Genomic DNA, 71,475 nt, shown 5'->3' with positions numbered 1-71,475 from the left:
CTTTTTTAAGACTTGGGCAAAAAGTGTGCATTGGTTGTAATAACTGCTGGAGGGGAGTTTAGCAATATGACTTTAAGGACTTAGTCGGTATCCAGTAGCTAGAATATTCACAGCAATACATGCATCTGGAAGTAATTTTTAGGAGAAGGTAAATTCACGTCAATATGCAATTTAATTTGTTACTTAAAGAAGCACTATTTTGAGTAGCTTTTCAAACAATATAAAAAAGTGTCTATAAATACTTTTTCACATTCATTTAATATCTATTTCAGTGCACAAAAGTCAATCTGCACTTGCAGTTGGACAGTTCTGAGTTCTAAATACACTTTTAGCACATGCAAAACATTTTAAAATCACCTTTGAAAATATATGCAGTTGTTCTACTCTATGAAAAATAGTACAGTTGTATTAGGACCACATTTGTGCTCATGCATTCAGAAAGTGCCAGGTAAAGAAAACGATACTAAGACTGAAAATAAAGTTCCAGTACAGGTTACACAAGCCTGGAAACTGTTTTCAAAGATACTGACATTATCAGCATTGACTTGAAGGATCCTAGCTGGTGCTGCAAAACACAGCAGCAATAAAATGGCAGTGTTCTGTTCAAAGTCAATTTAAGTACAGCCTAATGAGTCACTGAAGCACCTATTAAATGCCAGATGGTGCTTATGACTGGAAAGTAGAATGGCCATTTGTTATTCTAGCGGCAGTTACTGAAGTCAAACCGGTTGTTGGGAATTAAAAGGCAAGCTTAGCATCAGTGACATTTGTTTCATTTGAGTTGCAGGCTTCATGATAAGATTGAACAGGACCATAATACTTAAATTCAGGAAAATTAGGAGGACTTTTTCTCTGGTCTTTTTTTTTTTTTTTAAGTAATTATGATGGCTCCCCCAAAATCTCTGTACCTTATGAGATCCCAAGATACGGAGAATTACACAGTATAAATTGTTTTCACTATGTATTCTGAGTGGCTCCAATCAACAGTGTTTATACTCAGAAATTTAGGATATTGTGTTTGGTTTTCATCATTTATTGTGCAACGGTTATATAATATAGCAATTGTAAAGCTAAAGGTAGCCTAGGTATGTCTAATTCTTTGTTTAAAATTAAGGTGCTGACGAAAAACTGCAAAATTGTGGCTTTAAGTAACAGAGACCCTCAGTGTCTTGTAGGAAGTATTCATTGGGTCTCTGATAGTTCTCCTCTCCTCTCTGAACTAACCTCCCTGTCGTCATACTTTTTTGATGCACAACAGTTAGGAACTCATAAGACATTTAAGAAGCAGGAATGGTGGTTTGTGGGTGCATGTTGCCCTGTTAGGGACCCCAGCACACGCAGTAAAATAGAGTAAGAACTGTGACTCCTTGGGTTTACCACAGCAACATTTTCAAGTCCAAATATTCAGGAGGCTTTTTTGAAATTATTTCTATGACATATATTTTAAAAATCCTTTTGTGTTTCTGTTGACATTTTTTCTTGGAGGAAAAACTCTTTCCAAATATTTCTTTTAAGCATTGAGATAATTCTTTTAAGTAAATAAAAACCGGGCAAAACTTTGTTAGTCCATTTTTCGCACTGGATTCCTAGTCTCAGTCTGCTTCAAAAATGCTATCAGTAGAAAGGTTTATCTGGCTATAAGACAAAAAGGGGATTGCTGGAGACAGAAATATTAAAATCAATCTATTTTTACCAGTGGCTTTTTCTTGTATTTCCTGGATACTAACAATAGGGGCCGGGAAGAGCAAAAGGAATTAAAAAGCACATAGCAAGCTAAGATTGAACATGATTTTTTTTTTGTATGCTGCAAAGGTTTCTTGCAAGCAGCACTACAGTAATGCAGGTGACCCAGGTTAGTCTGTCTGACTTACACCTATTCTACAGTGGTGTCATGTCATTGACCTTGGTGAGGCTACTGAACAGTGAAAATGAGGGTAGCATCATGAGAGTGAAAATGAGGGTGGGTTTTTATGGTAGCATAAAGAATACAGTGGGAATGAGCCATCTTAGCTTTCAGGTAACAGTGCATATTCTTTTCTGCTAATAAGATATATTATTGATAACAACGTAAAAACCTGAAAGATAAATGAACTTTTTAATTCAGACAAGATCAAATACAATTTTGTGGTTTTCCTGGCAATACTAGGATGACATCTTTCCTTTACAGCAATGGAACAAATACCAGTCTCATTCAGTAGCATGTCTTCCTGAAAATTAGTCCTGTCATTCTAAAGTTGATCAATATGCATTAGAGCAGACTTGAGTCCTACTTTCTCCTCTTTCTAATACGAATAATTGCTTGTTTATTTGTACAGTGTCCCTAAGTACATTCCACTAAGTTCTTAAGTGAAATACATAACAAAAATGTTTACATAGCTTAATAACTTAAGTATACTCTTCTATGTTTAATCTTTCCTCTATATGTGAAATCAATGGCTGGAAACCAGGCTATACTTCAAGAAGATGTTAAGACTGTTTCTAACAGTAGAGAGGATAAGCTTTAACTAACATAGAGGATTTAATCTAGAATAGTGCTGAACTTCCACTGAATCCTTTGGAATTCAAAACATCTTGTGTCAGGATCCTAATCACAATTATCTGAACTCATCTTCCTAATCTGGAGTTGCTTTTAATGCTAAGGAATGAGTTCTGAACTAGCCTCTATTTCTGCATATGGGTTATGGTCTGAGCTACTCAGCTGACCTCAGTACTTGGTACAGGAACCATGTACAGTCAAGTTTTGTGGTCTTTAATAAACTCAAGCTAGACAGTTGTTACAGTTTAAAGATGGTCAGAATAAAAATTGAATAATATATAACCCTGCACTTTTGAAAAATTTTGTCTCAGGGTAAGTTTGTGGTTCATTCTCATCTGAATAACCACCATCAACCTTGAACCAGGTCTAAATAAAATCCTAGGGTAATTAAACAGGCATTTTACACAGACGGCTGCTCAGGTGACACTATTTGTGCACTTATAAAGGCCATGTGGAAGGAATTAATCTTATCCCCATCCCTGCAGAAAACATGTTTGTAACATCACTGGCCACCAGGCAACATGGTAAAGCAGAAAACACTAGAACTGGTAGACTGATAGGTGTCACATTTCCATTATTTGATTGTTTATGTTTTCCACAGGTTACATCTTAGGTAAAAAGCATAGAGGAAAACTCTGGATGATGTCACGCATATATCTTAGCTCGTCTAATAATATAATGTGTTCAGGACTCCTTTATGTGCCTGAGTGAGACAAAGTGACAAAGCACAATATTCCTGCAAAATGGGGAGAATGGTTCATATTCTGTCAGTGTGCAGCTGTATGTGCATGAGATTTATCTAAACCCCTATAAGTCTTCATTGTTAACCTCTTACAGTGCTATCACCTTGTTTTCATACTTTTCCACTCTACCAGGTCATTGTCTTTGTCAGTCTACACCCTTTTATATCTAATTATGGAACAAATGGAATAATAAGCTGACTGTGGATAGATTTATAAGGTTATAGGGCTCATCTCTTCCAGAATCACAGTAAGATGGTGCAGACTCATGGAGCAGGTTCATGGTGCAGACTCATGGAGCAGGTTCATAGTGTGCTCTAGGGTCAAAATTAACTCAGACTTTATATGAACCAGAAAGACATGGTACAAAGGACACTTTTGATTCACTGTTATTCTTAAAGTCATCTCACAGTGTTACAATCCAAATATCCCATTATGATATATTACTGTGAATATGAACCATCATCCTTCTATAAGTACTTGCCTTATTCATGTTAAAACTGGATGTCTACTTAAGAAATCTGATATTTAAGTGTCTCAGTGAAAGGTAAAAGTATTTCAAGGTGAAATAGAAGTTCATTTGTACTAGATAATTAGAATTAGCAATTTTATCAAAACAGAACAATAAAGATAAAAATGTACTGTAAATACTGTGGGGTTTTTTTAAAATATAAATATATGAGAACAGTATGGAAATGCTTATGTTCACTGAAAGGTGAATGGTGAAAGAACGATATGTGAGAAAATAATGTTTAAAGCCAGCTATGCCTGTTTTCTCGCTCAGTGTCAGAAAACTGGCTGAATTACATCCCTGGTATAAACTAAATTAAAAAATTGACTAAATTTAATTGACCATTCCCATGATATAAAGCAACAAAATCTAACAGTGGATGAATGCTTTTGATTTCTCCCGTTTTCTTATAAGTACTGGACACTGTTTTAATCTATCAGTATTGTCTTGATGCCTTTTAAAAAAATTATTCTGAGGAAAAAATACTGATTTACACAAAAAGAAGAGCAATAGCACAGTGGATGTCCTGGTACTACAGTTAGTCATTAGAGCAGTAGCACTGCAATGTTACTTTGAATTTAATTCAAGTAGCATCAGGCACATATCTAAATATCAGCATATCAGGAAGGAGCAATATTAAAGTTGCCTTTATTAAAGCAGTCTATCAGTTTTAGTTCTGATTCATTGTTTAATATACATCAGCTTGTACAGAAAGGCTCTAATTGCTGAAAGCTGTATTAGAAGAACTTTGGTAAATTCTGCTGTGGATCTTCAAAATATTGCTCTCAAATATAGATGGCACCTCTCAGAAGTATCTATGTCTTATTTTAGCCCTACCTTCCATGGTGCCTTGAGCTAGGCCAGCCTGGTGGCCAGGATGCAGGGCATGCACCCTCTGGCAAAGGGCTGGTGTGGAGAGTGAGCTGGGGAAGATCAGCTTTCCAAATCCCCCATCATGTTTAATTTCTTGAAGTTGTCCTTTCAACTCAACGCAGCTCTTCTGCAGCATAAAATGTGGCAGGAGCATATGCCTTTGTAGGACTCTGACCTCCACTCTATTTTTAATCAAATAACATGAAAGATTTTTCCGCAGTTTTGTTGTTGTTAATTGCCTCCCAGACATAGAAACATAGTTTTGCATTTAGTCATTCAAACATTTGAGATGTTGGAAACAAAAATAATCAGGAAACCTTCACTGGGTTCATTTTCTTAATTTCTCTGTCTGAATGCATCCATCTGTCAAAACATTCTTGTGCAGAACACGTAACATGAGGTACAGGTTTTGAATTCTTTCTGTGCATAGTTTGATAATTTGTACAAAATCCACTTAAAAATAGAACTAATTTTCCTTTTTGTGCTTTTTAAAATTACTGCATCTTTAATGACAGAGGAAATACAGCTTTTGTCTACAGCTTGGTCTAAGAAAAAACTTAGTATTTCATCAGGGTTAGGATTTAATCCGTTGTATTTGCCAGCAGGGCTGGGCAGAAAACCATTTTCTTACCGCATGATTCTTGGATGCATTCAATTTTCTTTTCTTATTCCCAGCCTCAGGACAAGCCCCCAAAGTACTCTCTGTTCTCATTAGGGAGGTGGAGGGGGAGTGAAAAGGAATCTCATCAAGCAATGCAAGAAGCTAGAGCAACTGCATATGGATGCATCCATATTCCAAGATGCATTTGTTCAACTAAATTGGAATAGGTCTGAATTATGGAAGACAAATGAAAACCAGTTACTCTCAGCTCAGTGCTCTAACCATCCAAGTAGCAGGTATTTTAGGATGGCTTGCTTTTGCAGCTTAAAAATTCCTGAAATGCACCTGGGGCCTCTTCTGTGTTGCAAAGGTATAGGAACGGTGCCTGATGTTTCAGCACAAAAAGAAAATGCATATGTGGACATAGAGCAGACAAAGAACCCTCAGATAAAGTTGGATTAAGCTACATTACAACTCTGTCTATTCAGCTTTTTAAGAATGTAACATCTAAGATGGCAAGCAAAGTTTTTTTAAAAATTAAGCTAATTACTGTAGGCGAAGCTTGACATAGGAAAAGACTGTGCTGGGCTGCAAATTTATAGAATCTTTTTTAAAATAAAATAATCCTACTTCTAATGAAAATATAAAAAATGTCACACAGTTGAACTTTGGCCTAAAATGAGTTGTTGCTTCTCCAGGTGAGAGCCAGTATATGGCTACAAAATTAATGGCTCATTTCACAAAATATTCTGATTGAAGAGGAAATAAGAAAAGAACCGCTTGAAAAAAACCACAACAAAATCCCCCAAAAAACCCAACCAAACACACAACCACACACCAACACCCCCCCTTCCCCCCCAAAAAAAAAACAGAGCAAAAAAACCCCCACAAAACAACAGGGACACTTCACACTAAACCATGCTACCCAAGGCTCTGTCAAACCTGGCCCTGAACACTGCCAGGGATGGAGCATTTACAACCTCCCTGGGCAACCCATTCCAGTGCCTCACCACCCTTATAGTAAAGAATTTCTTCCTTATATCCAATCTAAACTTCCCCTGTTTAAGTTTGAACCCGTTACCCCTTGTCCTGTCACTACAGTCCCTGATGAAGAGTCCCTCCTCAGCATCCTTGTAGGCCCCTCTCAGATACTGGAAGGCTGCTCTGAGGTCTCCACGCAGCCTTCTCTTCTCCAGGCTGAACAGCCCCAACTTTCTCAGCCTGTCTTCATACGGGAGGTGCTCCAGTCCCTTGATCATCCTCGTGGCCCTACTCTGGACTTGTTCCAACAGTTCCATGTCCTTTTTATGTTGAGGACACCAGAACTGCACACAATACTCCAGGTGAGGTCTCACGAGAGCAGAGTAGAGGGGCAGGATCACCTCCTTCAACCTGCTGGTCACGCTGCTTTTGATGCAGCCCAGGATACGGTTGGCTTCTGGGCTGTGAGTGCACAGTGCAGCTGGCTCATGTTCATTTTTTCATCGACCAACACCCCCAAGTCCTTTTCTGCAGGGCTGCTCTGAATCTCTTCTCTGCCCAACCTGCAGCTGTGCCTGGGATTGCTCCGACCCAGGTGTAGGACCTTGCACTTGGCATGGTTAAACTTCATAAGGTTGGCATCAGCCCACCTCACAAGCGTGTCAAGGTCCCTCTGGATGGCATCCCTTCCCTCCAGCGTATCAACCGAACCACACAGCTTGGTGTCATCGGCAAACTTGCTGAGGGCGCACTCAATCCCACTGTCCATGTCACCGACAAAGATGTTGAACAAGACCGATCCCAACACCCATCCCTGAGGGACACCACTCGTTACTGGTCTCCAGCCGGACATCGAGCCATTGATCACAACTCTTTGCATGTGGCCATCCAGCCAGTTCTTTATCCACAGAGTGGTCCACCCATCAAATTGATGTCTCTCCAATTTAGAGACAAGGATGTCGAACGCTTTGCACAAGTCCAGGTAGGTGACATCAACTGCTCTGCCCGTCCATCAGTTTTGTAGCCCCATTATAGAAGGCCACCAAATTGGTCAGGCAGGATTTGCCCATAGTGAAGCCATGCTGGCTGTCACCAACCACCTCCTTGTTTTTCATGTGCCTTAGCATGCCTTCCAGGAGAATCTGCTCCAAGATTTTGCCAGGCACAGAGGTGAGACTGACTGGTCTGTAATTCCCCAGGTCATCCATTTTCCCTTCTTGAAAATGGGGGTTATATTTCCCTTTTTCCAGTCATTGGGAACTTCACCTGACTGCCATGATTTTTCAAATATGATGTGCAGTGGCTCAGCAACTTCATTCGCCAGCTCCTTCAGGACCCGCGGATGGATTTCATCAGGTCCCATGGACTTGTGTATGTTCAGGTTCTTAAGATGGTCTCAGACCAGATCCTCTCCTACAGTGGGCCCAGGGTCTTCATTCTCACAGTCCCTGCATCTTCCTTCCAAGACTTGTGTGGTGTGGTCAGAGACTTTGCCAGTGAGGCAAAGAAATCATTAAGAATCTCAGCCTTCAGGGTAGCCAGTTCTCCTGATAGCTTCCAGAGGGGGCCTACGTTGTCCCTAGTCTCTCTTTAATTTGCAATGTACCTTTAGAATCCCTTCCTGTTATCTTTCACATCCCTAGCCAAGTTTTATTCTAACTGGGTCTTAGCTTTCCTAACCTGGTCCCTAGCTTCCCGGACAACATCCCTGTATTCTTCCCAGGCTGCCTGTCCCTGCTTCCACCTTTATAAGCCTCTGTTTTCCTTCAAAGTTTCCTCAGCAGCTCCTTATTCGTCCATGGAGGTCTCCAGGCCCTCCTGCTGCACCTCCTTCTAGCTGGGAAACAACACTCCTGAGCTTGTAGCAGGTGATCCTTGAATATCAACCAACAGTCTTAGGCCCCTCTGCCCTCTAGGGCTATATCCCATGAAACCTTACTAAGCAGGTTCCTGAAGTCTTTATCAGTAATAAGTATTTTCTGTAGTTATCTTGATACTCTGCAGCAGATTAAAGTCACTGTCAGTAATAAACTGCAAAGTAAGCAAACAAAGTGCAAGATTAGGCTGTTTTCACTCTACATTTTTGTCCTTACCAATAACAAGGTTTCACTTGTGCAAGTAACGATACTCCTGAAGAGGCCAAAGTCTGCTCTCTTGAAGTTCAGGGCAGTGAGCTTGCTGCATGCTCTTCTCACTGTCCTGAGGATCTCGAACTCGACCATCTCATGATCGCTACAACCAAGGCTGCCCTGGAGCATCACATTTCCAACCAGCCCTTCCCTGTTGGTGAGCATGAGGTCAAGCATGGCACCTCTCCTTGTCGGCTCCTCTAAGGCTCAGAAGCAAGTTCATACTGGTTCTCTAACTTGCAAATGGATGCTTTCCATGAATAACAGAGATCCATGAAATTGCCAGTCTTAAATTTTATCACAAATTCACAAGCCAGCATTTGAAGTTATGTGAAATATCAGAAATATCTTATTTGATCCTTTGGGTTCCAACTAGTTTTTGTTTTCAACTTTTTGCTATACCTCTATAGCTAAACCCTTAATTTCTAATAGAAGTGAGATTCCAGCATAATCATTCCTTTCAGAAAGGTAGGTTGGGTAGAATGTTAATAAAAATTTCAGCTATGGTTTTGATAAATTTGCAATTTAGAATTAAAATTATGTATTAGAATTATATCCCTTTCTTAGGAAAACTAATTCTTAGCTTCATTCCACTCTGTTGAAATTTCTGTGTGTATGTGACATTATTATTTTAATGGTTTCTTCACCTTTGAACTGTAGGTGCTAAGAACATTCCAAAGCAGGGTTGAATTTATTAGCGATTAATGTAATCCCTTATTCTAGTAGTGGCTAACTGATCTGTCTTATTCTTATGGTAAAATAAATCATCAATGGAGGAATTGTTTAGCTTTGGTTTTACTTTGGAGAACCATCCTATGCTTGTTCATGTTTTTGGCACAGTGTCATTGTGTCTCACAGAAATTGCCCTGCAATTATTTTGTTTTCAAAACCTATCCTGATCCTGTGAACATGCCATACATGTTCATGAGATGCCACAGACATCTCACAATGCCAAATTCTGCCATTGTTTTCCCAGTGGTATAGCAAGAACACGATTCCAAACCAACAACCTTTTAAATATTCTTTTAATTTTACACGTTCAGTGTACCCTGCTGACGTTGCATGTGTGTTAGTGTTTCCAAAACCAGGGCCTAAATCTGCTGACTCTCCAGAAAAGCGCAGGATTTGTCCTGCGATTTTAATAACATTATTTGCATAAATAGCACTCAGTTGAATAAGGAATTATAAAGCTGGGAGTACGTTCAGCAATGAAGATGCTGTGCCTTATCTGCCATTCAGATAGGAATGGAAGTAAAGAGTATTAAGAATTTCACCTGGGTTTTTTTTTCTGTTCATCTTTCTGGAAATTACAAAGGATAATATCTGAAACACAGATATTAAAATGCAGTTAGTGTTCTTCATCCATTATTCACCAAGTGACCTCATTTTCAGTGTCATATAAAATGTTTTATAAATGTTTTTAAAACTTGAACGGTTTTTCAGCTTTTCTCATGCAATACAGTTAAATTCAAGGAAGAGTAAAGGAAACTGCCTGAACTATCGCTTTGGTTAACCAACCTCAGCAAGGATTTATTCCCTGAAATGAATGGGATTTTGCTGGATTATGTTAGTACCAGGTGGAGTTTTAATTAAACCTCTATCCTGCTGTTAAGAAAGCAAGCTTTACAATCAGTGAATTAAAAATAGCCCTTTGGGGGTGGGGGAGGGGAGAAGGAGGGAGGGTAAGGAAGAAGGGTAGAGGTGATTCTTTGAGATGTAGGACATTTCTCAGCAAACACAACATGGAAGAACAAACTCTGCTTGAGCAGCTTAGACACTTCACTTGATCTTCCTCAGGCACAGCTCCTTGTTGAAGTCAGCAATCTCTGTGCTGCAGTTGAAGCAGCTCCAAGACAAGAAGTTAGTACAAGTGAAGTTTGCAGTGCTCTGATTGCCCTCCCTTTCTCTGCTTCAGCCCAAGAACCCCTGCATTTGCCTGTAGAGTTTGGGAAGGGAACATTTGGCAGCAGGCAGTGATAAAAAAGTGCACACTGTGTCTGGACCTGCAGGTCTTCTCTGGCCTATTTATCCCACCCATCCACCCACCCATCCATCCATCCATCCATCCCTGCATCTGCAATTTCAGCAACAAAGTCAGGTGATTTACTTCATAAATACCCTCGAATGGAAATACTAAGTGGCATATAGATTTCATTTCAATACATTCCTTTTTGCTCAGTCTTTTATGTGACTTCTGTGGGTGCCAACATAGTCACTCTTCCTATGATACCCAAAGAAAAAAAAAAATCCAAGAAAAGCCGATGTAAAGCAAATGTCATTTTCTAGACATAATTATATCTTCGATACTTTCCAGCAGATATACCCCATCCAGCATTAAACTGAACATTTAGAGTGCATGAATGCTTCAAATTCTCTTAAAAAATATAAAGAAGGACTATAAAATGCTGACATTTATTAATGGGAATTTTAAACATCTTTGTTCAGTCAAAAAAGACCTGAAATTACCACCTAGAATGCTGCTTTGCCTTTACAATATTCACAACATCCAAACTCCTGTCAAAATTTGTCTGTGGTTTGTTCTTTTGGGCTTGACATCTGCTCTACATGTTACTTCTCAAATGAATACTGCATTAGCAGATATTTAAGCATAGTCATTCAAAAAGAAATGTTAAAGCAGGCAAAGCCCTCTCACTTCGAAGGCTGGAGATGTCCTTATTCACCTTGGACAGGCGGGAGCACTGTGACTTTGAGGGGGCCATGGTCCAAGCCAGCAGAAAAGAGAGAGAAAATCAACCAACTCCCAGTTTCTCTGGTTAAAATGAAAATGCTCTTCAGTCCATCTTACTGTTGAAGGACAGAACATTAATTTGGGAGTGAAATAATAAAGACATGTTAGTTAATTATTCACCTTGTAATTAAAAATAAACCAATTAATAACCAAGTCAGGATCTGTAGAATTTAAGTAAGAATTTCATTTAAAAGTCACTTTCTGAAAGTTGAGTATGAAATTGTTCATTAAAAAGTTCTTATCACCTTTCTGGTTTTAAATATCCTTTTGAATATAAAGTGCTCTTTTCTAGAACTGGTCTAAAAGGAGTTGAACATTCTGCTAATTAAATCTCTCAGAAGATAGAAGGTACTTTGCTTGATATTTGCATAGTAATATTTGTTCTTGAGGACCCGGCCATTCAGAGTTCTGCTCTGGTGCTTGAATAGCTCAGCTTTTGAATCAATGTTGTGCAGGCATGCACGGGTACATCGGCTCTCCAGTATCTTGAAAAAACAAATGGTGAATAAGAGACAGATCTGCAGGAAGCATTATTTGCTCACTCAGTGCTGGCTACTGATTTACTTCTGTGCCTATTTCACTTCTATGCTATACCTTAGGTTTTTCGTATCATCTTTTTAATTATTACATAGGAGTAAAAGAAAGAAAAACAGTTCTGCAGGTAGTGGCTGCATGTAGATGCATTCATTGTGTGTTTATCAGACATACGAATTGAGTATCTTTACTTGCACAAGTGAAACCTTGTTATTGGTAAGGACAAAAATGTAGAGTGAAAACAGCCTAATCTTGCACTTTGCTTTACTTTGGAGTTTATTACTGACAGTGACTTTAATCTGCTGCAGAGTATCAAGATAGCCACAGAAAATACTTGTTACTAATAAAGACTAATGAATTCTATGTTTTCTTTGTTTCTCTAACCAGTTTTTCCTTTTTGAATTTAATGGACTACTACAGTGATGTGGACTGTGAGTTGTAAACCCTGCAGAGAAATGTTAATTTGTTGAATAAAATGTTTTTATTAGTGTTTTTCAAAATAATGGAACCTTCCCCATTGCTCGTATCTTTCACCCAACTTGTTTAACTTGAATGTGTGTCAGACTTGTAAGAAGATTTTCCATATGGGACTGGGTGGGAAGGCTATTGATCCAAGAACTCCGAATAGTCAGAGGGCAGAAGAGCATATGCAGCAAGACTCCACAACCAAAAAGATTTCCATTGAAAAAAGTTACTATAGGGTAGAAGTGAGAGGTTGCTGACAGTTTGCTTAGATTTGTACTTTTTTTCTCCATATTCTGATGAGCAAAAAATCTTCCATTCCCCTTTGCCTTGTAAATACAGCAGTACCCCTGACATTCAAGGAGACAGTAATTTAATATGCTATGCTGTCTTAATCAGGGACTTAGAGCAAAATCTGACATTTTTATCTAGACTATATTTTGTAAAGCAGTGAGCTGGGGGACCAGGTTTGTGTTACAGCTGTTGACAGCTGATGTTTTTCAGTAAGTCATGCAGCAGCAGAGGAGTGCCACTTTCTCATTCCCACCCTACCGCTGAGCCACTGCTGCAAGGGTGACAATGTGTAACAATGGAGGTTGAAAAGATAAAGTTGAAGTTGACACGAAAAGCGTGTGACAAAGAAGCCAAACAACTGAGATACCCACAGCTGAAAAATCTGTGAGAAAGTTGTTCAGCACCAGCCTGATATTCAAAGGCAGTTACAGTATTCTTTTTCTTGAAGAAGGTTGGTAAGCACTGCTCAATAAATCCCAATGGCAGGCCTGTAATAAAGTGGAGCTTATGCAAGTTGGCACAGTTTGAAATTTCACCATATGTTCAAGTTCAGTTAAGATGTATTTCTGTTGCTTTATGCTTTTTGCATCCTTGATCTGCAAGAGTGATGAATAGGGCATGATCTCTTGCGGTTAGCATTGCAGTGATAGATGCATTACACTCCTGTGGTTCAAATACCTGCAGTAAGACAACTGAATACCTGCAGTTAGAAGTGCAAAGATTGTTCTTATTGAGCAGCCCAAAATCAAGCAACACTGCTGACTTTCTAGTGAGTTCACCAAGCTTTGTAGCCAACCAAGAAGCATCAGCAAAGTGAAGCATTTTCAACATTACTCATGCTATTTACAGCTTTTCTAGATCATCACTTCACCTAAAAATGTATGGAAACCCAGGCTTGGGGTTCCCACAGCACAGAAGTGACATGTTCGTTTGGACCTTGCCAGATTAATTAACATGGCTGTATTTCCTACTACCTGGAGCTCCTGAAAGCTCTTTGTTAAGCATAATGCATTACAGTAATCCAATTTAGATGTGACAAAAATCATGTTCTTCTGCCAGGCATCTACTGCCCTGAAAACTGTCATTCCCAAAGTAAGGGTCACAACCTTCAGTGCGACTGCCAGCCTAACACTGGTGTAATTATCTAAGCTAGTGTAAAGAGGCTGATGAGAGTGGGACTTACTGCCAGAAACAGGCTGAGGAGATTTTTAGGGGGTGACTAGACTAATCTGAACAGGAACACTTGCTCTTCAAATCCTGTCCTTTCTCCAGCCCCTGTTTTGTACTTCAGAAAAGCTTTTTGGAGGGTGAGAAAATTAATGTTTTCAAATGTATTCTATTTATATGTCTCTGAATCTGCTAAATTTTAGTTCAGATTAATATTTTGTTCAGGTCCTGTGATAAATATGGTAAGTATTAGAAAAAAAATCTGTAGGCTCCTAATTAGTTTCCAATGATTCATTCAGACAGCACATTTATAAATAGGGGGGAAAAAGGGCAGGGGGAGGAGGGGAGCACGAGAGAGAGAAGAGTCTTTAGAACACATGCTGCCCATTTTACCCAGTAGACAGAACATTTTTGCGGTACATAATTATATTATCTTGTTGGTGAAGAGCTCGGTGTTGGAACTAAGTTTCTTAGCCTGCTTCCTACCTTCTAGTGCTAGTATCCTTGGTACATTTTTAAGTTAAACAGTGTTGTTCCCCCTTTGATTCTGAACACCATGTTAGAGAAATCTTATTTGCAGATAAGTAATGGGCATTTGTTCTCCCTGTTATCTTTTACTTCTCTGTTCAACGTCCATGTCATTGAGCACAGGAAGAGCTGACATAATTTACTATTTCAATTTTTAGAAATTAGAAACTTCAGTAGTGTTGGAATTCAGGTATTCCTTTATTCAAAGAGGGAGTCAAATTGTCAATTATAATGCTAGACACCATGTGGTAAATTATAAATTAAATGGTGATCCTGGAATGCACAGACATCACCTGTGACTGTGACTGCAGCCTCAGTGAGGTCTCTGTGACGTACATGCAATTAAACCTGTATATTGTCTCTGAATAAAATGAAGAGTACTAAAGCAAATTTCAGCATGAGTATTGCCCCACGCTTTTTTAGATTATGTTAGCAATCTCTTATCACACACTGGATTTGTAATCACTGTCAACTCACTATACTTTCCTTTTCAATAAAGAACAGTGATGTTATGCAATGTTACTATGTAGAACATGCCCTGGTTTTTTTAGTCCTATTTTAAGAACATACATCTGAGTAAAACTACATTTTTGGTGATGCTAAGTCTTCCCCCGACAGTTAACATTTTGTCTATATTTATGTGACATGACTTTATGCTTTATAGTTTTGGCAGATGGAGGAATGATTTTCTTCACATTTTTCATATGGTGAGGAATTTGCAGGAGCTACTTTAGCAATAGCAAGCAGAGGAGGCTCTGATTTGTTTACTTAACATATGTGTCACATATAAAAGGCAATGTCCTTCCACTGTCGTTGTTAATAACTAGCTGTTCCAAATGGATTTGTGCCAACACAAAATCCACCACCACAATTAGCAGTAATAGGAATTTCAGCTGGCAGCAGCAGTGAAGGCGGTAAAGATTAAATGACTGTGTGAACTGTCCCTCCGAATTAACACTGATGTACATTGGCAAATAGTAAGAAAATTCACACCACTGTTACCCTTACACTCTGTTCTACTCTGGTAATAATTAAGGGAAAATACTGCTGTCTGCAGTTCAGTAGTCCTCACATGGTGTAGATTCACCCCAGTAATGACAAGCATCTAAGTGTCCACACCAGTAAAACATCCCAGATTACAAAACCTTATAGATGACTTTCAAATGCTTAAGGATACAAATAACATTTTGAAGAAGGTTGGTTTTGAGAGGTATTTGTCAGTTATGTGCCTGTTACTGACTTCTAGCTGGTGTTGCACATGTACTTCCAAAAGGTCTACTTGAAAATTCCACTAAATGACATCCAAGAAGTTAATTTTTTTCAGGGTAGAAAATCTTCCAGGAGCTACAGAATCTCAGCAAAATAGCATTCATGGTAATACCTCTATGGCATAAAATATGAACTTGGCCTGGAGCAGGTTGTCAGAGCTGCAATAACAACAAACCCTCCCCCTTCTCATGAACCATGGCTTAATTATGCTAATCCTTGTACAATCAAATGAATGAAAAAAATAGTAGAATGAGGATTTGAATAATTATTTTATCTTACAGTATTAACTGATAGAATACATTATAGATTAGCCCAAGTTTCTTTAGAGTGATTCAGCTTGTTGTCTCACAGTGTCCTGTATGACATACTTTCAAAATACAAATGATTTTCCACACTTCAAATGAACCCCTAGCAATGTGCTAGAGCACCTGAGAAATATTTTAGGCTTAAGAGTTGTCCAAACCTAACCTTTGAATTCAGGAACACAGTAAAACATGTGATTTGTAGGTCAGGGTGTGCGAAAAGCACAGCTGTTAACCATGACCTTGAAGAGGCTTTGCAGCTGCAGTTATGGTGCAGCATTAGGAATGACAAATCTTCGTAACATTTTGTACTTTATGAAATGCCATATCTTAACCTCTGGGTTTGCAGGACAGCATCTGATTCCTTGTATTTGCTATGGACAGCATTAAATCTTGCAAGTCAATCTAAGACGTTAGTCCTTTCCTGGTCATTCTGAAAGCAACCGAAACACAGCTTTGCAGATGTACAGGAAGCACCATGTAGTTTTATCAGTAACTTTAGCACGTGCATGAATAGGTATGTGCCAAATTTATGCACATGAATTTGGACATCTTTGCTGTAGAATTTTCAGGAATAGAGCAATTGCTTTGGTGTTGACAGTTAAAAGCTTCCATGGAAATAGACACCTGGTGCCATGCTCTGGCACTGGTTAGACATTCCAGTGATAACAGTTCGCCAGGAAGCAAGGCTAGCAAAAAAAAAAAAAAAGCCAAATCCAATTCAAATTTATCATCAGGTAAATGTGAGTTTTGGCAGCAGGACAGAATCGTTCACTTTAGACTTCACTGGGGACACACAGTGAACCGCTCTCTTCATAAGAAATGTGACCCGTTACCAGCAACATATGCTAAACTGTGTATCTAACCAGTTAGGTCCACCAGCAGCACATTAGGAGGCACTAATTCTACCATGTATTACCTATGTAAATCAGATGCAATTTTCCTCAGTATTTACTGTTTCCTGATTTCCCAGTACTAACTGCCCAAGCACTGGGTTAACCCAGTGGAGAGGTGCTTGTTGGAGCTTGAGGAAGCAATACATACGGTGTAACAGCTGATGCAATGTGCCTGCTGTGTGAGAAAGGTCAGCCCCTATAAAATCATGAGAAAACAGAACTCTCTGAAGAACTGGGTTCAGGCATGGACAGTAGAAAGAGACAGGAAAGCAGGTTTTACGGTTTTTGAGAAATAAGTTTATGTATTAAAGAGAATGCATCCTATGAAAAGGCATTTATAAAGCAAATACAGCGAGTCCAACTTTTTCACTGAGACATGATTGCTTTTCAAATTCATGAATAGCAAGTAGGGAAAAATCATGGACACACATTAATTATAATACAGTAAAATGAACATGAAAACTTTAACAACACTGAAGGCCACCATACACCACAACTACAACTGTAGCCTACAATTTTTTCAAGCAGCCTTGCCAGTCTGCTTTGAACTTTTTGAAACCACAAGAAGGTTATCTACAGACTTGGGAGCAAGTAAGTATACTGCTCCCAGAAAAGGAAAAATCCCCAAAATGTAACCTAAATCCCCACATTTGGTTATTGGCTATAATACAATACCATCAAGTCAGGAGAAGACTTAAAACATAGAACATTACAGGCTTTTTTATCAATATAGACACCAGACATCTAACTAACTCAAGGCATTATATACAGTCCTGTTCCTGCCAGAGCTGAGAACCAGACTGAAGGCACCCCTTCCCACTGTGAGCTGTTGAAGTAGAGTATTCATAAAAGCAGGGTTTACTTCTTAAAGAAACTGTCCATTAAAGAAAAGGACACAGGATATTCCAAATTTATCTTGTTCCAGAACTTTCACATGTAAATCCGTGCATAATGTTTTGTACGGTGAAAAAAGTCAGTATAAAAATACTGCTGTCTGTGAGAAAAGCACAATTTATTATAACAGGAAATAATACTTTATTATAAAATTTACATGTAAACAAGTAACAAATTAATTGAAGAATGGTTAATGTAAGTGCAAATTAACTTCATAAAATGGTATCTGTTCTGTATTTAAATATATATAATTTGTTTTGTCACATTCTAATGTGGTTCTACTCCACCATCCCCAAATTTCAGTTTAAAAAGATTTATCATTGCTTGCTTTATAATAAAAAGAGTGTACGAGCCTGCGTACAAGTTTAAGTTTTGCTCTGCAAACAAGACACATCTATGGTGATACTTATCATCCTTTCTTAACATCTCTGATATCCACAGGACAAGAAGATATATAACATATATACACAGTGAAAATGTGGGCATGTCAAGCCACTTAAATTTAGTTCATTTGCTTGCACAAATTGAAACTTAAACCATTTATCAATGAAGCAGACACTGTAGTGTAACTTCCAGACTTGATTGTACACCTTAAGGCATTAATGAGAGTCTCAATTGGTAAGTCATTCTTGTTATCACCATGAGGATCGTCTGTACAGTTCTTCTAACAGTCAATTGCTTGTTCATCACCCACATGCAACAAGCTGGCCTTGTTGAAAGCTCCTAAAGCACAGACAAGTCATGGCAAGACTTTGATTTTGCTTTGAAAGCCATCTTCTTGTTGTTCTTTGCCACAATTCTCCCCAGGAATCGCCTTGCCTTTTTGCCTATGCTTTCTCTTCTTTTTGTGTTGGCCATTCTTCGAGCATTGTCTTCTTTGCTGTCTTTGCGAAGTCTAATCTGACGAACAATACCTTCAAACAGGTCCTTGACATTATGATGAAGAGCAGCTGAGGTCTCGATAAATTTGCAGTCAAACACAACGGCACAGGCCCGTCCCTCTGAATGGAAAGAGAAATACAGATGAATGGAGATGGAGATTTTTGTCTGTATGTATACTGGCAGAATAAAAAACAAAACAAAATTTGACTTTAAGTAAGGAAAGTGCCCTCAATGCCATGGAAGAGCTTTACTACATTGTAGAAAAGTCCAAATTTGCACTCATGTTTTTGCCGCCTTACTCTTCTTGGGTTTGTTGTGGTATGGTCAGAAATCTCACTTGACCAATGGCACTGAATATAAGGCAATACTAGTCCTCTAGGCAGAGCATCCCAGTATTAAGAGCTTAAAGCTGATATAGGATTGGCACTTGGATGCACACTTACTGTTTGATAGCAAGAGTGCCAGGTACAGAAAGAAATGGGCTTTACTTCTACTGGAAGTCACTAAGCTACTACGAACCTCTGCATTGCTGTAATAACTGAGTTTTCCATGCTACCTACAAATGAAGCAGTTGAAGTCCACAAAGTCAAGTCACTGAACATACCACTAGATGTTAGGAAGTTGTACACCACTGGATTTGACTAGGACTGCATTCAAAACACAAGACACTCAATGTTCTAGATGTAAGCAGGTAACGCTGGAACATTGTTGCAGTGCCAATTTCCATGTCCAACTTGTGGTAAGTAGTGGTAAAGTTGTAAGCTTGAGCAAAGTACTTCTGTTGCAACTAGGACAGGTTAACCACGCACTGCCACCACCCTGAAAAAAGCAACCATCGGATGTACTTCAGTCAGTCCCCTGTGTGCAGGCATTTAACACAGGGAGCATGGCAAAACCAGACCACCACACTCGCCACTGTTTTCTGTGGGACCAAGTCTCTCCCTGCATGAGCCAGCTGGCTTGATTTTTCCAGCATGCCTCAAGTAATTTATTTTTCTACATTAAACCCAGACCATTTCTATTAGCCATGATCCTCCACAGCCATTGCTACTACTGTAGCCACAACTGTGTAAGTGAATGGTATCACTTACCATCAACAGAGACTTCCCGGGATCTGACCAGGTCGCTTTTATTGCCCACAAGGATAATAGGAATGTCTTCTGTTTGCCTTGCTCTTCTTAGCTGGATTCTTAGCTCAGAGGCCTTTTCAAAGCTAACTTTGTCTGTCACTGAATATACAATAATATAGGCATCTCCCATCTTCATACAGTGGTTCTGAAGCCACTGACTGTCATCCTAAAACAAAAGGCAAGAAACAGATTTATTGCACTGAAAGTCTATTCAACACTCTTTTAATTATTGTAAGCATCTTAAAGGTATTTTTCTTAGCTTTATTATAAAGAGTTAGTGAAAGTAAGCCAACCTCCCAATTTTTAAAAAATATTTAAGATATATTACAAAACAAAATTCTTTTGTTTCTAGAAATCCTGCCAGGTCTGCACTGCTCATATTGCAAATCTCTAATTTTACAGTAGTTCCCTGGGCTGCTCATATAAGCTGCTGCTTATTCTAAGCATTAAGGGATTCACACTTCAATGCTCCTCAGATTTTTAAATTGCCTGAATAGCTACAAGAAATTAGTTGCAGGAGCAAACAAAGGCAGCACGAATTCTAATTTTTAATGTCACTTTTTTAGTGTTAGTTATCTTCTTTTAGTGTTAGTTATCTGACTGGAGAACTAGACAGACATAGCTGTGCTATTTCTGCTTTTGTGAAGAGTGAACTACTGACAAGCCGTGACAAAAAGATACCAAATCTGTAATTACCTGCTCCCATATATCGAACACCACGAGAGACGCCTCTTCTCCGTCAACTATAATCGATCTGTCGTACGTATTTCCTACGGTAAAGACAAGTACACAAAAAGCAGTTACTCTCCTCCGTCCCCGCCGGGGTGGCCGTAGGGGGATGCCCCGGGAGTTACAGGACCCTCGGGACCATGGGTGCCCCGCTCCGCTCGCAGCCTCACCGGCCTCCTCCGCCTCCGCGGTGTCCTCCACGCCGCCGAAGATGCGCGCCAAGCTGGTCTTGCCGACGCCGTGCTCGCCGAGCAGGATCACCTTGTAGAGGCTGCTGTCGGAGTCGCTGCCCGAGGAGATGACCGAGTCGGAGGAGTCGGAAGCCCAGCTCTCCCGCTGCGCCTCGCCGGGGCTGTACGAAGTGCAGCGCACCAGCCCCGCGACTTCGTCCTCCGGCAGGGCGGCCTGCAGGTCCCGCTCGTCCACCGGCATGCTCCGCCGGTGCAGATGCTGATGCACGGAGAAAGGCATGCTGCAGCGTCGCTTGTCCAGGTAGAGCAGCTTGTCGCCGCGGTTCAGAGTCATAGAGGTGCCGAGCTGAGGCCGGAGGGAAGAGAAGAACTGTCAGCACCCGCCGCCCTGCGCCGGACAGCCCCTCTGTACCAAGCCGTTCCGCGGACCGGCGCTTACCTCAGAGCGCTCGGAGAAGAGGGAGGAGTGAAGGCTTCTCCGCTCCTACAGCTCGTGCTGGAGCTCCCTCAGCGAATGCTACCGCGTCTTCGCGGCGGCCAGTATTTATAGCCCGACAAACGGCTCGGCCCGCCCCTCCATGACGCGCCCGCGGCACCCTGCCACCGCCAACGGGGGAAGCGGCGCACGCCCACGGCGGGGTGGTTCCGCTCAGGTCGACGCGGCTCGGCTCGGCTCGGCTCGGCTCGGTTCGGTTCGGTTCGGTTCGGCCGAGCTCGACGGGGAGCCGCGGGACCGGTCTGCCGGTGACAGCGAAGGGGTGGGCGATGGGGCTGCCCTCCCACGGGCGCGGAGGAGCCGCCGGGACCGCGGCACGGCCAGGCAGGGTGCGCGCCGGTGGGGTAGGCTCAGAGCGCTTGTGGGGGAAGCACCGCCACATGGATCAGCCCCACTGCCCGCTCCTGCCGGCCCGGAGTCCCCCTTGCCTGATGAGAGACAGTATTACCATATATGCGGCCTGTTGCCACTTAACAGCCCTTTGTGAGAGAGCACCTGTTGGGCGCAGAGAGGTTTCCGCGGCTTGTTAGGCTCTAAGTTACTGACCAGGAGTTTGTGTCTGCAGCAGTGCTAGGGAAAATACTCTCAAATCTGCAGTATTTGTTTCACTTGGTGCTTAACTTTACTCAGTGCTCAGAAGGTGGTTATGAGAAAAGAAGCTGTGCCACGGCTTGCACTTCACAAGCTTGCCAATATCTTCACATGCAGTGCTAGCGATTTAAGAGGTCAATATAAAATGTATTATACACATAAAGGTCAAATTCTTCTCTTGATTTCACCTGAGCAGCAAAGTGAGACAGTAAAAGTCTTATCTCAAGTGACACAGTCATCACCGTGTGATCGGGTGAAGAAACGACTAACCAGATAACTATACTTGTATTCCGAATGGCTCACCCAAGCATCGTGTATACAGTTTGTTGTTTACCTAGCAACGAAATGTGTGAGACACTTTTACAGCCAAAATAACTTTGGCTGCTGCTCCCAAAAGATTAGAGCCTGATCAGTATGGGAAAACCCCTGTGACTCTGAGCAGGGACAGCTGCCATTGAATTCATGACAGTTTAAGGATTTACAATTCAGCTGCAGAAACAATGCTAAAGAAGGCAAGAGGTAGGAATGTGATGGAAATGGAGTTATAACACAGGATATAGGAATCAAGTAAGGAGAAGAAAAGAGCATGGGATTGGGCTATGGGCTTGCATAGCCAATGAAATACAGCATACCTGCTCAGAAACGTCTTTTTTTCTTACAGCATTAAGATTCTCAGGCTCTGTAACTGCAACAAAGATAACCATAAAAATGCTTTGAATGGACTGACCACAGGGAATGAATGTTTTTTTCCTATGAAATTGAGTGAGTGAATGTTCTGTTGGTTTGGGGTTTTGTTCAGGAGCCAATTATAGACTTCCAGTCCTGCTCTTGGGGTCCTTTTGACCCTTTTGCCCTGATAACTGCAGTTCGAAGTGTTAATGTGGCAGTTAAAGATCACCAAGTGCTTACAGCAAGTTCTCTCTGCCTGTCTCACAAAAGAGCAACCAAAATAGCCTTGTCAGTTTAAATAGAGTTTGGTGGTGAAATGAAGTGCATGCTTCACAACAGGATTATAAAGCTCTGGTTAGCAATTTAGATCATATTTAAATAAATTATGGTTAGCATTTGAAGTACAGCATGGTTACTTGGATAAACTGGAATTTGCCAAACCATCTTGATTAATCTGTATTTATATACAGTTAAATATGTAACTACCATGTAATGGAAGGAATGGTTTGTCTTCACTTAACTTTTTAAAAATTCGAATGTTTCTGCTTAAAATTCTCACCTGAAAATCCTGTGAGTGGGTTTCTGGATCTGTTGGACCAGTGTTTCTTGTGTGCCTTTACTGTGTGTCAGTGTCAAACTTTAGAAGTTGACACATGAAGTGGGGGTATCCTTATTTCTTTTCTGTCTGAAAGAAGGAAAATTGGCGAAGCATCAAAACCAAAGATACAGAGGGCCCCTTCTGTGCTGACTGGAACCAAACTAAAAATGAGAGTTTCCTGGTGGGACTTTGAGAAGCCATATTCCAGGCCTTTTGAATTATGAATATTTTAATGACGCACAGACCTCTTGCTAGCCAAAAAATAACAGGAAAGGTATATGTAAAAGTGCTAAATAAAACCATTGAGAGAACAGTATTTCAGCAGGAAGAGTGACTGAAAATAAAATAAAACCTACTCGAAATCATACAGAAAATCCAGGACTATGCGACAGATACTTGTTTGGTGCCAGCAGCCAGGTACAACTAATGAATTAATGGTTATAGAACACCACCATGGTTACAGGATACCACTCAGGATCTGGCACTGGGTTCTGTGAGTTGTCCTTTAATGCAAAGTGAGATGGCTTTGGATTAGGTCTCCAGGGCTTCAGTTGTTCTAGAGGGGTGAGTACAAGCACAGAGGAGTGCTGTGCCAAGGTAGTAAGGTCTGTTCCCATCTGCCACAGGATTTGTGCCTGGAAACCAGAGAGAGGCAGATCACAGGGGTCACGTAGCTGGTTCATCTCCTCTGATCTTAATAGGTCCAGCTATTTTGTGAAGTTGGAAGGAATGAACAGATAATTCAGGTTAATCACTTGAGACACATAACCTGCTTCTTCACATAGCCTGTAATTCTATTTGCTGTTAATTATTGCTATATATTCATGTATACATTACCATGGGATCTGCTGATTTCAGTGGGGTGCATATGAGACCACCTTGAAATGTTGATCTTTTCATTTCCTTGAAGGATTTTAAGACTATCTCCTTTCTCACCTGCCTTCTATTTCCACTTATATGTGACTGTTCTTCTAATAGATGTATTAACTCTGATTTATTTCTATTTTAAAAAAGATTCTAATGTCTTGCTTTTCTACTCTTATTTTCTGTTGTCATAGCTTCTATGGTCTAGGGTTTGTTTTGATTAAATGAGTGCTTCAGACATCTCCTGTAGACTTGCTGGTTTTAGTAGGCCTAATATATCATTCCCTACATAATGAAATGGAAACGGGAAATTTCGTATTTTGGTTGGATTTTACATAGAGCCAGACCTCGAGTCTCAGTGTGGAGGGTGAAAGTCCACTCCAGCCTGCATGGCAGGTAGTAACTGCACCAAATTGGGGTTTTAACCGTGGTACCATCTGCAATTCTTCAGCCACAGATGGCTCCTGCGCAGTTCAGGTGCCTGTCCCCTGCAATGGCAGTGTCATAACCAGCAGCAGAGCTGCAGCCCAGGGGCTGCTGTCTAACCCAGATCCTTGCTGTGAGGAGGTACAGCTTAGCAAAAGTAACAAGCAAATTCTGCTGAGGTCAGGAGTCGTTTTTAGTCTGCAGGACCCTAGTCAAGTACATCCTAATCATCACGGTATTCAGGGATCCTGGCAGAGCCACTGTAACTTCCCATTTATGAATCAACCCAAAAACTTCCCTTTTGCTTGGCTGCCCAGCCAGCATCTGTGGTGTGTGTCCTGTGGTTCTCATGAAAGAATTTCATCTGTGACTTGGAAGGAAAGGAACACTGATATCCTGTATTGTGTGAAATTGAGCATGAAGCTCTCTAAAAAGGGATTACCTTCCCCCCCCCCCCCCGTTTCATTTCATCTCTATATGATTTTCACTTTTGTTCTTTCGTATGCTTTCCACTTAAGGTCCTTTCTTTGTATTTTACTGTTGTACTATATCTGGTTTCTTTCTTTCTCTCATGCTTTGCTTGTGCTGTTTCTCTCTTTTTTCCCTTTCAGTTTTCCTCTAGCTTTTTAGAAGTGTTGGTGTTCATTTCTAGTGCACTCTTTTGCCCTGAGTACTTTTCATCATATGGAAAATGGCAAATATGCAGTCCAATCCTGTTTTTCAGGTTATTTATTCCTGTGGTAATAAAGCTTGTGCTGGGAGTTTCTTTATGCTATATTACGTGCACAGTGCATTTCATGGTCTAAATGAAATGCACAGCCATGCAGGGGCTGCAGTGATAGCTAAGCATGTATAACCTAATACCTAACCTCCTCTCTTTTGAATTTTCAGATAAAAAAATCAAAATTTTGGGGATTGAATTAATTTTATGTGATTCTATCTTATCAGTGTTGGTCAAGGTCAAATGTCATATTACAAATAGCATTTATATTTTTTACATCAAAGTAATATTATCACTGAATTCCAGTTTTTGCACTTTGCTGCTCTCTTACACTGGAATTGGTTCGCATTTGATTAGGAATAATAGAAATATGTCAAACAGCCCAAAATCTGGATTATCAGCAGTGAGGTTTAAGAGAAATCGTTTTTCTCAGTGGGGCTCCATGTTGGAAGTCGTGGGTTTCTCCTGTACTTACTTTTCAACTAATCTGCACTGCCTCAAGTCTAATTAATCAGCCATTATGTGGATGAAGTTATTTCTATACAAACTGCAGAGATATCCCCAAAGGTCTGTTCTTGCCAAGTTACATGAAGCATTACTCTTGCAGAGTCTGGCTACCTCCCAAATACCTGGACTAAACCAGAAATAGCAGCATTTATTATTATTTTAATTACAGAACTGACAGACTCAGGGCAGTGGGAGAGGAGACAGAGGCAGGAGTTGGAAATGTTTTGGGGTTTTCTGACCTAGCAAGATCAAAAAAACAAACAAACCAACAAAGAAGCCAATTTTTTTCCTTATCCAAAAAAAAAAAAATATGATGTAGTGCAAATGTGCTGTCCATTTGCCCTCACCATCACCCTTAAAATCACAGACTCGTGTGTGCTGAACAGATACGGGATAATTGGTTCAGTTTGTGGGTGTATGTAAACATGTGTTAGACCTTTTCATGTGTAGCAGATGGTATATTGCATTGTCCTGCAGTTAATATATAGGGATGCAGAAGCAGGCTACAGATTGAACTAAGTGTAGCTGTAGCAAAGGGTGAAGCAATTTCAGCCTTCATGCTACCTACCGCCTTTGTGAGAAAGCCTGATAAATGTCACATCCCCACTGAACCTGCGTTTGGACATTACCAAGGGAGGGCAGCGCAGCCTCTCAGCCAAGGAACCCTGCTTTTTCTGATAATTACTCTTGCATTTCATGACAGATCATATTTTGATGGAGTAGTGGTAGCCATAAATTGGGGCTGCAACAGTAATATGCGAGAAATACGAGCTTTGTAGTCCATAGAATTTGACATAGCTTAGAAAACTCACATAGAGTGCTACTGGGGAAATGCAAGCAGAAATCAACTAAATCCATTATTATATCTACAAAGTTAATCACAGGTTGGTTTGTCTCATGGCTGCTGTGCTTTTTCTGAGCTTCAGACCACAAATTCTAAAGGGCAGTGCTAGGCACTACAGAAGAATGTAGTGCTGTTTGTGTTTTTCAAGGTAGAAAGTGATATAATAGGTGCGTTTTAAGCCCATGCTTGTAACTTAAAGCAAAGGAACTTAAAGCAAAGGCTTATCTTTCTGAAACTTTTGCAAAAGAGTGCAAAAAATAACTTGGGCTAAGAATAACTAGAAATGTGGTTCATCTTCCTGCTGCTCTGAATTTCTCACTGCTTTGAGTAAGCTCAAAAACCTCCACTACTAGATAACCTCATGACCAACAGAACCAGGTGAATCACTGCTTTAAAAAAGAAGTTGCACAAGTGGCATATCTAATTTCATTTTTGCCCTTGTCGTTCCTCACTTTTTTTTTTTTTTTTTTTTTTCACAAAATGCACCACACTGTCAGTAAACTGCCCTGTTAGAATATCCGTGGGAAAGCAGTCTGTATCAGTATGACTTCATTTTTTAACTGATTTTTATCTTTTTTTGAGTTTATTTCATAGGGACAAGGTAACTGCTCATACCGTACCCTGCTACAAAGAGTTAGAGTTTGGATACCCGCTTAGTTTCCTCAGTCACTGAAGAAGGCACTCAGAGCACGTACTGTGTGCGATCAGCTGTTTGCTCCTATTGCGTTTCAAGTTTGGAGTAAAATCAGAACATGACCTAAGATATTTCCGTAATTATTTTCTTTTATCACCCCTAATTCCTCTTTTTCAGTATTAAGCCTGTCATGGCTAATGTGCATGACATACATCACCCATCCATGAGTGGAATGCTAAATATCCTGTTACAATTCCTGTGGGATGTATACTCCTTAGTGTGGATTTCACAGGCCCATTACAAGAAATATCTAGAAGTCTGATGCTATGAAAAGGTTTCTGAATTTACAGATTGCAACAAACAGTTGGTTTAAGGAGCGGGCAATGTAAATGTCTGTCTGTCTTACTAAGTACATAGTGGTAAGGAAGGAAATTGCAAATGTAAGATTTATTGTTTACCCGCAATAGCTCTTGGCAAGAGGAATGAATCTATTTACAATAACAAATTAAAGGAGCTCTACTGGGTCAGACTCAACTTACAGGCAGTTTCCAGCAGCTGTCAGTAGATATCTAAAGAGAATGGACAATAAGAATATGATAAACACAATTCAAACTCTCCCCATACAACCACCAGGCTGAAAGTATTTCTTCTGTTCAGAGGCCCTTAATGTGTTTTTTCTGCATATTTTTCTAATTGCTTTTTCACTCACAGATTATTGATATCCTGCAACACTTCCATTTACTGTACTGTTAAACAAAGAGCAAGATTTCCTTTATGTCTTCTTCATACGTGATATGTTTTAATAGCTTTCTGCAGTAATTATCTCTCTTATCTGAGGAACCTAGAGTATTCAGTCACTCCTTATGTAAATGCAATCCCTATATGTATATTTTGTAATAGAGCTTTTTAGAAGTTAAAGAATGAGAAGCACACAGGTTAGAAACACTGCATGTGTACATGGACTTACACAATGGACAGTGATGCTTTTTGCTTTCTATGTTAATCCTGAGAATTCCTAGCATCTGTTTACACTATCAAGTGAGCAGTGAGTAACGTTTTCATGGACCTACAGTAACTCCTTTTTTATTGAGGAACTAAAGATTTAATAGGCAGGAAATTAGGTAGAAAACAGCCTAAAACTGACCTTGGTAACCCACAGAGCCCATTTCTCCCATAGGCCTGCAGGACAATGTCTTCGAAAGCTTCCTGTTAGAAGACATCTTACAGATAGTACTTCAGAAAAAAATGCAGGAACTTGTAGAAGGAGAGTACAGCTGTAAGGGAAAACTTCGCTGTAGCATGAGATTACAGTGAGGGTGCTGGGAGTATGGCAGATTGTGCTAGTGACAAAGCGTTGCTTACGTTTCAACACATTACAGATGTCAGAGGAAAGAAGAGCCAGCGATGTGGGGTCAGAAAATCTGGATAAAGTTATTATATTGTAAATGTTTCCATGAATATGACAGGTGAAGGAAAAGTATCCTTGCAATGAAAACCTGTAAGTTGGAGCAGACCTGTGGTCCTCTGAGAAAATGACCAACATGCTTCCAGCATGCAGAGTTGCACTGATCCGTTGCTGAGGGCGTCGCACAGAAGCACAATTTATAATGTGTCTGGCAACAGGAAGTGAAAGTTTACCTATGCTGCCCTCTTCTGTGTACTAGGTAAGAAACAAAAAAAAGGATGAGGATTTTTTAATCTATCTTTTCTTATACAGAAAAATTTAGTTTTGTGTCCAAATGTGCATTTATAAATGCTTAGAATCACTGCAACTTACCTAAATCTCCTGGTGGGGAGTGGTAGTGATGAGAATTGAAACACAGCTGCCCTTTTCCTTTAGGTGATAAAGTCTGATCTTGTTTCCCTGTGGGGAAAACTCAAATTCTCTTTAATTTCAACAAATGAAAGCTTGAAGCAGGGAAATAACCTCACAGTCACAGAGGAGATATGAATTTGAATTAGAAGGCTTTACACTTCTTTATAACTCAGTGCAGAATTTATGGTATCTTTTCCTGTAGTGAGTGATGCAATGGAATCATTTGTGTAAAGTGTGTAGGAATTTGGATGTGAGTGATGTTATAATCTGTTCGAGGAAAAAGCTCAGAATTTGCCCATTTGGAATGTGCTGAGTTTGGCAAATTCTGTATTTACATCATAGCAGTAATAGGTATCTCTGCTGCTTTGAAATGCCTCATTCTCTGCTTTGTCTCTGCTGCTATGCAAGATACTTAGATGAAGATCTTCAAAATCCTTATAGTACAATTACACTAGAATCAAATCAACTTTCTGATATTCAGTATGAATTGCCAAAGTTCTTCCTGATTTTATTCTTGAGAAAGATTGTAATAATAATTATATATAATATGCTTCATTATCTACCACTTTCCTTCCAAAAAATATAAACTGATGAGGATCTAGGCTCATGATAAAATACAGAGAACAAGCACAAGCATAGACTGAAGCAACAGAATGGTTCAGAAGTGTGTGTCTTATAAAAAGAGGGTTATAGATAGTGGACTTGAAAAATATAATTTTATGAAAGCAAATGCAGATCTTAATTTCAAAGCCAGCCCTAACTTGAAAAAGCTGAATCAAAACTCCAGTGCTAAAAGTCTCTCAGTCCTAAAGATAAAACTGCAAAATCTTGATGCATATAAAGGACATTCTATACCCAAACCAGTTACAGTGGAGCAGGTATGAAATAACTCTGTTTCCCTGCTCATCATTTCCCTGTTCCTCTCACAGGCAACTGCCCCACATCTAGTGAATACTAGTGCACTGAAATCTTCAGTGAGGCAGTGGCATGCTGAGCTGCTGATCATGTTGGGGATGTGCCAGGGAATTAATGCTCTAGCTCTCAATCTCTGCATGTCTCATGTGGGAGGGTGGAGTTCCCTGTCAGAGGTTCCTTTGACAGGCACATTATAATGTAAATCTTTGGGCCTTAGGCGTTTTGAGAGGACTTTCTTAATTTTCCAAGTCATCAAAGCTACTTACATTCAAAGAAGGATGATGATTCCATTCTCTAGTGGTAATGGATTTCAGGAAAAAAAACCACAGCATTTTTCCCAATTTACAGTTTTGAAAATGAGATCAGAATCAGGCCTCCACGCTTACTCACAGCAGTAATTACCATGAGCCAGGCAAATGCTTCCTTGGAATCAGACTCTCACGTCAAAAGCATCAAGTCTGTGATTTCACTGCCTGCTCATACACCCTGGGCTGTGGGGTGAAATGGTCTTTATTCAACAATTAATGTCAAAAAGAATATGATGAATACAGTAAATTGTTTTTCCACAAAGGCTCTTTCTTTTCACACTCACCCCTTTCTTTCATAATCTGTACTGAAGAAAGGGTTATATGTTTGCATTACTCTTCTGCTGAAGCACATCAGCACCACCAGAATCATTCAGACGAATCTACAGCCTTCTAAGGTAACAGGCACATGTAGCTAGGCAACAAAAAAGAATATAGTATTTTTCAGGAAGGAGGACTTTGCTAGATGATCTCATATAGATGCAGTGCTTTTTTTTTGCCTTATAAGAAGAAAATGTTTCATTGGAGAAATTAGTCTGTTGTCCTGTCATCATCAAGTCATCTCGATGTATAGGCTTTCTCTGATTAGCTATGACAGAAGATAACTATGCATTGTGTACTGCTCCTATTTATTTCTCTGTGTCTATTGCCTATCTGTAAGGTTTTTTACAAAGATTAAAACACAAATGATTTTATGGCAGATTTCATTAACCCTCATCCTAATTAAAACAGAATGCTTCAATAATTACCAAGTCAGCTGAAATAAATAATCTCTCAGTTCAGCAGAAACAGTGTCAGCTTTCACAAAGATTTTATGAGTGGAAAAGGCATGCTGTTGTATGTGTAGTCCATCACTATACGCAGGGACAGGGCTGTTGTCAATGGTGAACACTGGTTTTATGCTTATGAAGGGATTTGTATAAATGCAAGTAAAAACCTGATGTGATGTAGCTGGTACAGCATAGGCATAGATGCCTTTGGTGCCCTGGATGACAATGACGAACCCAGCAAACAGAGGATGGCAGAGATCCAGGCCAGCTTCTGGGATCTGGGGGACTCCTTCCAGCCTTAAGAGGCAGAAGGAGCTGTGAGATGCTGGATGAAGACATCATCCCTTGTTTCTCATCTGGGTTTGTGCTGGCCAGGTCTCAGGACAGCCGCTGACCTGTGTGAAATTGTAGCAGCATCTGCTGGATGCCCTTACCAGCCCCTCAGCCCCATCGGGGTTCACGATCTCAGCTCATGATTTCAGCTATCCCGTTTCCCATTTCTCCTTTTCTGCCTCTCACTTCATGTACTCCATTTTGTACATCTCACTAAGTTGCCAGTTTGTCTCTACATCCAAAAACATGTTTAACTTGCAGTGGTTTCCAGTTTTGTTCCCCAGTCTGGTGCAGCCAGCATGGCTGGGACGGGCCATGCACAGCGCAGGTAGGAGATATGTGAGCACCAGGGAACACATTCTGTCCTGGAGGAGGGCAGTCCCTCGCAAGTGGTCCATGTTTGTGAGAGCACATGCCCTGTGCATTGCAGTTTCTGTGGCCAGCACTTTTTCTGGTACAGACCTGAAAGTAGCTGATCAGAGACACTACACCACAGTCTTGGCAGCTTTCACATATGCATTTCCTTTCTTTGGCATGCTATTTTATTTGTGTATTCCAGAGCCTGTTCTGTAGGTGGCTTCCATTCTTCCCAGCTGGAGCAAGGCACAATTCATACCACGTTCTCTCTTTCATCTAGTCATTCTTCATGACGAAGCAGGGATTGCCCTGTTAGGCATGCAAGCCAAAAAACCCCCACAATGTATTTGTAGTCAGTGAAAGAGTCAAGCAGCTTTGAAGAGGATGAAGATCGGATCACAGTAAAATGTCAGAAGAAGGTACAGTGTCTTTCTAACATTCAAATCAAAGTTTCTCCAGTTTCAAGCACTAGTAGAATACGTTACAAGTGCTAAACTAGTATGACACATTAATTGATGAGTATACAGTTAGGATCTAAGCTATAGTGTGTATTCAACAGTAGAATGCAGAAAACTACATAGTTATATGACTAATAACTGCATAAGTATATCTCCTTTGGAGTTAAGTGCTTAGAGTACAGATGAGCTGAAATACATACATGCAAATGGCATATGCATTTAAAGTAAGGCAGTTAGGACTGAGGTTAAAGCTGATACAATGGTTACTTTTTGTTTGAAAAAATAAATTAACTCTGTTATTTTACAATGAATGGACCAATATTATTGTTACCAACAAAAATAAATGTGATGAGACGTCATCACTTCTATGCTAAAAATGTAATCCAGAGTATAACCTCAGTTAAAGCACTCAGGTTTGCAGGCTCAGACCCAGAATGGTGAGTTTGAAGGGGAAGAGGAACAAATTGTTGGAATAACAGCTCCTGTTTCAAGCTCTTGGTCAATTTTGTCATTAATAAGACTCATTAATAAAATAGAATCTGACAGACTTTTTGCATTATTGACTTTCATTTAAAAAAAAAGTGTCTAAAATGCATTGTTGTGAAAAGAATTCAGTACTGATTTGAAAAGAAACAATTTATGTGACTCATTCCTAATCTTTTGTCAACCTTAAAAGTTGGCTGCAGTGTCAATGAAACTGTTTTCTGATTTTCAGTAATAAAACTAGTTTTGTTCTGTTAAAACTGTTAGAAAAAAAAGGAAGTGCAATCTATCGGCATTTATAGCTTTTCTCCACAAGCACTTCAGACTACAGTGACGAGTTATTTGCCACTTTGCAAGGGAAATAAAAAGCACTGCTGCTTAGATACTTTCATAATCCTTAGGCAGAGCATGTGCCAGCTCTTCCATTAGCAAAAGTGTAGGCAATCAAGCTGCCAGGCATCCTGGGGTTAAGCAAGCTTCGGGCAATCTACTGAGGTTATTTTGGTCAAGGCCATGTGTGACACATCTGATAGGAACTCAGATGAAACTAATTTGGGAGGGCTAGGAAAAGAAGTGCTATGATAAACCATCATCTCACAGTCACATCAAAATAACGGGGAGGATCACGTCCAGCAGACAGTTTGGCAGTGATGACTTGCCAGTTGCTTGGGTCTTCCTGCTTGGCTCAGCATGGACACAGCTGCTGCCCACACTTTTTGGCCACTCCACTTCCAATCTGGCAAGGTGTGCATCTCCTTATGCCAACTTAAAGCGTTAGTTTCACACAGATACTTTTCCTCCTCCTGTTTGTGACTTGCCCGCAGTGGGACACCAAAGGTTTTCTTGCTACCACAGCAGCGCAAGGGCACTAACCAGATGGGCTGTGTAACAGCCTAGCAAGAGAAGACAGAGAGGTCCACGCTGTGGCCATTTCTTGGCTACAGGCCGCACATGGGAATCTCCCCTTCAGGCAACCAGTTTGCAGGGAACAGGAAACCGGAGGGGTGGGACATGTGTAGCATAAGGTAATGGGAGCTCATAATTTCCCTTGTAATTTGGAGGATAAAGCCTCCAGCATCAAAGAAGCTCCCTGTTCCCCATGTTGCTAGTGGCAGCAGAGTGAGGTGTTGTATGCCCCTGCTATTTCCTTTTCTCTTGTCTGCACCTTCCCAAAGCTCCCAGGCAGCAGCGGCTCCCCATTTCCATTATATTTATTCCACAGACTTGATGGAAATGAATAGTTGCTGTCTTCTGTCCCTCCAGCCCTGTGTTGGAAACTGATCTAAAGGCAGGCACCGGAGACTGAACTTCTGTGCTAAAGACAGCCTTTGCATCTGAAGCTTGCTTGTGCTGCAACATGATACTGAACAGCATCAAAACTGATGAGACACCTAGCAAGTTACTCAGTGATCCTGATAAGTGTGTGGAATCAAGTTAGGAGAGCAGGGTTTCCAACCATTCAACCGACCAGGATGTTTTTATCACTGCAGACACTGCTCCTTTGATCCATGAAGGAAACCTAAGGAATGGAGGTAACCTGTCACAGGATACAAAAGCTCTTCTACAGTTAGCACGTGAAGGAAGAAATGTATGATAATAATATGTGGGCAGCTTATACAGAATGCAATAGCATGTCTCCTACAACTACTGAACTGTGCTGAACAAACAGAGGGGGCTCTGCTCTTCGTAAAAATCTTGTGTATTTTTAACATTTTGTGGAATGAATTGAAGTTTTGTGTGTTTTCTATTACATGTTGTTGCCAACTGGAGCAGATGTAAACATAGAAGTAATAGCCTCAGCTACCCCTGGTTTTATTCTCTTTGTTGATAATTACCTTTCCATAGGAACATTTGAAAGATTTTGCTATAAACTTTCCTTTTGAATAGGGAAAAAAAGTTGACTTTGCCACTTGTTCAGCCTGTATTTATGCTAAAGAGTACATTTCACAAAGAAAGGGAAGGGAAAGTGGCATAGTCGTCCGCTTGACAGGCAGGGAAATGTTTCTAACAGCTATAAAAATATAAAAAACCTGTAAAACATGTAGCTTATAAATTAAAGCTCCAGATGAAGATCTTTATTAAAGCACTGTACTGATAGTAAACACATCCATCTTAAGCATGGTCAGAAGACTGAAATAACTTTCCTTAACCAACAGTTCTCAGCATGTGGCACATTGCTCCACCCAACGAGCACAAGAAATACTGCCATCAAAGTGTGAAGTTCTTCCAGATAGTTCAGTTGCATCTTTGGGTACAAAGCTGCTAAGCTGCTTCCCTGCCACTATGAAATTTGGGAACGAAGTCTTCACGTGTTTCAGATTGCTTCTACAAGGCAGCAATGGCAGCACATGAGCTCCTGGGAAGGAGCCTGCCTCCTCCCGGGGAGCAGGACCCTGTGGGCAGGCCCAGGTCTGGGCAGCATGGTGAAACCGTGCTGGTCTGCAGCTCAAACACGGCAGGTTACCCGAGTGCACAAGTTAGCCAGTTGCCCTAGGGAGCTCCTGCTGCAGTGTCTGCAGATCGAGAGGACTGAATGCCATTCAGCCACCCCTGGAAGGCTCTGCCCAGAGCCTAGGAATGTGAAACAGATGTCTGCCTCTGGCATTCTTCCTGGATTTGAATGAGGCTGTGTTCAACGCAGCTGCTCTAAAGGGTCATAGTTTCTGATGGAATGTGTCCTGTTACAAAGCATTCCAGAGGCTAAATTTAGGGGTAGCTTTTTGGAAAAATTAAAGTCTGACAAGAAGTATTTGTAATAACTTAATGTTTTCTTCTCTCATCCCATACAGCAGGAGCCAGCTAACAATCATTAAAAGCAGGGAATGGAAGATTTTTGCTTGAACATTATCATTCAGCAAGTATACAAACTGAGGGCACCTCTACAGGAGGACCTAGAATCTTGAGCAAAGTAACTGTGGTTTGTTCTTAACTGTTTTTATCATCTCATAAATATAACACCCACATCATTTACAGAAGCATGCCAGGTGTTAAAGCAATAGAATTCTACAACCCCGAGTAGCAGAAGTCAGACCTTTTCTTTGATATCCCATAATAGAGTCCCATTTTCTGAAAAGTCATCCCCCAACTATATATTTAAACTATCTAACCACATACTGTTGCTTCTGAGCAAGTAAATGGTGCAAACTCCACCTCAGGATTACTGTGTACAATGTGCTTCATTGCGCAAGTGCCAAATTCCCAATAAATAATTTGATGCTACTATTATGTAGTGGTGAAAGCTAAGCAGAGACATTCAACAAAGCATAATTCACTATTCTTTCTCTACTTGGAGCACAGGGTGAAGCAATCTGTTGGCATCTTATAGTCATCCTTCTATTTTCCCCCAGCACATATTTGCATTCCTTTCTTCCCCAAAATCTGGGAGGGCAAAATTGATTTCCTATTTAAAAAACCCAACCAAACAAAATAAAACGGAAAACAAAATCAAACCAACCAAGCATGCTGCCTACAAGCTGCCTACATGCACTGCCATGGTTGAAGTTTCATTCGTGGTGCAAACACTGGCAATGTCAGAACTAATCAGTTCAGTGATGCAGCAAGATAAGCAGAGAGGAAAGATAGTATTAACAGCTGGACCATTCTGCTCCCTTCTCAATATTACTAAATAAAATTGTCTGTATTTACAGTTTCATTCATACATCCAAACAAGTATTGATCATTCAAAGGAAACTAAGCTGAATAAGCAGATTAAGACTGCTGCAGAATTAGCTTTCTGTAGAAGACCTATGCAAACTGGGTGCCTCATTTCTGAAACAGGAAGATTTACATTTGTTTCTGTCCTATTCTGCTGTGCGACTTTAGACGTCACACTTGGATCACCACTGCCTCAGTTTCCTCAGCTGCTCAACACAGACTAAACTGGACCACTAGGCTTTGGTTTACAGTGTTCACAAACTTAAACAGCATCTGAGACCCTCCAAGAGAAAATGCCACTGAAATATAAAACATTACCATCAAACAGGTGAGCACAATCTGCTTTTCTAAAAGTGTATGACTCTACAGGTAACTGACAATGATGAAGGTAACATCACATGTCAGCAGGCACCAACATACCCAACAGGATTTCTTCATCAGGTTGTTAATTTTCCATGTGGTCCATGATTAGAAACATGTTTTACAAAATTTCAAATTAATTCTCGAATTCTTCTTTTTTTTTTTTTCTATTATCAATTTCTGCCAAATACAATAGTTGAGTAAATGACACGTTTCTCAGACCAGAAGCTTAGGTCATGTAGTATTATTAAATCTCAATAGCTTTAAGCAAAACTTGTCATTTAGCTGTCAAATTTTGTGAGGAAACGGAACAGAAAATAGCTGTACCGTTCTTACTGAAAACTATGAATTATTCTCTCCTATATTGTTGCAGGCACATGAAGAAAAAGCTCCAACAAAATAACCCACCTCAAAGATTCTGTATTTCCTACCACAAGTAATCAGTAATTAAAAACAAATCATACTTTCTATAGGTCTAGGGAATCCTCCATATTTGTCTAATCCAAGGTAATACAATAAAAGCCAGGTAGGTAATTCGGAAGTGTTTACACTTATCGCTAAAATGCGATGCTACTTTGCACACATGAATATACACACTTTTTGACAACTGATGCTAAAATTATATTAGCAGTCCAAAACAGTCATAGGAATGTAAATATTTTAACTGCCAATTCGCTTTGTGTACTTGTGTCCAGAGTTCAGCTATAATGGTTATTTTTCTCCTTCTTAGTAGCTGGTGCAGGGCTGTGTTTTTGACTTGAGTCCGAGAACAGTGCTGATAACACACTGATGTTTTTAGTTGTTGCTAAGTGATGTTTACTACGATCAAGGACTTTTCATTCTCCTGCTCTGCCACTGAGGAGGGGCACAGGAAGCCGGGAGGAAGCACAGACAGGACACCTGACCCAAACTAGGCAGAGGTATTCCATACCACAGCACGTCATGCCCAGTATATAAACTGGGGGGACTTACCCAGAAGGCCCAGATCACTGCTCCGGTCGGGCTGGGTATCGGTCAGTGGGTGGTGAGCGGTTGTATTCTCTTCCCTTGTTATTTCCCTTATCATCATTATTATTACAATTAGTGATAGCAGCAGTGGTTTCTGTTATACCTTAGTTACTGGACTGTTCTTATCTCAGCCCGTGGGAGTCACATTCTTTCGATTCTCCTCCCCATCCCTCCGGGAGCGGGAGGTGAAGGGGAGCAGCAAGCGAGCAGCTGCGTGGTTCTGAGGTGCCACCTGGGCTTAAACCATAGGAACTTGTGAAGTCCATTGTGCAAAATCCACTTCTAAACTGCAGTTTATAACCGATTTTGGATAGTGAGAAACTGGATAAACCAAGTTGAAGCCAATCTTTTTAAAGAAAAAGACTACCTATGCAATGACTAATAAAATGTAAAAATCAATCTTCATTGTATTTTTGTAGCTGCCTGTAAGCCAGTTTCCCACATACCATTTTTTGTAGGCGTAAGGAAACATTTAAGAAAATCAGGGTGATTTTATTTTGAACACGATATATGTATAGTGTAACACCAGCATCAGCACTTACATACAAAATCAGTTTAACATAGTAGAATACCAATAATTTTCTCATTGGGCAATTATGATCGAGCAGACAAACACTGATTCACCACTTCCAGTAAGTGAGAGTTTTCCAAAGCAGCTGCTACACGTTCTTTATCGGCAAGCTGTTTATTAACTGTGCAAGGAAAAAACAAAAAACAACCCCCCCAACAGAACACATTAACCCAGTCAAAACATTGGTATACAATGTCTTTTTAAAAGCATTTTACATTGAGACACATAATCATACTGCTGCTATGGTACTCAAGTAGACTAGAAACTTAGAAACATAGAATCACAGAACGGTTTGGGTTGGAAGGGATCTTAAAGCTCCAACCCCCTGCCACAGGCAAGGACACCTTCCACTACATCAGGTTGCTCCAAGTCCTGTCCAGCCTGGCCTTGAACACTGTCAGGGATGGGGATGCTAACTGCATTTAGCAGATGCTAAGTACACTCCAGAGTTGCAGTCTAAAGTCAAAGCTACCATGTTATCACAAGTTAAACCAGTAAGCTGTTTATGATCCAGCAGCACAGAGCTATGCATGTGCAGGTGGAACACAAGAAGAACCCTCCCCCCAGCCTCTCCTCATTTTCTGAGTTCCTCTACAACCCAGGCAAATCAATGACAGTTGAGAACACAGGTTTCCTGAGGAGACGTTCAGAATACGTAGAAGAGCACCTGGAAAGCTGCTCAGGGGAAAAGGACCTGGGGGTGCTGACTGACAGAGCCTGAACATACTTATACACAGGCAGCCAAGGCGGCAAACAGCATACTGGCCTGTATGAGTAGTAGTGCAGCCAGCAGGGTCAGGGAAGGGATCATCACCTTGTACTGGGCACTGCTGAGGCTGCACCTCAAATCCTGTATTCAGTTCTGGGCCCTTCACTACAAGAGATATTGAGGTGCTGAACCGGGGCCAGAGAAGGACAACAAAGCTTGTGAAGGGCCTGGAGCACAAGTGTGATGAGGCTGGGACCTGGGGTTTTAGTCTGGAGAAGAGAAGGCTCAGGGGGTACATTATCACCCTCTACAACTACCTGAAAGGATGCTGTAGTGAGGTGGGAGTTGGTCTCTTCTCCCAGGTAACAAGCAATAGGACAAGAGGTAACAGCCTCAAGCTGTGCCAGGGGAGGTTTAGACTGGATATTAGCAAAAACTTCTTCACAGAGAGGGTGACCAGGTATTAGAACAGGCTTCCCGGGAAAGTGGTGGAATCACCATCCCTGGAAGTGTTCAAAAACCATGTAGATGAGGTCCTCACTGGTGGTTTAGTGGTGGCAGTCCTGGGGTAATGGTCAGACTTGATCTTAAAGGTATTTTCCAACCTAGTTGATTCTGTGATTCTAATACAATACAGAACAAGAAAGACCATACAACAGAGGCCTAAAATCCTTACCTGCATGCTCAGAGACATGTGTTCCTGGTGTAATATGAACATCCAGCTTAAAAAGCATCACAAAAGAAAAAGTCAACAAAATACTGGAAGGTCAAGTTCAAACTATTTAATAATAAAGATTAGTAAGTAGAAGAGAAGAAAAAATGGTATTCTTGCCAATGTATGATATTGCTATATGATATATAGCAGGACAAAGTCTGAAATAACAGAATATTCTACATTCCCACCTGCTTAAATCTGCTTTAGACAAGGGGTGAGGCACCAACCTCTCCTCCTGTGCTGCAGAGCACTGCTGGTACCCTCCCTCCTGCTCACCCTTGACACACCTGCCACACAATTGTAATTCTGCATCAGTATCTTAGTCCACTGCCCTCTCTGGTTCCTGGCGTATTCCCTCCCCCATAATATTAAAATAGCTCTTGCTATTTTTCACTATAAGTTAGTTAGCTTATTTTTTGCCTTTTATTTTTTCCTTAACACAATTCCCCTCTTCTGCTTTCCATAGTGATTTGATTACTCACCTTAAATCTCTCAGGCAGAGACCTGATCAATTTTACTTTTATGGAGAGGCCGATTAAGGTGGCCATGCTGCAGTGAGGAATGGTGGGGGTGAACTCCACTGCCACCGTGCTTTCTGCGTCATTCACCTGTTAAAACGAACAACTCCAGTGTACAAACCACGACAGTACCACACTCGCTGCCTTCACCCCGAGTGCCATGCTGTATTTTACACACAATGCAGCTGGAAGCCGTGCTTGGTTGTTCGTGGGTTTGTTCACTGACAGGGTAAGTAAACCTGCACAGACTGCTGCAGCAGGCCTGCGTTCATGTCAGTGATGGACCAGGCCGGCAGAGGCCGCACGGCTCCGCGGCGAGCGGGGACCTCACCTTCACTCGCACTTGCTCGACGACGTTCAGCTCCTCCAGCGTGAGGGGGTGCTCGGGGTCGTTAATGGAGCGAATGAGATGTGTCGGGTTAAGGAAAGCGGAGCGGAGCTGCACCGACCTGGCTCCGCGGTCCCGGCCCGCCCGCCCTCAGCCCAGCGCGGCCCGGCCATCCCGGCAGGATATCGAAGATCTCGCGGTCGTCAATGATGTCGGGCAGCTCATCATCCTCCTCCCGCGCCGTCACCGGCCGCTCCCCCGAGCGGCGGTAGATGAGCGGGTTGGCGTTCTCCAGCGGCGCCCCACCGCCCGGCCCCGGGCCCACCATGGCGGCAATCAGCCCTCCCCGATCGGCTGCGTGCGCGGCGGAAGGAGCCCGGACGCCGTTCGTCGCCGCACCGGACATGGGGCGGGTCGTGGTCCTCGGTTACTGATGGCGGTAGTGGTCGCTGTGGGTGAGCAGTGTAACTGGTCTTGTGTGCGGGATCTGCCGATATAGCTCGGGCGAGCCTCGAGGTCGGTTCTAGGGCAGGGAGCGGCGTTGAGGGAAGGTGTTCGGGCCCCCGAGCCTGACACGGCTTTAACTAACGTTTGAGGGTGAAAACCGAGTGGCTTTGCCGGAGTCCGCGGCGCTGCGGCATGTGTGAGGGACCTCTGAAGGAAGCTTCGTGCTGGAGAGGGTGTGCTTGGTTAAAATACAGACCTCATGGCAGCCTTCTGGTACCGAAATGGGCATAAAAGAAATCAGAAGAGGGACTTTTTACAAGGACACGTAGTGACAGGACAAGGGAGAATGGCTTTAAGCTGTTAGAGGGGGATCTACGTTAAATATTAGGCAGAAGTTCTTCCCTGTGAGGGTGGTGAGGCACGGGCACAGGGTGCCCCGGGAAGCTGTATTCATCCCTGGCAGCGTCCAAGGCCAGGTTGGACGGGGCTTGAAGCGACCCGGTTAGTGGAAGGTGCCCCTGCCTGTGGCAGGAGGTTTGAACTGGGCGAGCTTTGGGGTCTGTTCCAACCCAAACCAGTCCGGTGTGAGTCTATGCTTGCTACAACAAGTCCTGGTCACAGGTTTGGTGTGTGTTCCCCAGAAGAAAGGCAGCAGTTTCCTCAGTGGCTGACAGAAAAAAAAGACTTGAATGTTTCAGAAGGTGTTGCAGCTGGGAGAAAATACTTACACTGGGGTTCTGCTGCTCAGCACAGGTATGGATGTTACCTTAGGTGTGGTTATGACTGCGTGGAGTTGGGCCACGTTGAGTTTGTCTCCAGCAGGACCTGTTTACACATCTGCTGATTTAGGAAATACAAAGCTGGCTGAGCTGACTTATCCTAAGTGAAGATATTGGCTGATTTTAAAAGTAGGGGTTTCTGTGGTTGGTTAGTTTTCTTTTCAGTTGGATAAAGAGAGCTCAGTTTGGGAACACAGGAAGTCCATATTCATTGGATCTCACTTGTGGAAAGTGTTCACCTTAAGTAGCCTTATGGAATCCTACTTTTTCCAACTCCTCTCTCCCTGCCTTGTATATGTGCATGTATGTGTCTGTGCCTGGGTGGATGTATACAAGCACAGACAGGTGCACACATCTATTCTCATATGTAGAAATCTGCCTTCTGGTGTTGGTCTGTCTTCCTGGTCCACAAGAAGAATCATCAAAAAACTCCCAGGGCTGTTCACATTGGACTGGAACAACAGTAAAGGCAACAGGTAGCTACTTTATAGAGAAATGGCCCTTTCTCACTTTTCAGAGAGAAGTATATATCCCATAATGTATTGATAAGTAGAACTTGGTTTTTGGCCTCCACAGAGGCTGCTCATGGAGAAGAAGCTATAGTCTGACCCTTAAATTTAATTTCCTCTTTAATTCTGAAAAACACAGGAGGTCTATTTTTATTCAAGAAGGGATAAAGAGCTATTTTGAAATATACAATACATCATTTGGACTAGAGACAGAGGGGCTGCCAGTGACTTTGCCTACCAGAATGAACACAAGGCTTTGGGACAAAAGGTTTTTGCTTCAGTACTGCCCTAATGCTGTCTAACAAGTTTTGTAACAATGTGTTGATTTAAGGCTAAACTGCTGTGTATGAGAGATTTATGTAGAAACCTTCACCCAGGAAACCTTTACTGGTGTAAATAAAAGCTTTTCAAGACAGCTGCTACATTGTACTGCATTTTTGCATATGGTTTGACACTGCAAAAATAAACACCAGTAGTATGAATGAAGTAGAAGGATGCAGTTCCAATGTTAAAAATATCGGAAAAGTTGAATGGCACTAATAACGCTGGGTTTCTTTTCTGTGCAGGCATCAAAAATAACAGGTTTGAAGGAAACAGGTGGAAAATCAATCACTTCAACTTTAGAGTTTTTACTACCAATGTTGGTAAGTCCTGTTGCACTAATAATCTGAGAAGTGAGATTTCTTTTTAATGCATATAAAAGATTTGTGATGTCTGGTGGTCTCTAATTTCCTGCTTATTATATGACTATGTCTTAGTCATAGTGTTACTAAGACAGGACTTACACAGAAATAGGATTGAGTCAGGCCTGGGATTTGGGAAAATTCTAGACCTCTGAACCGACGTTTTTATCTTACGTATTTGTATGTGGGCTTACTACAAATACTGTCCCTAATCTTATGGTATTTGATGGTTAATCTCCTGGTTGCTGGATTTCAAGGCAGGATTTTTCAATATGTTTATATTAAATTAAATGAAACTTTTAAAGTAGGTACTTCACACTCCTAGTTTTGAAGTGTATCTTTCAAGCAGCAAATTCTAACACTAAAAACATAGGCTGTGTTTGGGGAGCTCACTGGTCTTGGCCTGTCGTCTAATACTCTATAAATCTTTCATGGACTCAGGGAAATTACTTTTTTAATTCCCATATCTCTTCTGAAGAAAACGGAAGCCAAAGGTAATTAGGAGAAGTTGCTGGATCTTTGTCGACTCCTATAGCATTTCAACCCACATAAATCTCTTGCAGAGTTGACCTTAGGTGGTTTGTTTCATTTCATTTTTTGTGGTTTTTGTTTGTTTGGGTTTCCCCCTTCCCAAGTGGTCTGAACAGATTTTATTTACCATCATGGTTTCCCATCAATGTGGGTGCTACCCTGGAGCTTTGTGCCTTTGCAGAATCTCTGAAGTTTAAAAGACAACATTTTTAGCTGCTGATTCACAGAGTGATAATTTTTGTGTTTGTGTCTTGTTTCCTTTTTCTCTTGTGATGTACCATGAGAGTTTCTGCCTGTGACAGTGGATGAATATCTAGGAAACACAGGTGTTCCTGCTGAACTATGGGACTAATTCTGGAGCTGGTAGGGGGTGCAGAAATTGCCTTACCACCCATTAAAGCATCAAATTATCACAGGGGTGAGCTAGTGAACACCAGTAGGATATTCAGACTTCTTACTACATGCTGGATCAAATGATGTAGACAAAAATCCAGTCACGCGTAGGCACCCTGGGAACTTGAAGGTGAAGAGTGATATAGGTATGCAGACTCATGTGAAGCAAGTGTATGTGCTCCTTTATCTTTGTACCAGAGTCTTGCACTTGTCCTCATAGTCACAATATATTGAGAGCAGCACGTGATAACACAGGTAAGTGTTTGCTAAGTGAAATATACAGGCTTAAAATTTAAAACATGCTAAAGCAACCTGGAATTTGTCCTTTGGCCTACTGCTGCTTGGGAAGTCAGCAGCTCAGTATTCTGGAGACTTTCTGCTATTTAAGTATAGACAATTTGTGCCAAAATACCCAGAACTGGAAAATAATTTGATGTTAATTTGTTTTCTGTAAGTTTTCCTGGGGTGAGACTGGGGTTCTTGGTCTCTTTTGCAGGTAGTGTTCCAGTTCCATTGATTAGAGCAAGGCTTGGAGCTCTAATGTTTAATTTTCTGTGTGAGATCTAATGATTAGTTTGAAGTCTGTTTTGTCCCTGACTTAATTAACATTTAAGCATTTTATGTGAAATGGGACTGGTCCATTGAGCAAGGATTAAGAGTGTACTCCCAGAATTACCTTTGCCTTGTCAGTTTGGGCATTTTCATAGGATTCTGTAAGTTTTGGTTCTTTCAAGCAGAATCCCATCTTGCTACAGTCCTAATGGATGTGCCAGTCATGGAACAATTACATACAAGATGTCACATCAGGAATACTACGAATCCAGCAATTTGCTTTAATTGCATATGACTACAATAATAATACTTGGGATGGAGTATTTTCTTTCCCATGAAACAAATTAGGAGCAGTTCTTATTTTGGCAAAGAAACGCAGAAATTCCACATATTTTAAGTGAATTCACCATTTTTTCTGCTTTTATTTTTGTTATTTGCACAGTAGTTCATAATCTGTTTCACAGCCTACATAAACGAAAGTATTTCCTTTTACTCCATTGAACTTTGGACCAATCCAATTATGTTGTAAAAGCATTTGTTAATCTGTTACTAGAGCCTTCTGATTTTGCTTATATTTTATATTTACTTTTTTACTAATGTTACCCTACATGTTACCCTATACTAGAAAACACTACATAGTTCTTTTTCTATTTGCCTGAATTAACTGACAGCATGAAAATAGCAAATATTTTTATTGGTGTATTGAGATGCATTTATAATTAATAACACACTGTAACTAAAATTATTTTCACCTAGCTGATCTAGTGGGTGTATGTGTAACTTTATTTAAATTCATTTTCTTGAAGTAATAAGACATGGAATGACCTTGTCTTCTATCAGAATGAAGAAGTCTTTGCCTAGTCATGCTCTGAATAATAGGGTGGATTTCAGGTCCACAACGCTATGAAAGTAAACCATGTGGCTCGTTCCTTGAGTAAACCATTCCCATGCCTTTTAATGGGACTCAGGAAGCATGGGTTCTTTTTTTGGTTCTGCTTCTGGTTTTCTGAACACTTACAGGCAAATTGCCTTATTTCCTTGTACCCTGATTCCGCTATTTGTAGAATAAGGATAATTATGCAAATCTCACTCATAAATAGAATTCTGTTGGTAATTGCTGTATTACTAACATATTACAACTACGGTGCCTCTGTTGTAATCTTAAATTGTTACAACATATTCGAAGAGTTGGATGCTGCTTTTGTAGTAGCAGTATTTTGACTTTTGCCACACATAGTAATTATTGTGTATTTTGTCTCTCAGGTGAAGTTACAGAAGAAGAAAAGAACCTTACTAGACTAATGAAGTACTGGGTTGACTTGCTCAAAATGGGTAAGAATCGTGAGATTCATGACACACATTACTAGTTTGTGCTGACACCATAGTGAGTTAGCTGTTTTGTTGATTTCAGTCTTAACTTCTGTGAATTCCCCTGTGACTGAAAAAGGCATTACTCTTTCTTGGTGTTTACAGAAATCCTAATGGAGAGGGTTTGGTTGATTGGCCATCTTAGAACCTAAATGAAGAATACTTACAGAGGAATCTAAACCAAAAGAAAACCAGAAGGTTGAAAGTAAGCAGGTAGGTTTTTTCTGGAGAAAGTTGATGTTTGAAAAGACAAATAACAATAGAATGGAAAACAAGAAGGTTATTTCAGAGTTACAATTTATAGTCTTAACATGCATATAATATGCAAGCTATGAGGATAGTAAAAGAAATTACTGAAAGTAATTTTGTGGATAAAATTATGTTTCTTTCTACCTTTTCTTGACAGTTGTCATATTTGCAATTATTGACTGTAATAATTCCAATTGATCTAATTCGCCTTTGTGATCCTTTACTTTTTTCCTGGATTTGTCTACAACAGAAGCCTCACTCATTAAACACAGGTACCATATTTCCCCACTGCTCAGGTTTTTTTATCATTTCCACATGACTGAAGACAGAATGTAACAGCAATCTTGTTTTAATTACATGAAATCAATAAAGACCCAATTTCCAAGTAAAACTGTCTTTTGATGTCAAGTGTATCAGCTATGGTACAGAAGTTTTGGGTTGGTTTAGATACAGAAATGTCATCTGTGGGGAGGGGAAAAAAAAAGAAACTAAAGAATGTTCTGCTTTCTAGGTTGGTTTTACAACAGAGTTAATGTATTTCTGACTGTTGTGATACACAGTCTGTAAAGTAGTGATGGAATTAAGACTTCTCTCAAATGTTAGAAAAGTGAGAAACGGTCTCTACTACCCACACTTTTTTCCTTTTAAATCCAGCAGTAACTCCCCTAAAACAATCAATGTTGGTAACATTAATTATACACTTTTTGTCTTTACCATGGTGCTCTTTATTGTGCTCCAGGCTGTTCTCTGTGCTATCAGTCAGTTCCAGATCTCTGTTTGCACTAGGTCACCGGCCTTCATTACTAGCTGTGGAGAGAGATTAATTTGTACCAGAATTATTGCAGTGTCCTTACTAGCTCATTGGCACTTGGAGTGTCAAGAGCAAGTCTTAAACACTGACTTCATGTCAGCTTCTTTCTCTGCTATGTCGTTTCTTTCTTATATCTGGATCCCAGGACACTCCAGCTCTCTCAGATGTATTCCTGACCATACTGCTACATCACAGCAGCATTATGCAGCTCCACAGATCCTGAAGGACACTAGGCATCTGTTCACCACTTTTTTAATCTCCCTTCTATGTCTCTGGAATAATTTAAGATTGTACATGGATAATAATATCTTACAGCAGCTCAGTGGCCATGCCTTCTTTTTTGAGTTACCTTATTGGAAGAAATAAGGTGGGATTTCCTGTATCTTTTTGCCCAAATTCTGTTGCCAGTCAGAACTCGGAAGGTAGGATTAGACTGTAAGCACAACTGCTGGGTCAGTAAGTGGCAATTCCTGCTAAGCATCTGCCCCTCCTCCTTTGTTTTAGCTGAGCTCTTTTATGAGGGGAATACAATCTCAAAATAGTCTTGATAGATCTTCATTGCACACACAATTCCCCTGAGTCCTGTACCACTCGCTTTGAAAGGAGATAAGCAAGCAGCATTGTATGTATATGCGCAGAATATAAACTTACCTTGTAAGTGTACATAGAGAAGTGCAGTGAAGCTGACTTCTTACGCGGAGGCAGAGTGCTAAAAATAAATCACAGTAGAAAATGTCAAAATATTTTACTCCTATTTAGAGGGGAGTGCTCTGATACTCTGTATCATCCCAGAGACATCCCGATGTGAGATGAACACATGCTAAAGAGGCAGGCAGTTAAAGCCGTCCAAGCACTAGCTTCATAGACTCTAGCTCTAAGTTTTATACACTATAGCTTTATTGAATTCTCTCCAGAGGCTGAGTAAAAAACCAAACTGACCTGTTTCAAATGCAGAGTTCTAAACATTTCTATCATACATACTTGAGGCAAAATGTAATTGTGAGCTCTTATGCAATTATGAGCCTCTAAATGTGCTATTTGTCTCTATTTTTCAGCTATTGAAATAAAGAAAGGTAGCAGTGTATTTAAAGATAGAGGCAAATGTCATCATATGGCAGGGGTTTTTTTTATTTATCCCTGATTTATGCATTTTTCACTGTTTGAGGGTAAACGGCAAAATGTAATCAAAATGTAATGCCAAACAGGATTCAAGAATTCCAATTTTCAGGTATGTAGCACTGTCTCCAGTTTAGCCTATGTCAAAAGAGTAAAAGTTTCCACATTTGCAGCACATATAGGTCATGCTTGCAGATCCATACAAAGTATCTACAGGTAAGGCTATAGGGTCCTAAAATCCAATTTCTTTTTTATCCTTTTGTAAGTAAAATTGGCAGAGTTTGCAGAAACTGTTTTGCACTTGTAATATTTTTAAAAAGGCTTCTTCCCTGGGACTGCAGATTGGATATGAGTTAAGACATTTTGTAGAATGGGTACTTGGGAGAACAGTAATGAGTAGAATGAAGATTGAAGATTAAGGCTTGGAAATAGCCAATGAGGGGGGAATATAATGGGAAAGCAGATGAGAAGGGACAGTTCAGTAAAATCAGTAAAGATCAGAGAGAGAAAGGGAGCTGTTTATGGAGGTAAAGTCTGCAACACCAAAAGGAGAAAGCGGCAAGCAGAGTTCACAGCATTGCTTTGTAGCAAAGCATAGCATTGGCATTGTTAACAGCGTGGCAGCAGCAGCACACAGCTCAGTACAGAGGGCAGGAGTCTCCTGATTAACAAAGCAAGTGCATAAGATATGCAGCACGCACTGAACTTGCACATCTACCTGTAAATAGTTTGCTCTCCGAGCAGTCCAGTTTAAAGTTGACTGGGGTTTACCTATGAGGGCTGTAAATCACACCTGTGCAGATACACTTAGGAAGGTCTGGAGTAAGGTACACAAGCACAGCCATAGTGCATGGGACTACTAGGTGCGTAATATAGGTGCTGAACTGCTTTAATGACTGTGGGTCTTTATAGCTCACTTGGCTGAAAATAAATGTGCAAGCAATAGGTGAATCTATAAAAATGCTGTCTCTCGCAACTGAGAATTCTCATGATATAAAATTGCAAAATGGCCTTTCTGGGGCAGGAGTTCTGAGCCTTGCCAGAAAAACAAAAAGGGGAAGAGGGGCCAAAGCTTACATAAATCTAGCACAATCCCTTAGTTAACATGGGTGGATAATCTCTTTCATTTCTATTCAGCTTCCCTCCTTTTGTATTGCACTCCAATGACAGGCGAGTTCACACAGAAGCCCATACAGGCTTCTGATTTTTCAGAGGTATTAAATGCATAGTTCCACCCAAATCTTTCAATATTGTTCCCACACTACAAAAACTGAAAAAACTCACCACTTTAGTGTTGCAAAAGTCATGTTAGATACGAAACAACCATCCCTGAACACACAGGACTGAGTGACGGAGTATCCACCCTGCAGGGAAAGCTAAGATTCTTCTACTATTGTTTTTGTCAAACAATATCCTTCTATGAGAATAAAAATCCCTCAACTTCAGCAAAAGCACATTTTTCAGGCGTATTGATTTGGATTTTGTTCTTTGTGGCTATATTGTGTGTTCCTTACATTGAGATACTGATACCAAAACGAAGTAAACAGATGTAGTGAAAGTATAGTTCTCTTCCTGATCTCTTTACTGTGTGGTATGAGGAAATCCCAGCTTTACTGTGAAAAATTTCAGTGTTACAGCAGCAGGACAAGTCTCCTGGTGTAATAGAAGGCTGTTTTCAAAGCATTTTAAAGCACATAGTCGATGCCTGAGGTTTTGTGAATGAGAGAAGGAGCACTAGGGAGCCAGTATGAAACCCGTGGGGCCACTCTGGGAGGCAGGAAGTCTCCCTGTTGCCACATGCAGCAGGGTCGTGGTGCATTCCTCCTGGAGGAGTGCCTTACGAGCAGGGCTGTTGCTGTGGTTGCCCGCAGCTAGCTTGGCTCACAGCTTGGGTATTGCTTTTCCTAATCAGTGTTTGCCTTGCGTAACAGTTACACTTAGTAGAATATATAAGGCAACGCACTGAGGAGACACACGTGACTGGCTTGCAAGATGGTAACTGGAAAGGACGTGTTGCTGCTGTGCTTGATTCTCACCATCCAGGTCACAGTGCTTGTAGCTACTGGTAAGCTGCAGAAGGGGTTTTCCCCATTGCCTTCTATAAGGAAATAGAGCAGAGGTGCAGCTTGCTCCCCTAAGAGAACCCCACCATTAAGCTTGCTTGCCTGGGGGAACCCCAGCTTTATCAGAGGAGCTGGGCACTCAACCTCACTGCAGTGGAATTAAGTCTGAATAGCAAGAGTTCTTAAATAATTTCTGTGATCTGTTTTCAGTCATTTATCTTATTTGCTTTTTTTTGCAAATAGCAAAATCGAATTCTTGTTCCAAAATCTTGTCTGATGAGGCACAGCAGATGACTGATCCAGATTTCTAATTTGGTATTGAGAACTTCCATCTCTAAAATGAATCCTGCTTAAATCTTAATAGTATTTGTATATGCCAGATTATTTTCAGTATGTTAGAAGCTTTTTTATTTAGCAGTGCACATTGTATCAAGCATCTGGAATGTATTTCGTGTGCTCACAGATCTTTTCTTAAAAGGAAATGCCTTGTCTTAATGACAGCAACCTCTTGGACTTTTAACTAACAACTTGGATCAAAAAGGATTAAAATCTATATGCAATTATTAATGTGTGTATGTAGTAAGATAATATATATAATACACCAAAGATAGATCATACATGCAAACTAATCAAAATGAAGGCTGAAATAATGTCAGTTATATTGACTAGAGTTTGTTGAAGCTTTATGTGTGGAAATTAATTGTTAAAGCAAACAAAAGTTGTGTATTAACGTAGCTAAAGCTCTTAGAAATCTGGCAGTTACTCATGAATAGACTGATTATGTGATTTTGTGTTCATATTCTCCAGAACAGAAAGCAGAGCAACCAGAAGTGGTGACGAAGTATGGGACAGTCCGAGGGTATCAGTTCAAAGTAGACGCAGCTGAGAAGAGCGTGAATGTTTTTTTGGGAGTTCCTTTTGCTAAGCCGCCTGTTGGACTACTGAGGTTTTCTGCACCCCAGCCACCTGAGCCATGGAAAGGTGTCAGAGATGCCACTTCCTACCCACCAATGTAAGACAGTGACAAAAACATTGACCTTTATTAATATGGAATTCCAGGACACTGATGTACAGGGCAGCAAAAATCCACAAAGATAAATTCCTTGGTGCCACCTGCAACTGTTACAATGAATGCATTTCTAAAAGCATCTTTATAAGCTTCTTTTTTTATTAAAAAATGCTATCTAATGGACATCAATGATGAATTAATATGGACTGGCACTTTGTCAATAATGTTCTGTTTTGTTTTTTTCTTTTTTTTCTGTTTTCTTCTTCATTTGGCCATAACTTAGCAATGCTTATAAACTGTGTAGCTTTGGAGCAGAAACAGGAAGAAGCTGAGGAAATGTTGGAATGCAATATTAGAATTAAAAAAATGCTGAGTCACATGCTTAACAGGACACACAAGAAAGGCTGACCAGTTCTAGTCTATACTGTAAAGGTCTTGCTCCATTTGTACTACTGCTCTTATTTAATGCCTTAAGCTTAATACCTATTATTATTATTGTTAAAAGCTATTGAAGATGTAAAATAATTAAGTTGCATTTTCATTGAAGTAATTTAAGGCCATGTGTATTTGCAAGTATACTGTAATATTTTGAAACAAGCAAAATTATATCCGCATGTCACTTTGTACTGCCGTAGACTATGTTGTTTTGTTATGGCTCTCCTTAATGCCAGGTCAAATGAAGAAAATACATTTAAAGTGAAAAAAACAGATAATTATATTTTCTGCTGCCAACAATCTAGAAATGTACCAGAGACTGGTTTCTGGTTTGCATTTTGTTGTGAAAGAACAGAAAAGCTACACTTTATAGCTTTGAGGTTTTAGTTATCTCGTTTCTTGTTGTTTTTAATTTTATTCAGGTGTCTACAGGATAAAGAAGGACAGGTTTTTTCGAACTACATTACTACTAGAAAAGAAAAAGTTACTCTGCAAGTATCTGAAGATTGCTTATACCTAAATGTGTATACACCTGTTTCTACAGGAAAACAGGAAAAGCTGCCTGTAAGCAAAATCATTATAAGACCTCTAGCAAAATTATCTTTCAGCAAACCTGTGCTGTATGCAGACTTAGATGTGCAGTATGGTAATGGTGATTAACTTACATGCTTTGCCCCAGTAGATATTTGCTGAGATTTAAGAGCATAAAATCCTATTTTATAAATAAAATGTTATTGATGTTTTATTTAGGTAATGATTGATTTCTTCTGAATAATCTGTGAAAAGTCATGGGGCACTGATATAGTGTAAGTATTTAATAAAATCAGTGCCATTTTGTAAGATTGCAGGCCTCATATTGAAAGACTTCTACCATTTGTGAAATGAAATCTGAAAGATTCAGGAGTGAAATAGCACAAAATACTGTATATTGGCTTATATTTAGTTTTTATCACTGAGAGCTCTTATCTGTGGTGGGTTGTTTCTGGTTTTGTCTTCCCAGGTCTTTGTATGGATCCACGGAGGTGGATTAGCTCTTGGAGCAGCTTCATCATATGATGGTTCACCATTAGCAGCATTTGACAATGTGGTAGTTGTAACAATTCAGTACAGATTAAGTATTCTTGGATATTTTAGGTAAGATATTTTATGTTGTTTTTTGCAAAGTGATTTCCAAAATTATGTGTGCAGAGCCTCTGTGCAGAGACATACAGAATACTTGCTTATGCAACATATGCAACAGTTGGGAATAATTTACAAGTCCCAAATCAGCTTCTAGGTCTGTTCTTGTTCGACTTCTACTCTGATCTCAATGCTTTGTGAGCATTTATTTTTCAGTTGTGTAGAAAAACTCTGTGTAGAGAAAGGCAGCTGATTTCTTATACCACAGATTGTAATTTTTCTGCCTTTTTTCTTGCATTGAGCGTTTAAAACAAATCTGTTCTTCCTCTGCAGCACTGGAGATAAGCATGCCCGAGGTAACTGGGGTTATTTAGATCAAGTAGCGGCTCTTCAGTGGATTCAGGAAAATATCATGCATTTTGGAGGAGATCCAGGATCTGTCACTATTGCTGGAGAATCTGCAGGAGGAATCAGCGTTTCTGCTCTTGTAAGTCCATAGTAATAACTGAATTTTAATTACCTGGGGAGAAAAAACACCATCCACTTTCATCTGTAGTACCTGCATGTAAAGTCAGTGAAAGAAAAGGGATGGCTTTATGGGAAATGACACATCACCTTGATCTATAATACAATAACATAATACAGCTTCTGATTGATGAGAATGGTATTTTCATACCCAAATCTTGTAGTTCAGACCCAAAATGTGACTTGTCATCTACTAAATAAAATTCAGGAGTGGAGGGGGAAGGATCTTATTCTCAAAACCCAAAAAATTTATCCTGAGTTCTTTAAGGGGATGTATTGCCAATTTCCTGGTTGCTTTGAGAGCCACTTGTGCAAACGAGGTGAATAGTCATGATAGCTGAGCTAGATGTGCACTTTGTGACCCAATGATAATGTAAAATTTTTATATCAACACTGAGCACATTGGCCAAGAGTTTCTTCTTATCCAGTCTCTCACAATTTGGTACAGATCACATAGTGAAACCAGGGTTCAGAGATACATATGATAAAAACCCCTGCTCTTAAGCTCCTGACCTGTGGCCAATAGCTCTTTATTCCTCTTCTGCAGTACAACCAGACTATATTGGACATGGTTCTAGTTGATCTGTATCTGGCTTGCAGTGTAGTTCCATGAAGTCTTGGAAGCAAGTTGCTATGGGAGAGCAAAAGGCAGGCACGAACTTCTTATCCTTGACAGTGCTGCCAAAGCCCTTTGCATAGCTGAATTATGATCAGAGCCTACAGAATAACAGTCTTATGACATTTGTTCTCAAAACGTTTTAAAGGGCAATTCCTCATACTGAAATTTTAAGTCAGTCGTCAGAACACAATGCTTGTCATGCTTGAAATGCTTGTTCTTGCTTTTTTTCACAGATCTTATCTCCCCTAGCAAAGGGTTTGTTTCATAAGGCCATTTCAGAGAGTGGTACCGCAATCAGGGCTTTGACCACTGAGCATCCTGAGGAGGAAGCACAAGTGGGTATTTTGTGATAATTTTAATTATTTTCCCAGATAGCTTTGCATACCTTAAACAGCGTATTCCAAAATGTAGAAACAGATTTTTGTCTTGTGAAACTACAACCACAGTCATTAAAGACAGTATTTCTGTGCAAATAATTCATGTTTAATGATGCCTTGCTTGTCAAATACCCAAATATCCATATATGTCTGAGTGAAAGCGAAAGACTAACGAAGTGAAGAGGGAAGGCAGGGAAGAAGTGTGACATTTAAAGAAATACTGTAGCATATACTGACTTCAAGAAAAGTTGAGATACAATTTTTGGCTGGAAAACAGCACCAGATTCCGAGTATTCTTCTTTTTCCCTGCTTTTTGGTGCCTATTGTGTGCAAATAAACAAGACTTTATTCTGTTTGTTTATATTTGAAAAGAAGAGCTGGCTTCAACCTTCATTTTTTTTTCCTTCTTTATTTTTTTTTTTTAAATGATTATTTAACTACCAAAAAAAATAAATTCCCAGGAACCGAGATTTGATAATCTGGGATATAAAAGAGGCAACATTATAAAGAGCTCTGTTTCTCTAATGACGACTGTTATTCCACCAAAAAGGCATCATCAATAATTGTATAATGTGCTCTTTGTTACCGCCTATATGGTTGTATTCCGACTATGCATCACTCTAACTCCTTTATGTCATCCTGCCTTCTCAGCCCATGTTATTTACCAGAATGACTTTCTCGGTCTATTCCTGTATCAAAATATTCTGGGGGCACGTTTTATCCTTCTGCTCAGCCCAGTGTGAAGGGTTATGAGGGCTTCCTGTTCTCTACCTCTGCAGGGGGAGCATATGTGGCCTCGATGATCTTTATGCACGAGCTTAGAGTTCCCCCTGCTGGACCCTCAGCCGCAGTTTCATACAGAGTCCCTAAGGGAAGTATCTGAAAAAGTGGTTATTTTTATCGATTGCAGAGTATTGCTGCTGCCTCTGGCTGTGAAAAACCGAGTTCAGCTGCCATAGTTGAATGCTTAAGAGAAAAAACAGAAGAAGAGATACTACAGGCAATGCTAAAACTGGTATGTGAAATTACACTTTTTGGTTTCAAATGGCATTTCAAATTCTATTGTAACAGAGTATGCTATCTGGCTGTTGTAATATTAGAATGTGAAGTGACTGTAATATCTGATCTCCTTGACCCTCTCAAATCTATGCTATGCTATACCTCACCTGAAAAATGTGAACAGGTTACTTCCCTTTCGTTCTGCATGGACTTTAAGCTACTTGTATTTTGCTGTCATGCTGTACCAGGGGAATGAAAAGACTGTAGAAAATATCACAGTTTCTCCTGGAGAACCTGAAAATTAATTACTATATTATGTCATACTTAAAATTTCTTATCACAATGCTGGAGTCCATGTTCCTACCAGTTTCAACACAAAGGTTGATTTTTTCCCCGACTGTTCCACACATGGAACTAACTAAGAAGAGATGTGATCTGGATATCATCATCTATGTTTTGCAAACATTAAAAGTATGATGCTAATCTTCACTGAATCTTCTGCAGAAAATCTGTCACAGAAAGTTTAGAGGTAGTTTGAATACTATTAATTATTAGATTTTTAGTTGGCACTTAATTTGTTTTTCTTTGACACTACAGTAAAAAAAATGTGTTTTTTTTTCCTAGAAGCATAATTAAGATATTAATGTAGCTTTGTGTTTGGTTCCCCCCCTTCTTTTTTTTTTTTCTTTTTTTGTGCAGCCTTCCATTTTTATCAGTGCATCTATAGATGGGGTGTTTTTTCCAAAGAGTCCTGAGCAATTACTGTCTGAAAAAGCGATCAATGCCGTCCCATATATAATAGGAGTAAATAATTGTGAATTTGGATATATAATTCCTATGGTAAGAGACTGATAATTTTGTTATTTATATATTGTTTTGTTAATACATTATTTTTTTATTAATATAAGATTTTCTAATAAATACTATTCTGTATCATGCAGATGATGAAACTTCCTGCTTACACAGATGGTCTGGATGAAAATGTTGCACGTCAAGTTTTACAGACCTCCTTAGAATTATCATTTAAGGTAAGAGGCGATTTTCAGCATGGCCCAGCGCTGCTTCTTCACTGATCTGGTTTTCTGTTTGTACTCCTGGAGGAGTACATTTTAGAGACAAACTTCTCTCAAACAAAGCTGTTTGACAGCTTCCTACCAGGGGGCAGTACTGGGCAGCATTTGTGGTGTATTCCTGTCATTCCTGCCATTAGTGATTGAAAATACACTCTAAATTTCTATCCTAAGTACCTCTCTTTTTAAAAGAGTTCTGTGGAAATCCAGAGGTGATTCAGGTACCTAAACATAGGCCTCTTGTGACATTTTAGATACCTTAGGTTATCCAAAACATGCATATGAAACAAGATCTATAGAACACACCCTTCTGAAGCAGTAGCTGGAGACAAGAAAGGACAACCTGAGATGTTTAAAATGGCTCTGAGAGACCTATGTTCAGGTTTCTTGCGATTTTGCTTCCCTGTAATTTACATACCTCTCAGCCTTCTGGTTCCTTTGTGCTCTCCTGAAATACTAAGTACAGAAAAACGCATATTAATAGGTAAGATGGATTTTATAAATGTGGCCAGGATTTGGAATGGATCATTCAGTGTCACAGACAACCATCATGAACTTGGAAAGGAAGAGCCCAGGCTTGTTTTTTAGAACAAATTATGTCTATCTACAGCAATAAATTAATTTTATGGAAGCCAACAGAATTACAAGAGTTACTCATGACTTATGAGAGTTACTTATGAGAGTTACTTCCACAGAAGGCAGAACAGACTACTGTATCTATTTATCAGCATCACTGACTGATGTTTATCTAAAGATGTTTGAGATTTAGATCTTGCAAACCTCTTTTCCCTGAGAATATCTATAACTGGTAGCTGTGTAACTCCTGATTCTGAGCTTTGAGCCACACTCTGACACAGTTGAGGATTTTCTCTGAAAGTAGTAACGTTTGGGGTTTAGCCAGGGATGTGCAGATGGCACACTTGGTTAGTGCTGTTAATCTTTATTATATTCATCATCATTATAAGAAGTATTTGTGTTGTTTGTGTCAGGGTATTGCTTCTGAAGTTGGAGATCGGTTATACAATGAATACGTAGGGAATGCAAAAAACCGTGCTGAAGTACGAGATGGCCTTTTTGATGCATTAGGAGATGCTTTTTTTGTTCTGTCGTCCATTGAAGTGGCTAGATACCACAGAGGTATGTCTCTGATTCAGCATCTATTAAAAGAAATGTGTAATTCCAGGGGTGTGTTTTGGACAGTATAAATCATACTTCATTATCCAAAAAAATGATAGTGTTTTCATTTTACCAAAACTGCTTGTGAAGGAAATTTATATCTTTCGTGATAGGTATTTTCAGCTCTTCCACTAACGTTCTTCTGTATCTTTTCTACTAGATGCTGGCAACCCAGTCTACTTTTATGAATTTCAACATCGACCAAGTTCAAGGGAAAGTGTTACACCAGAGTTTGTAAAAGCAGATCATACAGATGAGATTGCCTTTGTCTTTGGAAGGCCATTCTTAGCTGGTGATGTATCCATTCTTCTAATGTATTCCTTTTAAAACATCATTATTACTCATTTTACTTACTGAGAGGCTTTAGTAAGTCTCTTACTTAAGAATAGCAATGTTTCTTTTAGAAACACTGGACTCAACATAAACATTTTCTGTCTTTAGTAGTAGCTACTTTTCATGAAATCATTCATCTGCTGTCCTCTTCTAGAGTGCTGCTCAGGTAGAACTATAGCTCAGAGTAATTAGTAGAACTGATTACAGTTTATTGGAATTTATATAGCTGCTACTCTTTTGATTATTCAGGTTTTAATATTGCTATTTTATCTCTCACTTTGCAGGGCATGCTACAGAAGAAGAAGAAAAACTTAGCAGAACTGTTATGAAATACTGGACTAACTTTGCTAGAAATGGGTGAGAATTCTAATGCTAATTACAGCTCAAGTTTTGTCTGTGCTGCCTCAAATATATGCGTGAAGGAATAGTCTCATGGTGGTTCCTACAACTGTGACAGAATTTAAGATAAATACTGAAGCAAATTATTTCTATACATAATGATTTTGAGATAATCTTCTAAATGAACAGGCAGACCAAAGGAAAAAAAAACCAAACAAACCCAAACCAAACCTCTGTTACTCCATCTGCAGGGGAATTTTAGATCCAAAAGTAATGGCAATTATTAAACTTTTGTTATTCCATTAATGAGCATTTTGATAAAAAACATCCATCTATTAGGTACTAGAATCACATAAGCTGAGCTTGTGTTAGTTTTCTGAAATACTCTCAACCAGACAAGTTGGAGCACAACTGACAGGCAAATGGAAAGCTAACTTTTCTTTGTGTTATTTCCAGAAATCCCAATGGAGAAGGCTTGGTCCATTGGCCTCAGTATGATCTGGATGAAGAATACCTGGAAATAGACCTAACGCAAAAGGCAGCAAAGAAATTGAAAGAACACAGAGTGGATTTTTTGATAGAGCTCATAAAAGAAATTAGGAATGAAAAGAGAAAACACGCAGATTTATAAAAGTTGTAGAGGGTAGAGATTGTTTTCAAAACCTGAAATAAAGTCAAACAAACTTATTTTGTAAGGATGCAGAATTTAATAATCACCTTCTAACTCACTGTTATGTAATCTGTTGTCAAGATCACAGGGAAAGGAGAGAATCGAGGGAAATGTGGAATGTTTGTGGGACTAAAAATCACTATTTAAGGAAGCAAGCAGAAAAATACAATGATCGTTCAGGCTCAAAAAGACCTTGGTATCTATTTGGTGGATATCAAAACTGAATAATGCTCATGTGAGAAGGGGAAATGAGGGAAAAATTGGCAAACGTTGAAATCTGTAAGAAATTATCTATTGAAACAAAGGGGGCTATAAAATCATAGAATATATAAACTTTTAGAATTAGTTTTAAGTAATGCTAAGTGTAATGGCTTTGTAACAGTAGCAGTGGAAAATTACTGAGGGACATGATATGTAGAGGGAAAAATAGATTACAGCTAGAGAAAACACTGAGAATTCTTGTGCAAGATAAGTTGTTATAGTTGACATAGTTTTAAGAAAAATAGTCTAGAATAACGAGACATAGGGATAAGGAGTATCCGGGAATGGCAGGTGTCCAGGATGGGCTACAGTTAAACTAACTGGTAGGTAGGAAGCTAGAAGGATTATTATGTCTTTGGTGTTAACGATCCAATTAAGCTGGTATGAGCATTTACTGCAAGGCAGCCAGAAGTGATGAAGATTGTTGGAAGAAGTAAACGACCCTCACAGACCCCTACCACAATTTTGTACGCATGCGGGGAACTCTCTGGAAAATTACGTAATCCATACGTAACCTCATGAATATGTATGTATGCCCAACATCTATATAAGGCAGTGTATGGAGCAATAGAGGGAGACACACGTTAGGAGGAGCTATCCCCCGTGTCTCCCGGCGCCGCAATAAAGAATACCTGCTTGTCAGCTTGAAAACTTTGTTGGCAAGTTTGTTCCTGCAGTTTCCTCCAAATCACTATAAAGAATATATCATAAGTGTCAGACATATGATATATGCTTATTCCCCTCTTCTTCCAGACTAGAATGGTCAGATATCATTCTTACGGCCTCTTTCCACTTTCTTTAATTGGAAATAGCTTGTAGGGAGCACAGCATCCATCAAAAAAACATCGATCAGATGGGCTTGACATCTCACAAACGAGGACAGCAGATCCCTACTTGTTTTCTTGTTTTGTAAGGTGTTATAAATTAATGTTGCTTTTGATTTTTTGGAACTTCCTTTTCTTTCACTTAACTGCTACAGGCTAATTCCAAGAGGTTAAATCACACCCAAGAAGCCAGAAATGTGTCCAGTTTCTTTGCTCAACCTGAAGGGTTTCGGGTAGGAATTTTCCAGCCTTTTTTTGCAGAACCTGAGTATGGAGGCTCTAGGGTTTTTACAGACTATTCTGTGGTGTGATTATCTGTTCTTCAACCCTTCCTGGCAAAGAATTCACAAGTCGTTGGCTGAAGGGAGGAGGTATTGCTGGCAGGAAAGACACCCACTGAGACAGAGGGGAGAGCAAAGTATGATGTTGATCACTGCGTGTTGTTAGCTCACTATTGTTCATGGGCTCACAAAGGGAAGACCTGCTGCTCTGCAAAGTGCGCACACCCTGTCTTCCTGACTCTGGCCTTCAGCAGCTGTTCACTGTGACTTAGTTGCTGAAGAAAGTACTGTTCATGGAGGAGTAAAGCACAGTTAATAAAAGAAAATTGTCAGTCTTCTGTTACATTGATTGCAGATAATTCCGTCTACACTACTGTGAAAAACCTGATTCAGCTGCAGTGATTCACTGCTTAAGAGGAAAAAAAAATCAGCAAAAGAGATGGTAATCATAATTCTATTAATGGTTGCTACTGCTGTACTTATAAGACAGAATAAATCCTTCTTTAAGGTGACAATAACTCGAAGCAAATTCATTGTATCACGCTTGGCTCTTGCAGACTTCACAACAGCGGACTGGAACAATAATAATGCACCTGAAGAATGTGAGCAGGTACATTCCCTACCTTTCATTTCAGGGTAGAACTGCATTCATCACAGGAATGCTTATTTTACCCTGGGAATGGTCATGAACCAGGCAGGATCATTGCAAAGATGGAACTGGCAGCTTTGCACAGCCCATTGTGTCACCTTTGTCATCAGCAAGGGACTTCCCAGCAGCTGGTTGATTTTCAACACAGTGTGCAAGAAGGAAGGACTTGCATATTGGAGGAAGTAACACAGGATTTCTCAACCCTTTCTAGGAAGTGCAGCCATGAAGAAAGCTCTCCTCTTTGCAAATGTGATCTTTTGTTAATAGCTGTTTTATCTGTTGCCATAACCAGTTTTTCCATATCACTGTGCTGGCTTGTCAGTTCTTTTGCAATCTTACCATGTAATTTGATTTTGACCCTGTTACTCATGCAACTCTGAGACATTAGAAACTCATTAACAAGTTACTCTCTGTCTTGAGTTAATTCTTAACTGGTACTAAAATTGCATAAGAGAAACTCAAAACGACGCCTGAAAATTAATTACTTTTGGCATTATATATTATAGCTAAAAATAGGTCACTTGAGTGATTTCTTTAGGTAAATACTAAGAAAGCTGAATTATCTTTTCAAGCAAAACTGACAGATAAGTAACGAAGAGGTGTTTTTCTCTCCAGCATTGTCTTGCTATTGATGAAGTTGTGAACAGCGTATTTCTCCCTAAAAACCCATTGCTGCTGCTGGCTGAAAAAAGGCTCAATGCAGTCTGTAATTAGACATAACAGGACTAAAGAACCGCAAATTTGGTTTTATGCTTCCAACTGTAAGATACATACAATGCCTTTTATTTGTATGTTGATTTATTAACTATTCAAGATCATGGGAGCTAGCAGGAAACATTCTTTTACCCTGCAGGTGCTGAAATAGAGCACAGAGTCCTTCACAGTGAGAGGCAACTTCAATGTGCTGATTGTTATTTAGTGAGGGTAGGTACTTCAGGCCTCCACTAGTCCCTGTTCCCTCTCTCTCCCTCTCCCTCCCCCATTCATTTTCTTGGATACAGACACTGTGGCAGGATTCTCCCATGCACTGCAATGTCCTTGAACTAAGTGCCAAGTGTAGAGAGACATTAGGGTTGTCATTCAGGCTCTACACAGGGTCCGTCATTTTGGGATCCTGGAGGCTGGTTCCCAGAACTCCGGAAGAATCTTCCCCTTCAAGCTCCTGCAAACCTCTTGCTTCCAAGTGAAGCTGTAACACATAACACTGAACGACCAGCAATGAGTTTCAATTACTTCTTTCACTTGTCTATTAGTGTAGTATACTTTTGGAATTTCAGCATCAACCAAGTGTCCTGGGTTCAGCAGTAGCAGTCATTTTTCTCCTTCTTAGTAGCTGGTGCAGTGCTGTGGTTTTGACTTTCAGCCTGGGAACAATGCTGATAACACCGATGTTTTCAGTTGTTGCTCAGTAATGTTTACTCTGACCTAGGACTTTCTGAGTCTCATGCTCTGTCTGGGAGGAGAGGAAGCCAGGAGGAAGCAGGGACAGGATACTTGACCCAAACTAGCCAAAGAGGTATTCCATACCACAGCACGTCATGCCCAGTATATAAACTGGGGACAGTTACCTGGAAGGGCCGGGTCACTGCTCAGGTCGGGCTGGGTATCGGTCGGCAGGTGGTGAGCAGTTGTATTCCCTTCCCTTGTTATTTCCCTTATCATTATTATTATTGGTGGTAGCAGCAGTGGTTTGTGTTATACCTTAGTTACTGGACTGTTCTTATCTCAACCCATGAGAATTACATTCTTTCGATTCTCCTCATCATCCCTCCAGGAGTAGGAGGAGGAAGGAGGGGGAGTGAGCAAGCAGCTGCTTGGTTCTGGGTTACTGTCTGGGCTTAAACCACAACACCAAGTTCAACTAAATGTTCAAAACCCAATTTTGTAAACGCAGATCATGCAGGTGACATTGGCTTTGTGCTTGGGAAGTCCTTCTTGGCAGGTATTTTAGCAGGTATCTGTGATTTGCTAAGTCATAGAACCATCATAGAATCCTAGAATGGTTTGGGTTGGAAGGGACCCTAAAGCTCATCCAGTTCAAACCCCCTGCCACGGGCAGGGACACCTTCCACTAGACCAGGTTGCTCCAAGCCCCATCCAACCTGGGCTTGAACACTGCCAGCGATGGGGAATCATTTTGTTTACTCATTTGTATTTGAGCACTGTTAAGATAAAAGCATTTCTAGTAAAATAAGAAATTTCAGTACACTGCAAAAGCGCTGGACCCATGCTCCTTCATTACTTTATTTAGGTGGAATCTGTCCCGGGACATGCATTGAAGCAAAGCTCCTGTAACACCGCAGTGATTCTTCTACATCGTTTTCCGCACACGGAAACCCCAGACCTGGGGTGCAGCAGCGTTCACCTCATCCTTCCGCTGCGATTCCCCTCGGCGAGGAACTCAAATGGAGCAGAAAAGCTCCCAGGCGGGGCAGCCGCTTTGCCGGGACGTGGTAAGTTCTCGCACCCCTCCTGAACACCACACCGCCACCGCGCGGTCTCTGCTCTTAACGCCCGCCCCGCGAGCATGCGTTGTGGGGCGTCGCGTCCGGCGGCGTTTGTCCGTTGGTGGCCACCGTAGCAGGGCGGGTGGTGTTGGGATGGCGGTGAGGCCGGTCGTACTGCTGGGCCTGCGGGACGCGCCCATGGTGGGGCCGTGGCGAGGGAGCGGGCAGGACGCTGCCTGGGCTACCAGCAAGCTGGGCGGCTCCGCGGTAGGGCTGGGGCCTCGCGGGGCGGGCGGAGGGTGGCGGCGGTGGTGGTGGTGGTGGGTGCTCCTGGAAGGGTCTCCAGTGAACACTCGGCGCCGTTCGTCTTCCAGGACTGGGTGCCGTCCGTGCGGGCGGCCGCGCCGCGGTGCGGGGTGTGCGGACGGCTGCTGGCGCAGCTGGTGCAGGTGTACTGCCCGCTGGAGGGGTCTCCCTGCCACCGCCTCGCCAACGTGTTCGCCTGCGCCGCGACCGGCTGCGCGGGAGACGCCCGCAGGTGAGGACGGGCTCACGGCGGCTTCCTTCGGCACGTGCGCAGCTCCCCCGCCACTGATAAGTGTTACCAGCTCGAATGGTTTGTGCCTTACGTGGTTTTGATTCATTTTCTTCTTCCTTCACACGGCTTGTTAAAGCTGGAAGGTATTGCGCTCCCAGTACTTGCAGACACAAGAAAAGGAAACGCAAGATTACAGTGTAAAACAGGTATAGCTGACAACCTGCCTTGTTGGGTTCTGTCATAGAATCATAGAATAGTTAGGGTTGGAAAGGATCTTAAGATCATCAAGTTCCAACCTCCTTGCCAGGGGCAGGGACACCTCACACTAAACCATGTCACCCAAGGCTCTGTCCAGCCTGGCCTTGAACACCACTGGGGATGGAGCATTCACAACTTCCCCAGACAACCCATTCCAGTGCCTCACCACCTTCACAGTAAAGAATTTCTTCCTTATATCCAATCTGAACTTCCCCTGTTTAAGTTTGAACCCGTTACCCCTTGTCCTGTCACTACAGTCCTTAATGAAGAGTCCCTCCTCAGCATCCTTATAAGCCCACTTCAGATACTGGATGAGGTCTCCACGCAGCCTTCTATTCTCCAGGCTGAACAGCCCCAACTTTCTCAGCCTGTCTTCATACAGGAGGTGCTCCAGTCCCCTGATCATCCTCGTGGCCCTCCTCTGGACTTGTTCCAACAGTTCCATGTCCTTTTTCTGTTGAGGACACCAGAACTGCACACAATGCTCCAAGTGAGGTCTCACAAGGGCAAAGTAGGGGCAGGATCACCTCCTTCAACCTGCTGGTCATGCTGCTTTTGATGCAGCCCAGGATACGGTTGGCTTTCTGGGCTGCAAGCGCACACTGCAGCCGGCTCATGTTCATTTTCTCATCGACCAAGACCCCCAAGTCCTTCTCTGCAGGGCTGCTCTGAATCTCTTCTCTGCCCAACCTGTAGCTGTGCCTGGGATTGCTCCGACCCAGGTGTAAGACCTTGTACTTGGCATGGTTAAACTTCATCAGGTTGGCATCAGCCCACCTCACAAGCGTGTCGAGGTCCCTCTGGATGCCATCCCTTCCCTCCGGCGTATCAACCGAACCACACAGCTTGGTGTCATTGGCAAACTTGCTGAGGGCGCACTCAATCCCACTGTCCATGTCACCGACAAAGATGTTGAACAAGACTGGTCCCAACACTGATCCCTGAGGGACGCCACTCATTACCGGTCTCCAGCTGGACATCGAGCCATTGACCACAACTCTTTGCATGTGGCCATCCTGTCCTTTGTTTCAGTGTGCTACATGAAAATAAGAAACTCAGCGGGGTTGGGTGAGTTTTGCACCTCATAGATAGTTGTTTAAGCGACCATAACATGTTATATATAGTTGTTTAAGTAACATACTTAGGATATGTAGTGACAGGATGAAGGGAATGGCTTCAAGCTGAAAGAGGGTGCTTTTAAATTAGACATTAGGCAGAAGTTCTTCACTGTGAGGGTGCTGCAGCGCTGGCACAGGGTGCCCAGAGAAGTTGTGACTGCTCCATCCCTGGCAGTGTTAAAGGTCAGGTTGGACGGGGCTTGGAGCAACCTGCTGTAAGGAAGGGCAGGAAGGTGTCCCTGCCTGTGGCAGGGGCTTGGAACTGGATGAGCTTCAGAGTCCCTTCCAGCCCAAAACAGTCTGTGATAACCTTTTTTATGAAGCTTTTTTTTATTATGTGCCAGTTTGATTCACATATGTGGTTGTGTGGAGAAGTTGTGGTTATGGAATTTTGACACCGTAAGTACTACACGTTATTTACTAGATTAACTTCTTGTTTGCGATCTGTGTTAGACTTGTTTTAAAGTGCAGATGGCAACACAACTGTATGGTCAAAATTGATAATTAATATTTTAATTGAGCTACCTAAATACTATTTTTCAACTTTAAATGTTTGGGCTATGCTGTTTAGGTTTGGATCTTTAAAATGATTCATTTTCTAATTTAAATATATTTTCTAAAAATTATTAGTTCTAATTAATCTGGCTCAATTACTGTTAATACACTTCTGGTATTCTTGCTCTTGAAGAGCAGCTGCATGTTGGCTTAAAAAGATTGAAAAAGGAGGATGGCTGTCAAAGTAGTCATGACAGAAAGTGTTTATTCAGCTGCTGCTTTTGTATTGTGAAATTTTGGTCTGTGGTAAATGAGCTTATATTGTTGTTGTTCTTATTATTTTCCTCCATATTCTGCCCTTTGAGCTTACCTGTGATGCAGTAACTGTGCTTCAGCTAAATATACCCAAAGTAGCTATCAGTTGCCCTGGCAGCAGCCAAGGTATGGCAATGTGATGTACAAAGGCCAGGCAAAAAGCTGATGAATTCCTGCTTTGTTTATCTCCTGTGAGACTTTTTTTGCCATAACTCATAAATGTGAGGGGTTTTTGCCATGACTGCAGTACTGTGGAAAGTAAGTGTGGTTACACTGTTAAGTACCACTGTGAGGAGAACAGGTGAAATAACACAAAGCATTAGGTTAAGGTTTTGGTTTTCTTAGCTTTATGAAGCTATATTTGAAGTGCATTAGGGTGGCAGATCTTGACAATGTTCTTTTTACTTTAACTTTCTTTTTTTTGCTTTGTTCTTCCAGAAACAAGAATCACATTTCACTGCAAAGGATTGGTGTGATGAAGCAGATGACTGGGGAGTCTCTGATGGAGCAGAAACTCCTGCATGTACCTCCCTTCAGCTGCTTGGCTTAAATGAAGCAGTGAGCAGCTCCTTGTCCAGAGAGGTGGAGTGTGCATCCCAGCTCCAACAGCTTTGCTTGTCTGAGGCTATGGATTCAGGTTCCCCGAATACACATTCTCCAGTCAGTGAGGGAATGGTAATGGAAACATCTGGTTCAGCTGCTGTGTTTCAGCCCTTTTACATTAGTGTTGTGGATGAGGAAGACTACACTGGTTTCCTTGATACAGATCATGCAGATAGGCTATTGAAGGAGTATCAGCAGAGAGAGGGTGTTGATTTGGAGCAGCTGATGTCAGAAAGGTGAGAACAGGTCTGGATTTCATACTGAACTGAAGGGATTCCATAATTTCCTGTCTGATGATTGTAGTTGAAACCTGACTCTTACTAAATCTGAATGCTTTCTGTTTGTAACCATTGGTGTGTAGTACTTTGCTGGAAGAACATGGCAATGCACCCTGCTGTGTCAAATTTTAAGTGGTTCAGAGATGCGTCTGTTTCTGAGTGACTGAGCAATTGGAATGTCCTTGGGCTCCAGATAGAGCAATGCACTCTCAATCTCTGAAACCAAACTTGTGTGGTTCAAACAATGTCTTACACTAAATGGCATGAGTTTATATTGTGACATTTGACTTTTCTCTTTTCAAGGCTAAAGCTTTTCTTACATTCCAGTCACATTTTTAAGATTTTAATAACTTGGGGATTTTGGCTAGAGACTGGGATGATGGAAAGACTCCCAAAGATTTTGTAAAGGTTGTCTGAAGACAGTTTTTGAACATAGTTACTGAAAATATTTCAGTATTAACTTAGGTGGTCACAGCAAGCACTTGAATCCTTACTGTTTTGCTTTTGATTATGTAAACATGTGGTGTGACTTTTCCTGATTTGTGGACAACAGTGAATTTTTTGGTAACTAAGGCTACTGCCAATTGCAGAATCTACATGGAACACTTTTTAGTGGTGGTACTCTTGTTAGAGTTTTGTTGACCTTTAACGAACCATGGAACTTTAATTACATTTAATTTAAAAAGACAACATTGTAATTTAAAAACTTGTGAGAAGTTACTAAAAGAATGATTTTTTGAAGTAGTAAGGAGGTATATGGTAGTCTTCAATCTCATACGGTAGTTTGAAACACTATTAGTAATTGTAAGCCACCAGAAGCAGAAGAACTAGCAGCAAAATGTTCACTTGCAACCTTTAACAGGAATTGCCTCTTAATTTAACATGAATATTTTTTTCTGCGCACTTTGTACAATTTTAATGTGAATGTATAGTAGCTATTGCTTATTTAAAGTATGCATATTGTACTGAAAGCCTCAGTGAAAATTTTGTTTCTGTTCCTGTTCTAGTTTTGCAGGTGAAGGTGGCAATGAAAAATATGAGAAGAGTGAGGTCAAAAGCAGGGACCACAGATTCCATAAATTTATGAAAAGAGTATCTCTGTGTCCTGAACAGATTCTAAGGTATGCTGATCATCTGGTTGTGGCAGGGAGATACAGATCATAGATATGAATTGTTCGTACCTCAAAATAAGCTATTTAATTTGAAATATATATATCTTTTTATTTCTTTATCAGAAAAATTAAAAGGGCTGTTACCATTTATTTGTGATCAGACTTCAGTCCCTGGTTGGGGTTTTTTGTGCAAAGTGTAAGTAGATGAGAAGTGAATTAAAGTCAGAGACCCTAGATCTGGCTGTGGGAGACTTTCTTCAACATAAAATCTGATGAGAACAGAGCCAGGCTGTCTTTGAAGACTCCCTGAAATCCACATATAGTGGTTTTCAAGAAGCATTTTTGAGGTGGAAGTATAATACACAGTGGTATGCTGTTGTGATAGATTTCCAGGGCAATCTGCTCTGAAATTTTGTAACCTTATTGTAATTGCTAATTGTTTCAGTCCCAGAGATACTACTGGAGTAAAAGATAACGTGTTTTAAAGCCTGAGTTCTTCTGCAGCTTACTGTGATTACCCCTTAGGACGCTGCAGTCTTCAGTTCTTGTAAATCTCTTGCTTTTCCTAGGATAAAAGCAGATTTAAACGCAGAGCACCTACATTTCTGAAAGAGGAGTTAATTCTGAATGGAAGTATAACAAAGAGTTCAAATCATAAATCAATAGTAATAGATAACACACATGGTTTTTCATGGGTCATACCAACTGTTAGTTTTTTAACTTCTTTGTTCCAGATAGTCCAGTGCAGCCTATCTGGTCAAGCTGTCCCAATGTAGTGACAGGACCTTTGTTTAGCTAGTTTCCAGAACCAGATACAGGTAACCGGTACCTTCTTGAGGAGGACGTAAAGTCTGAGGGTCTGTTTATGCAGAGAAGAAACATTAGAAACTTTATGTATCAAAGATCATACAGAAAATATACTAATGCAGAGTGCAAGTGACGTTTTGAAACAAGTGGGGTTTTTATCCACAGGATATGTCACTTTGCAGTATTACGCTCTTTGAGTTTTTTATTCTTCTGAAACATCACCTCCAGTGATCCCTATGACTGTCACTAGTTACCATCTTAACCTAGCCCTCCCTTTCCCCTTCATGGGTACTGTGAGTATGCCTGTTAGACCCCTGTTGCTCCTAGAGGTTGATCTCTGTTGAGCTTTCAGCTTAGCACAGAATCCTCTGCTTGGCATTCAGTGGAAACTATCTTCAGTCTTGGTTGCCTGTTAGTTGTGGAGCTCTGGTAACTCTTACAAATAGAACATCAGTTCTGTGGCATAACATAGAGTGGTTTTGAGACATATTCTGTGCTGAATAACTGCCTCTGGTTACTGTTTCATTTTTCAGGAAAGTATAGTTTGTTTAATTGAGCCAGGTACAGCACATTTTAAAGGTGTCTGTTCAAAGCATTTGTTGTCTTTAAATCCAGTTCTTGCTTAGAGACTTTTGAGGTGTTGACTTTACAAGTATTTCCTCCTCCCCATCTTTACTCTTTGTTTAATGATCTGTCTGAAGCTGAATCAAGAATTCTAGCTCATAGAGGTGTTTTTTACTACAAGCAAGTTCAGAGGTTTTGGAGAATCCTGAATGCTGTTGCCAAAATGTAAGTTTTCTTCCGAAATCCAGATTAAAAAAAAAAAAAACAAAACGTAATTTTTTCCTTTCTTCTCTTAGATACTCTTGGGGTGGCCAGCCTTTATTCGTCACATGTCCTCCAGACAACTTTACCAAATGTATTCCAGCCTGCAGTAACTGTGGAAGCAACAGAATATTTGAATTTCAACTCATGCCAGCACTGGTCAGCATGCTACAGAGTGATTCAGGTGCTGACCTTTGACTTAGATGAATGAATACTAGAAACAGTCACCTTCTTGGTAAAGTTTATGACTGCAATTTGGATTTTTTCTCACTAACCATCCGCACTAATGTGCTTCAGTGTAGTCATCTTCATATATAGAATCCACTCAGTTTCCATTATTGATTTCACTATGCGAAAGATACAACTCTGGTTTATGGAGACTCTGTGATTGCAACTTCATTTGCTCACAAGTGAACAGCATTGTAGATAACTCCTGACCTGGGGAGTAATTTGTCTTTATTGCCTCTTAAGTGAGGCCTTGGAAAATAATAAATATTGTCAGGTAAGATTGCAGACACTTAAGGTCTTTGAAAATTCTGAGTGTGCTTGCTTTAAAATCTTTACCATTACAAGACTGAATATGAACAGTATTTTCTGAACTGGCAAAGACTGAAGTGAGCAATGAGCAACAGCTCCGATGATACCATTTTGTCCTGGGTTCAGCAGTAGCAGTCATTTTTCTCAGTCTTAGTAGCTGGTGCAGTGCTGTGGTTTTGACTTTCAGCCTGGGAACAGCGCTGATAACACCGATGTTTTCAGTTGTTGCTTGGTAATTTTTACTCTGATCAAGGACTTTCTGAGTCTCATGCTCTGCCAGGGAGGAGGGGAAGCCAGGAGGAAGCAGAGACAGAACACCTGACTCAAACTAACCAAAGAGGTATTCCATACCACAGCACATCATGCCCAGTATATAAACTGGGGGCAGTTACCCAGAAGGGCCGGGTCACTGCTCAGGTCGGGCTGGGTATCGGTCGGCAGGTGGTGAGCAGTTGTATTCTCTTCCCTTGTTATTTCCCTTATCATTATTATTGTTGGTGGTAGCAGCAGTGGTTTGTGTTATACCTTAGTTACTGGACTGTTCTTATCTCAACCCATGGGAGTCACATTCTTTCGATTATCCTCCCCATTCCTCTGGGAACAGGAGGAAGAAGAAAGGTGGGGGGAAGTAGATTGCGTGGTTCTGATTTACGGCCTGGGCTTAAACCACGACAGTGAGGCTGAGTTACCGGCTGGGCTTAAACCAGGACACATTTTTCATACCTTTACATTATGTGCCTTTGTTGCTTTGTTTTTAGGTTTGTCAGTGGAATTTGGAACTGCTCTTGTTTACACGTGTGAGAGAAGCTGTTGGCCAACAGATCACCAAACCCCTCTTGAAGAATTTATATTTGTACAAGAAGACCCAGATCAGAGATTATTTAAATAAATTGTATTTCCCTGCCTAAATGGAAAGTCTGATGATTTGGTTTTGTTTTGTTTTGTTTTGTTTTGTTTTACTGCGGGTGAAAGGGTGTAATTATGCAAGAGAACTTTCCTCAGATGTGGTGAAAAATGAAATTGATGTGATGACATTGTGCTTATTTCCACAAATAACTGATTGAACATGCCTTTAAAATGTGGTGGCAAGAAACTTGCATACTTTGGTTACACAGAGAAGTTGTAGAGATGGGTGAGTGTAGTTAACGCTTAATGTTTGGGGAGGACAGTAAAGTAGAAAGTATAGTTAACTGTAATAAACAACCTGTTAATTCATCAGCCAAACACGATTTGGTTTTTAGAAACTATAGGCAGTGAAGAACTTAATGTAAGCTTGATTTTAAAAACCAAATCTGCTTTGTTTTGACCACAGATTGTAAACTCGGTGCGTGATGGCAGAAGCCCTGCTATCGCTGCCGTCTTCCTATCACAAAACTTTTCTCTGTGTTTTTCTCACGAGAGATAAGCTGTATTAGCATGGTGAAATATGCTCTGACAGGTTGCTTTGGATGGGGAAGAGGTGGAGTTTTTTGTTGGAGCTTCTGTTCTCTCGGATACAGTGATGGGGTAGGTACAGCACCTGCCTTGTTACCGCAGTCTGGTCCTTGCGGCCTCATCAAGCTGCTTTAGTTCAAAACAGTCTAAAGCCGCCTGTGGAGTTCCCTGTTAGTGTAGGCTGAACAGCAGTATTTTAGTTGACTTAAAGAAGGAGTAATTTGAGTGTTTTTAAGTGTGAGTTTAAAAAGGGGAGGGACGGGGGCTAACATGATGGAACGTCTTTGAAAAACTACTTTTTGAAGGAAGGATGCTCACCGTGTGGGGCTACAGGGGGCAAGTTAGGCTAGACTGGCAGACACACATCCCGTGTTCGGCCAGGAGTGCTGCCCCTGTTTCCCAAGAGGCCCGCCTGCTCAGTTTCCCGGCCACGGCCGGTAGCCCGGGTGCCCGTGGTTCAATCCCTGGCTGTA

The 71,475-nt window shown here is 40.7% G+C and overlaps 4 protein-coding genes across 5 annotated transcripts; 2 read left to right on the top strand and 2 right to left on the bottom strand.

The window, feature by feature from the left end:
- Positions 1–18,189: 18,189 nt before the first annotated feature.
- Positions 18,190–20,732, bottom strand: RRAD (RRAD, Ras related glycolysis inhibitor and calcium channel regulator; the record flags this gene model as incomplete). The annotated part of the gene is made up of 4 exons (XM_080638445.1): positions 18,190–18,467; positions 19,440–19,644; positions 20,175–20,248; positions 20,378–20,732. The coding sequence occupies 4 exons, from the start codon at positions 20,730–20,732 to the stop codon at positions 18,190–18,192; spliced, it is 912 nt and encodes a 303-aa protein (XP_080494571.1).
- Positions 20,733–37,696: 16,964 nt separating this feature from the next.
- CIAO2B (cytosolic iron-sulfur assembly component 2B) lies at positions 37,697–40,497 on the bottom strand. The gene is made up of 5 exons (XM_080637966.1): positions 40,235–40,497; positions 40,052–40,131; positions 39,685–39,810; positions 39,164–39,209; positions 37,697–37,899 (listed from the first exon to the last, which is right to left on the bottom strand). Exons 1-5 carry the CDS (start codon positions 40,452–40,454, stop codon positions 37,802–37,804), a joined length of 570 nt encoding a protein of 189 aa, XP_080494092.1. The 5' UTR covers positions 40,455–40,497; the 3' UTR covers positions 37,697–37,801.
- Positions 40,420–59,350, top strand: LOC308232011 (fatty acyl-CoA hydrolase precursor, medium chain-like). Of its 2 annotated transcripts, none has more exons than XM_080637965.1 (16): positions 40,420–40,503; positions 42,350–42,427; positions 45,206–45,274; positions 45,416–45,523; positions 50,357–50,561; positions 51,416–51,557; positions 51,994–52,127; positions 52,446–52,599; positions 53,490–53,591; positions 54,544–54,648; positions 55,332–55,472; positions 55,574–55,660; positions 56,692–56,839; positions 57,039–57,170; positions 57,496–57,568; positions 58,007–59,350. In XM_080637965.1, coding segments are annotated over exons 5-16 (1,395 nt in total). In that variant the 5' UTR covers positions 40,420–40,503; positions 42,350–42,427; positions 45,206–45,274; positions 45,416–45,523; positions 50,357–50,559; the 3' UTR covers positions 58,182–59,350. The 2 variants fall into 2 exon arrangements, with proteins under 2 accessions (XP_080494091.1, XP_080494090.1); XM_080637964.1 differs by lacking the exon at positions 40,420–40,503 and adding an exon at positions 41,635–41,750.
- Positions 59,351–62,835: 3,485 nt separating this feature from the next.
- Positions 62,836–70,457, top strand: PDCD2L (programmed cell death 2 like; the record flags this gene model as incomplete). The annotated part of the gene is made up of 7 exons (XM_080638460.1): positions 62,836–62,949; positions 63,057–63,220; positions 63,357–63,426; positions 65,845–66,245; positions 67,295–67,408; positions 69,067–69,215; positions 70,327–70,457. 7 exons carry the CDS (start codon positions 62,836–62,838, stop codon positions 70,455–70,457), a joined length of 1,143 nt encoding a protein of 380 aa, XP_080494586.1.
- Between the last annotated feature and the right edge of the window lie 1,018 nt (positions 70,458–71,475).

This window comes from Psittacula echo (assembly GCF_963264785.1).
Source record: "Psittacula echo genome assembly, chromosome: Z".
Lineage (NCBI taxonomy): Eukaryota > Metazoa > Chordata > Aves > Psittaciformes > Psittacidae > Psittacula > Psittacula echo.
This window is presented reverse-complemented; position numbering and strand designations above follow the sequence as displayed.

Bases quoted from the DNA above. Each gene is read 5' to 3' on its own strand.
- LOC308232011 (XM_080637965.1), top strand. The intron at 51,558-51,993 runs GTAAGCAAAATC...TTGTCTTCCCAG, and splicing joins GAAAACAGGAAAAGCTGCCT to GTCTTTGTATGGATCCACGG. The intron at 55,661-56,691 runs GTAAGAGGCGAT...TGTTTGTGTCAG, and splicing joins CCTTAGAATTATCATTTAAG to GGTATTGCTTCTGAAGTTGG.
- CIAO2B (XM_080637966.1), bottom strand. From the start codon at position 40,454: ATGTCCGGTGCGGCGACGAACGGCGTCCGGGCTCCTTCCGCCGCGCAC. The intron at 39,210-39,684 runs GTGAGTAATCAA...ATGCTTTTTAAG, and splicing joins CTCTGCCTGAGAGATTTAAG to CTGGATGTTCATATTACACC. The intron at 37,900-39,163 runs GTAAGGATTTTA...TTCCTTGCACAG, and splicing joins ACATGTCTCTGAGCATGCAG to TTAATAAACAGCTTGCCGAT.